The 72,089-nt window shown below is 43.5% G+C and overlaps 1 long non-coding RNA gene across 1 annotated transcript; it reads right to left on the reverse strand.

Moving 5' to 3' along the window:
• Nucleotides 1–8,572: 8,572 nt before the first annotated feature.
• Nucleotides 8,573–21,202, reverse strand: LOC127629679 (uncharacterized). The gene is made up of 4 exons (XR_007968795.1): nucleotides 21,106–21,202; nucleotides 10,126–10,238; nucleotides 8,960–9,188; nucleotides 8,573–8,842 (listed from the first exon to the last, which is right to left on the reverse strand). It is a non-coding gene; the product is annotated as an uncharacterized LOC127629679 (long non-coding RNA).
• Between the last annotated feature and the right edge of the window lie 50,887 nt (nucleotides 21,203–72,089).

Here is a 72,089-nt window from a genome sequence, read left to right on the forward strand (position 1 = left end):
ACACTTCACTGCTTCCAGCTGCTCTTTTAAACAAATAAGGGATATAAAATGTGCATTCCTACAATAAACAATTACAAGTAAACATTGTCATTTTTCATCAACACTATATAATCATCATCAACAGTTGATCTGTAGTGATCGCTTGTCATAAATTTCCTATATAGCTTAATGATTGCAAACTGCTCTGCAACAGATGGAAACACTCAAAATCCCAAGTGTGCTTGGAGAAAATACAACAGTGCAGTCTTTTCACTCTGATGGATGCAGCGCATGCATTTATTTAATTAAATCATATTCTTTTGAAGTTTGATAATCACATTAGGTCATATAACGATTCCTGTCTAACCACCCCAAATTTAAAGGGGGCATATTATGTCCTTTTTTACAAGATGTGATAAAAGTCTCAGGTGTCCTGAATGTGTCTGTCAAGTTTCAGCTCAAAATACCTCACAGATAATTTATTCGACCATGTCCTTATACCCTGTTTTGTAGCCCTGTCCCAAATGGGCTGTTTTAGGGCCTGTTACTTTAAATGCAAAGGAGCTGCTGCTCCCCACACCCCTTTCTGGAAATGGGCTGTGCCTTTCCTCCTGTTTCCATAGACACCTCGGTGACAACAAAATGATAAATAACATGGAGAACACACTAAGTCAATCATCTTACTGTATTGCCATAACAAAGGTTAAGTTATGAAATATAAAAAAAATGTGTGCAACATTCAAACAAGCAAATTCAGAAAGCCAAATTGCAAACATGAAAAAAGTGTGAAACTTATGACTTGGAAATCTGAAGTTGGGCCACAGAGAGTTGGTATCGATTTATTTTTTTTAATTTTTTTTTTATAATTTTATTTGGAACAGTTTTTTATACAACACAAAACATATCCAAGTCTCACAAAATGTTTACAGAAAAATTGTTATACTTAAAATAAAATAAAAAACACCCCCCGCCCACCCCGCACCAGACAGAGAGAAAGAGATTACACTTTAAATCACTCAATCAAGCTTAAACAAAAAAACAAAAAAAAAAAAAAAAAAAAAATTGACAATGGAGTGAAGAAATAAAAGAGATAAGTCATCCATATTATATGCCCAAACATATTTCAACTCTTAGAAAGATACTTAAGGAAGGGGCCCCAGACTTTAGAAAAACGAATCCTTTCTATCGATCCATTCTTGATCCTTAGCTTTGAAGCAAATCCAGCCTTTTTTGACCATCTTAGATGAAGCAGTTCGAGTTAGCACAACGGCTGTAGCGAGGAAATAAATATGCCGGACTGTGCGCAGCTCGCTCAGGTTTTAATGAGGGTGGATCAAAGCTACTCGGGCGGATTACTTTGCCAGCCGTGGGTGGTACCTTTCCCCCTTTTGACGTCATAGGGGCTGAAAACCTGAACGGAACGTGGGGATGGTCTTTTACCATATTTTGTGGTTGTCTACACACGCTGGGGATACATAATTATGTACCAAAAAAAAAAAAAGTATTTTTAAGGATCCGCGGGAACCCTGTTAAATCTTCCGTGTTTTTCTGTCTTATCAGCCCTTTTAGTACTGGGAGTGTGCTCATTGCTTTTATTTGGATTTTATTAGTGACCATGACATCTACCTTCTGTGTTAAAGTCAACATGTCCTATTTCTGATCACAAAACCAATATCTCTACAAAGGATGGATCAAGTCTGTATGGGGGAAATGTGTTCTTTTTTTCTGTTTCTCATAAAGCAATGAAAGTGCTCATCTGTTTTATTTCCTTTATTTGGATTTTCATTATTCTCTGTATTGTTTGAGAAACTGATCCGTTATGAAACCATTACCACATTGAATGTTGTGTTGCTTCTGATGAGAACAGATTTAGATATTGAACATCAGCCACAATTCTTCATTAATCAGATTAAGATGCTGTTCCACTGGCAACAAGATTGCTGAACATTTAGTTCTTCAAGACAAAGGCCTGATGAATGAAGCATGAATTGTTGCATTCTGACATTGTGTCATGAATGATGTGGACTTTTGTTCCATTCTAACAGTTTGCAAAACCCTCTTTTGTTTTTTCCCTCGCTAAAATACCCTTTATTGCATCCCTACACCATGCCAGGAACAAACCTTTAAAAGCATTTATCTATCAGATAATGTGGATTAGCTCATAAATACATGGCAGAAAATCGTCTGCAACCAGTTGATAGGGTGCCATAGTGGAGTCTGAGATCAATAAGCTTTATTTAACACTCTTTCCTTGTGTTATTATGGGCACCTGCAGGATTTCATCTGAGGATACGCACAGAAATCTGATTAAAAGTATACCGTTATTCTGAAGCTGGTCCAGAGACATGCTCAACCTGTACAATAAAAAATAAAAAAACACCAAAGAGTTCAATTCTGGTGACTTTGAGAGAAGCATTTTTTATTTTCTTGAGTGTGAGTAGTAAGTAACTGTTCAGAACAAATACATTATCGCACTCCTTTCACTCAAAACCAGTTTCATCCAGATAGGACATGCAAGAAAAGGCCTCAGTAGCATTTTCTAACATTTATTTACTTCAGCTTTGTTATGCTAAAGCTAAAGAGAGGGAAGCTTCAGTGTGGAATGTAAAAACCAATCATCTTTCTGTAAAACTCAAACCTGACCAACTATCCTGTTGGCAAACTACATTTTCTAATCGCTAATTATAGTTTCCCACATTTTACAATATTAAAGTCATCAAAACTATGACAAAACACAAATGGCAGTATACAAAATATAAAGCCAAAAATGTAATAAATAAATAAAACAAATCTAATATTTGAGCTTCTTCACTCTAGCCACCTGTCACTGTATACCTAAAGTTCCTCTAAAGTTAGCAGAACTCACAAAATTGAGGCAATCAGTTACATAATTTTTTTTAAATGAATAAACTCCCAAGATTAAGTTAATAGAAATGTCAGATTTTGGTTTCGTACTACACATGCATGTTAATTGCTCTTAACTTGAAAAACTGATTAAGGAAACTCATTTTAAAACATACATTTTATTGGCACATACATGAAACATACATTTTATTGGCACATACATTTAATTATTTGGCTGAACTTAAAATTGTCATGTAAGGTCAACTTAAGTACTTAAGTTGAGGAAACTTAACTGAGTAGAACTAGCTAGTACAGTCAATGATAGCAATTGCTCAACAGGTAAAGCAATATACTGTAGAGCAACCTTAAACTGCACCTGTCCTCAACTTAAACTCCAAGCTCCATTATTCACCATAATGTCATGGTTACTGTTGTAACCTCCATTCCCCGATGGAAGGAATGAGACGTTGTGTTGATTGTAGTGACACAAGGGGTCTCTTCTGAGTGCCTCACGTATTTGCATGCCCCGCCCCAAACATACAGGTATAAAGGGAGTGGGCGAGCGAATGCCAGACAGGTTTTCACTGAGGAGCCGAGAATACTATTATGGCACATTACAGTGGTAGGGATAGTGACGTGACAAGGGGAACACAATGTCTCGTTCCTTCCATCGGGGAACGGAGGTTACAACAGTAACCATGATGTTCCCCTTCTGTCACTCACTCGACATTGTGTCAATTGTAGTGACACAAGGTTTCCCACTTAAAAACGCCATGCACTACCCTGTGTTACGTGGCTGCTGAGCCAGGTGCAAGCAGGCTGTTGCGTACTAGAAGCAGCTGGGTCGGCTGCACGTAACCCACCCCAACGTCCCCAATAAAAGGTGTCATATACCGCTCTTAGGTTCCCCGTACCCATATGGAAACAGGCAACATGACTTGCATGGGAGCCAGCTTGCTGGGACTATCTTAACCCTATAGATGCGTCGGGGAAGGCGTCCTTTCCTGTTCCTATTCTTTCAGGAGGAAAAGGCCCTGCAAAGACCACGACCTGTCCAAACTGGGGGGAGGTAACATGTGGTTAATACACACAGGGGTTGTCAAGCTACCCGTGGACATGGTGCAGCGGTAGATCCTGTCTGACAAGGGAGGAGTTGCTACAGACATGGCAACCGGGGGGCAAGCCCAACACGGAGCACTCGACTCATGGTGGGTCTGGTGCCGAATTCCTCTACTGAATCTGCGGCCAGAGGGCTAGGGAGGAAGAGCATCCAGGAAGCGAGAGCTTGCTGGCTCACCTGGGAAAGAAGGTGCACTGCATCAGCTCGGTGAAGGGCGCAAGGTGAAAGCAGAAAGCACCTTGGTGAAGACGCGAGACGACAGGCCGAAGGGAGGACCTTGTACTGATACGCTTGGCGTGGAACGCGAACCGTAAGAAGGGTCGGTGTCGAGGCAGAATGGAGACGTGGAAGTACGCATCCTTCAGGTCTACCGGCACGAACCAATCTTGATGCCGAACGCAGGTTAGAATTCGCCTCTGCGTGAGCATTCTGAACGGGAGTCTGTGTAAAGTCCGGTTGAGAACTCACCAGTCCAAGATTGGCCGCAACCCACCGCCTTTTTTGGGTACGATGAAGTAAGGGTGGCAAAGAAACCCTTAAACCCTGTAAAAACCCTTCTTCATCTCGGCTGGAGGGACAGGCTCTATCGCGTCCCTGAGTAGCAGAGTGGAAATCTCTGCTCGTAAGGTACTGATGTTTTGCCGTGCATTGCCGTGGAGGGAATACTGCTGCAACGAGGCGGGAACCTGGCGAATTGAATCACGTAGCTAAGTGGGATCCTCCTGGCCGGCCATCACGACGTGTTGGAAAGCACAAGCCATGCGTCTATGCTCCGTTCGAGGGGCACTAATGGGACAATCGTTTGGACGTACCAGGTGGGGCCTCGCGGTGGGGGGGAGCAGGTAATAGTGTGTCGGGAGGCAAAGGCGCGTCCCGAGGCTTGAGTGCTGAGAAAAAAACTCAAAAGCACTTACCTTGCACTGCGCGCCCGGTAGGGGACGGGTTATAGACAGAGGAGGAGGTCCTGCAGGGATGACCTCGAGACTTGTCAGTGCTGGCCTTCCGGGGCTTGGCAGTTATGGGTCCGGAGGCGAGATGGCCGCGTCCGGGGAGCCGGGACAGCAAGGTTTTGGTGCCAGGACGTGAGGGAATTGCTCTTTGACAATTTGGGGGGGCAAAGAAAAAGGGAGAACTGAGGATTCTCCTCCCGGCCCTCCACCGGGGGACGGAGTGGTCTTGCTACCAGCTCCGGAACGCTTAGGGGTTTTAGGGGCCCTAGTGGGGGTCCTGGAGATGGGGGGCATACGCCACCTGCGGGACGCTTGACACTGGGTCTGAGAGCTGGGCCCAGGTTGAGGAAGAGCTGCCGTTGGCAGACTGGGGACGGCCTGCGCTACAACGCCGCGGCGTGATGTGGGAGATGGCCTGCGTCTGTTTCTTCACCGCCGAGAACTGCTGGCCAAAGTCGTCGATAGTGTCGCCGAAGAGACCGAACTGGGTGATGGGGCGTTGAGGAAGCGGGCTTTGTCAACGTTATGCATCTTGACCAAGTTCAGCCATAGATGGCGTTCCTGGACTACGAGGGTGGCCATAGCCCGCCCGAGTGCTTGCGCTGTGACCTTCGTAGCTCTGAGAGCGAGGCCGGTGACTGCAGCTGCAGCGGTGACTGCAGCTGCAGCGGTACCTGCAGCACGTCAGGATCGGGACTACTCAGGTGCAGATCTTTGAGTGCCTTGGCTTGGTGTACTTGCAGGAGAGCCATGACATGCAAGGTGGAGGCGGCCTGTCCAGTGGCGATGTAGGCTTTCGCAGTCAGTGACGACGTTGTCCTTTAGCCTTGGAGGGGGGGTACCGGACGGTCCCGCCATGTGGCGGCGTTCTCGGGACACAGGTGGATTGCAACCGCTCTGGGGACCTCAGTGTACTCATGGGCCACCCCACCGTCCAGGGTAGTGAGAGCGGATGAGTGAGAAGGTCGGTATGCGAGGCTCTCAGAAGAGACCCCGAGTGAGTGACAGAAGGGGAATTGTAAACCCCCCCCCAAAAACTTAAACATAACAGAACTCTTCTAAATAACACAATGAAACATTAAACACAGTGCAAGATTAATTGTTAAAGACAAATATACATTCATCTTGCACAAAGTCACATTATATAACATCATTTTAACATTCACTCTCCCTGACAAATGTCATGCAAAGCATGCTGGTAAATAGAAATCAGCCCAGATTTAGTTACATTTAAGTTCCTGTAAATTTAAAGAGACAAGCTTGAACTCAAAACAATAAAGCAATTCAGGTTACTTAAAGGTGTCAGTTTTGTGAACTCAAAAGAAAGAGAAAGTTCTAAATACTCATCAAGGATAATTTATTTGAACTAATTTGTGATTTCATTTTTCCCTACTCAAAATAATTAATTATTTTGAGCATTAAGGTTTACAGTGTTTGTCTACATTGCAGCTCTGCACACTCCAACTAACCTATTAATAAAACAAATAATACAAAATTCTAAAGATTCTTTTTGGATAATTTCATCTGTTGGCACAATTTATATTTGTCTGCAAGTCATCTCAAAATAACTTGCAAGATGTTATCATTTTAATATTCTCCAATATTGCAACTAATGTACATACATTAATCAATCTTTTTTTTTTTTTTTTGCTTCAAACGTCTCTCAAAGGTCATAATCCAACTGACATTCAAAAAGAATTATTCAGAAATCTAACATGAAGAATTAAAGAAACAGTTTACCCTACTTTCATCGCTTACACTTGCCTTAATGTTGTTCTAAACCCGTATGTGGAGCACAAAAGGAGAAATGTTGAAGAATGCAGGGGCGTCAGACCGAGGGTAACAGTGGACAGGGGCCATCACTGGAGAGGATCCAGTATGTTACTTAAGTCCCTGTTTCCACTTGGTACTAGCGAGGCTGCAAACAGGATTTTTACAGCCGATAGGATTATCGATTTTCTTGTCATCTGATTGACCGAAATGATCCCGATCATTTAACCTTTTATCAATAGCTCTGTCATAATTGGTGACATTAAAGCTTTCTGCTCACTGTCACTGTTAACTGAATTTCCCTGTTGGTAATGCTATAGCTTTTGCCAAGTTCGCTTAAAGTCGGTCCCTAGAATAAGTTGCTGATGCTATGGGAAGCTCCTCCCAGGAGTGGCAATCTCTGAAGCTCTTCACAATCACGGCAATTTATGGGCAGAAAGTGATCGATGCTCCACCCCCGATGTGTCATCATCACGAGCATATAAGGTGGAACACAATGCCGTTTCATCAGAATTTTCTCCGTCAGGGTTGTCATCTCTCATGCTCTGAACGCCTGAATCTTCATTTCGTCATTGATAATGCACACCTTCACAGCGAGGACAGCTGATGCTGAATTTCTCCCACTGCACCGTCCAAACAGGGTCCCTGGTCTGCGACCCTGTCTGGGGTATCAGCGTGAGCACGTGAGTGTCTCCAGAGCACAAGGATTTTGAATTCTTTTAAATATTGTCTTCATAGAACAGTTATGAACCAGAATGTATAAAATTTCACCGGTTTATGGCACAAAAATAATTAAAACTAGCATATAGTGTGCAGAGTTCACCGTTCAAACATCCGGCTCTCACATGGCGCCACACGACTTCCCATTTTACTCATTTGTGACTATTTGTCAGCAACTTTGAATTCAAAACAGGTTTAATTTGTCTAGTGCAGATTGCAACATTTGAAGTTTCACATCAGGGAAGTTAGTGTACATTTTCATTTAAAAGTACGTATATTTGTTGTAGTTTTTTTTTTTAAGTTCTCAAATTCATATCTACAAGCTCTGAAGTTTTGCTACAGATTTATCTTCATAGATGGCTCTGCACTGAAAGAGTGAAGTGGCTCAAAAGTACTTCAATAAAGATGACACAAATGCTACTGTAACCTCCAATATATGCAAAGTGGTCTTTAAATATAACAGAAATACTAGTGCAATGCAAAATCGTGATCAGCACAACTTCAAGAACACTATTCAGTCACAATTTGAAAAGTGCTTTAAGTTCCTGTGTCAGCCTATAATCATCTGTACAAGTGGCTGCAAGATGAGGGGGAAACATCTGCAGTTATAGGTATTCCAGGCTACACTAAATTAAGTTCAGACAATTATGTTAACATTGAGCTGTGTTACAGCTGTGTTGTGGCACATTTTTTATAAAAAGGTGCTTACGAGATTACATAATGGTGATATAACAACTAGTCAACTCGACTATTAAAAATCAGTAGTCGTGCAGATTTGGAATCTGTAGCATTGTAATTTAAAATATATCATCACGTCAGTGTGACATGGCCAATCATCATTGCCGATTGTGTGTCACGTGAATAATCATTAGACAGCAAGCTTGAAAACTGCAAAAAAAAAATATATATATAATTGTCTTACATGTATTTATTTATTCTTGTTTTCCAGTAACAACATCTTAACATTCTTGAAACAAGATAAATTTACTTGGGGAGAAAAATGACATAAGCCCATTGACAAATAATAGTTTTTTCTTTTAACCCCACATTTTGTTAGATTTGTCTGAAAAGATTTGTTTTGATATTTTTACCAGAGAATAGTAAAAAAAAAAAACATATATATATATATATATATATATATATATATATATATATATATAATGTTTTTTTTTGCAGTGTACTGGTTTGGAAAGGCATGATGGTGAGTAATAGGTCAAATAGTTTTTTTTTTTTTTTTTTGGTGAACTACCATTTTTATGTTTATCCTGACCCTCTATATACCTATTTCATGCAATCACCACCATGAATTATATTGATCAGTGAGTTATAGATTTAATAAAAAAGGGATTTTGTGTCATAGAAGCAGCCAACAATGCTTTCTTATCAGAAATCAGCAGAATATGTATGCAAGTTTTGCTTGTTGACAGCTTGTGTCTGGCCAGTAAGTCTCTCCACATTCCTGTGACATAAACATAATGTTGTCAACGCTCTGCAAAGCATGACTGAGTTGGAGCGAATTAGAAAGAGAGTGCTGACACTGTGGCCTCAGCTTTGATGTAAAACGTGTGTTCAGTACCTGGGCTCAAGGTCCAGACACTTGTACGGCCACGTGGACAGACTTTTGCTGCAGATAAGCCTGGCGTTTGTGCTGTTGACATAATTCTCTTGGCCGGACACCACACGGTCGATGCCTTCTAGATTACTCATGTTGTTATCATGCAGGAGCGACGACTGGTTTCTGTCTGACCGAATCAGACTTTCATCTATTTCTGTTTTGCCAAAAGGCCTGGGGTGAGAGCACCAGTCTGGAAGCGAGAAGAGAGAGAGTGACAAAGAGAAATAATTTTGGCAAAGCATAGAGCTGCTTAATAATAGTCCATTGTAAAAGAGTACTGACCAATAACCCATTCTGATTTCACAAAGATTATCCAGACATAAGTTTGAAATACAATGTATTTGGACACTTAAGGCTGCAGCACATTCAAGGAGAAGATCTTTGTTCAGAGGCAAAAACAAGTTTGAAATAGCTGAGCAATGACATACTATTTGAGAGCATTAAGACACTTGCCACACCGCTGGGGGAGGCATTTTAGAGGTACATTTAAATTTGAGGAAGCTCTAGACTAAATGTTAAACATGAACTAATGTGACATTAAAATGTGTTATCAATTACTTCATGCCTCATTATATTAGTCAAATTCACCTGAGATAAGTAAAAGAAGCTATGATTATTTAAAGTAATATGCAGTAGAAAATGTGGAATTTGTCATGTTTATGTGGCGAATAAAAAAAGGACAAAAAAAAACAAAACATTAATGCTAAAATAAATAAAAGGGAAAAAATAATGAAGAGATGGAATGTGAATGGGAAAACAGTATTACAAGTGCGACAATGACACCACACCTCAATGGTCCGATTACGCCACTCGGGGGCTATTACTTGGGGAATGGCCCTTACTAGAGACACCAAGGCTCACAGGTTCGTCTGGATTAGGAAAGGCATGACGTGAGCCAAGAAATACAAAAACAATTATTCATTTAATAGACAGCAGAGCATTAAAATCTCAACCAGCCATCATGTCTGGACTCTAAAGAATGTTAACAAACACAAAAAAGAAAAGAAACACACACACACAACTCAAGAAAATCTGGCAGAATTTGGGGCCGGCAGCTGAAAATCACCCACCAAAGGTGTCACTTTAATCTCCCTACAAAGAAGCACAGCATCTACTCGTGTACTCACACCACACAAGGCACCCTGGACCTCGATATAGAGCACAGCAATCAGTGAGAAGAACCGCCACCAGGAGGGTGTGGGGAAGAGGGTCCTGCCTCTCTACTCTTACTGCCCCAATTCTGCAATGGAAGAGACAAAAACAAAATCAATGATATGGATGCAAACAGCTCACATCTACCTGCACATACACAATACACTCCACATACTCAAATGACTTCACATGATGAAGAAGAAGCCATGTATGTGGGAATCACACAGAAGTATGACAATCATAACAAATAAATAAAACAAAAGGAAAACCCTAGCAGTTCGAGCTGGAAATGAATCATCCAACCCGAGTTCTTCTGCTCCCTCTCGGCCCGTAGGTCGTCAGCTGAGGCCTCAGGCTCAGTGCACTACTCAACGCTGACACACGCGTGCACACACACACACACACATACTCCGAGACAGAAAGAACGCCGGGAGTTTATGACATTTCTAGACATACAGAAGCACCCTGATCTCAACTAAAAGAAAACCTAGAAGAGAAAATACATAACCGTAACTCAGCGAACAGCCAATTCAGAGTGAGAGAGATAGAGAGAGAGAGAGAGCATACCTGAAACGAATGGATGCCTCGTACACAAATGCGGACGATAAATCTTCCAAGTGGATATGGACAGTCCAAATGCCTCACAGGATATTTCCACAGCCCACTAAACAGATAATCCATATCACCCCATTTGATGCTCACCAAAGCTAGCCTTAAATATAGCCTAACAGCTCTTCCCTCTCAAGCACCCATGGCTACGTCAGAAACGCAGTAACATGATGATGGTGACGCACTCCCAGGTGGCAAACATATGGCTTATTTATACCCCCATGGAGCAGAACTAAATAACTATCCACTCCTGTGGTAGATATCAAGCGGGGCATCCGCCTACTGCTACATTTACATAATACATTAGTGGTACTAATGCGCTAACACACTATATGCAGCCATAATATGATCCGATTATACTCTGATATTATAAGATACGATGACACTGATACTACTGCAAAGATGGGTGTATAAAATGGGCTATACAGACAAAAGAATGTTGACAGTAATACCTTTGGGCAGATGAATGAATGGCTTTCAGTATGGAGTATTTGAGTAGATTTGATTGCTTTTGTAGACTGATGCCCCCCCAAGTCCTATTCGTCCGCCTCACCGTGGTGGGGGGGTGAAACAGGAGTCTGTCGTCGATGTACAGCGGGAAGCAATTCCTGGCAGGTTCAACCATGCTGAGAAGATGACAGACACCTGGCTAAGGACGAGGGCACAGACCTAGTGGCCTTGCAAGCCGAGGTCTGAACCCAACTGCAATGACAACGACAAACAAGGGCCTCAGTACCCTGCACGCCCCTGCGCCCGTTCTACGGCGGCGGAGCGATCCGGCCAGGGACGAGAGGCTGCTAAGAATCTCAGGTACCAGGCCGCCATACTGACCACAGGACCAGACTACCAACACCATGGCGCTCAACATTGCTACCTTCAACGCCAGGACTGTGTCGAATGAGGCCAACCTGGCTGCCATCCTGGAAGGCTTGAACAGCATCCGCTGCAACGTGCTCGGGCTGTGCGAGACCAAGTGCCGGGAGCAGCTGCACGTGCGCCGCGACGACGGCAAGACGGTCATCTTGGGTGCCAGGGAAGAGACGCGGCCTGTCAGTGGCTCTCCAACAACAAGGCATCGGGGACGAGCATGTGGCCCTGCTGCAGGAGCTGAACAGCAACTGCGCCACTACCATCACCCTGTTCGACCGGCCGCTTAACATCGAGGTCGGCCGCGGGGTCAAGCAGGGCGACACCATCTCGCCCAAGCTTTTCACCGCCTGCCTCGAGCAAATTTTCCGGCAGCTCAACTGGGACGAGGTCGGCATCAAGATCAACGGCCGCTGGCTCAATCACCTGCGCTTTGCCGACGACATCGTGCTGATAGGCTGCTCGGCAGTCGATGTACAGCAGCGGCTCGACCAGCTCAACCAGGCTGGCGCTCGGTGCGGCCTCAAAATCAATCTGGCCAAAACCAAGTGGATGCGCAACGACCAGGTGGCCGACACTACACTTCATGTCGGCCAGCACCAGCTCCAGCAAGTCGATAGATACATCTACTTGGGCCAGGAGCTGACTACCGACCACAAGATTGGTCGAGAACTGGCACGACGACGCCGAGCCGCCTGGGTCAGCTTTGGCTCAATTGCCGAGACGGCCACTAACAGAGCCATCGACCCGGACATCAGGGCCGCCCTATTCAACAGCACCGTCCTGCCGGCCATGCTCTACGGAGCCGAGACCTGGGCAACGACGCCGGCCGACCGACAAAAGCTGGCCGTGACTGAACACGCAATGGAGCGCCACATGGTCGGGGTTAAAAGGATCGACCACGTCCGCAACGAGCAGCTGCGGGCCATGACCAGGGTGGCCAACGCGGTGGACCTGGCCAACAAGGCCAAGAAGCGCTGGGCTGGGCACCTGATGCGGCGGACGGACGAAAGATGGACACGCGAAGTCACCGTCTGGTTGCCGATCGACATCAAGCGGCCACGCGGGCGCCCTGCAACACGATGGCGCGACTCGCTACGACAAGATCTGGGACACAATTGGATGGGACTCGCCAAGGACCGACAGACCTGGGCAGATCGTTGTGGTCTGCGCTGACCACCTTTGGCCAGCGAAGACAGACCGATTCTGGATTCTGTAGACTGATTAATCAAAACAAACAACAATAAAATAAATTGAAATAAATCGCATCACATGCTCTTGGAAAATGTCTGTAAGTTAACGTGATCGTACAGATGTAGCTAAGTTTGCAACAGCTCAATTATAACTGCACATCAGTGTGTCCATGTTGACTGATCTTAACTGACTGAATAGGAATAAAAAAAAAAAGACTTCTGGTATCGTCGTATCACTATTACAAGTAACTCGGCATAATATGATTTGATATTATTTTTACACATTTTGGATCATTTTAATTAAACATTTAGCTTAAATGGTACTCAAACTCACATTATTTGGTTGCTAGGGTGTTCTAGGTTGTGATTTACTAATCATAAGAGCCCACTCTAGATGTGGTTCGGGTCAGGTCCCTCCTTCAATGTAAGTTTGTTCACTGGTTTAATTGGCCACCAGGTGAAAATCGTTAGTCTGATCTCTTTGAAAAGTAATAGCACACCTCCCCTCAACAAGCCACATGATTTGAGCTATAGAGTTACATACTGAAGTTTAATTCTTAGTATGATAATAATGATGCTTGCCTTACCACTACAAATCAAGCACATCAGAATTTAAAGAAATACAAGGCTTTGGTCGGTGGTGACGTTTGAGTTTGTGAAGAAAAGATGTAATGTTTGAGGGTCCAAAATACATCACAAGGATAATCTGTATGAATGCCTCATACAGATAAATACATTGTATAGCCCCAGAGAGCTGCACAGGCCAACAGGAACCACAGGAGGGCTCTGCTTTACATTGTCTATCCTTTACCAGGGTCACACTTCAAAAACTCATAATTGCTCCTCAAGGAGCTCGTGCCTGAATATTATATGAAAAATATGGCTCATCACAGTCCATTCTTGACAACTTCATCTTGTTGTACATGGTTTGTGCAGCACACACATGAGACACTATAGGCTTCTTCTCCAACATTGTGTGCTTTTTTTTCAGGGTAACAGGCAAAGAACCTCTCGGATAGCTTATTCCACAGATCGAGCCAGGAAAACAACATAAAAGCCATTCTGTGAAACAGTTACATGGCACACGTAATGTTGCAGCTAAGACGGTGGAGATCAAACTCCTGGCACAGAGATGAAGCTTTGATAGGAGCTGTATGCCCTAAATTAATTTGGTTTTGAAACATATCTGACATTAAGCACTGCCTTGTGTGGGAGAGGGATGTTTTTATAAAATGTGTCTGTATTCACATGCAGTTTGCTTAAGTTACATTGGAATTGCTTCAAAATTACAACAGCTTCAAGGTATTGCATTTCAAGATGGACTTAAATTACTAAAGTTCTACCCTTACAAAAAAATCGAAACTAGCCACAAACTTGCAGCAACTTTGCAGCTCGTTATTTTCACAAGCAAAGGAGCTTTTGATTCACTGCAAATGTTTGCCAGAAGTTTGCAGCTCTTAGCTGCCAGTGGTGAACCTCCAGCAAACCTTTGGCAACAATGGACAATTTTCTGTAAGTTTGCCGCAAAGCTCATTTACATATAAAAATTATCAATGGCAAATTTACCACAAGTTTTCCATGAACTCTCAATTTTCATAAGAGCAGACATATTTTAAAGGAATATTCCAGGTTCAATACAAGTAAAGCTCAATCATTTGTGGCATAATGTCAATTATCACAAATATTAATCTTGACTCGTCCCTTTTTTTCTTAAGAAAAAGAAAAAAAGGCAAACATCTGGGTAACAGTGAGGCACTTACAATGGAAATGAATGGGGCCAATCTGTACATGTTAAAAATACTCGCTTTTTCAAAAGAATAGATTAAATAAGCTTATGCTTCTTCCTACTCCTTTTCGGACATGTATATGTTAATATTGTTTTGTTAATATTGTTTTGTTTCTTGTTTATTGTATTATTATAATTTTTGTATTATTATTTGTATTATTGTATTATTTTTACATGTTCGAAATAAAGTTTTTCATTCATTCATTCATTCAAATAAAAAAAATGACATGCAAAATAGCCACAAGACGTAAACATTATGCATTTTAACATGAATTTAGTGTGATTAAATCGCTTATCCTTTTCTGTGTAAAGTTATATCCAGTTTTACAACTTCGTTGCCATGACGATGGAATGCTGTAAACCCAAAAACGAACTTAAAAATTATTTAAAGGGGTCATGACGTACTCTTTTTTTTATAAAATGTTTTACCTGAGGTCCACTTATTATGTTAGTGAAGCTTTTTTGCTCCAAAACAGATGTCATTTAATAATATATGATCATTTTCTACCCTGTCTCTGGCCCTCTGTCTGAAAAGCTTAGTTTTGGCCTCAGCATCTCTTTTAAACAGCCACTGTTATGAATGGCTAACATCGTGCAACCCTTTGATTACACAGCTAAAGACCATTTCAAGAATGTAAGAATAACAAAGGAATTAGAATGTTACTGCGCATGTCTGGCCCTGAAGTATTTTTGGTAGCGGCAGCCCGGCACTGTCAAAATAAAATGACTAGCACGTACTTTTAGAGCCTAGCTAAATAGACTCTAAATATACTCAAAATCATAATACAATGCACTGTGAAACATAACATGCACACATTATAACCTGTGGTGATCCAATCAGGTAGTTTGTTAAGCTTCAGTCTCTCTTTCCAGATGCTGAGATTCTTCAACAGAGGCCAAAGCACTGGTACGACATCTCACATCTTCCACTCTCTGGATGACACGCAGTGCTCTCAGCCAGTGGCAGCATGGAATCGAGCAGTTTTAAAAATGTTGAGCTTGTACAGCTCTTACAATGCAACAAACAGAACAGTCAGTCATCTGCCCAGTACATGTTTACATAGACCAACAATTAAATACAGCACAGATGGGTGCAAAAATGCATCCAAGCCCATCTGTTTTGTTCTCTCCTCTTCACATTTCTGACTGAGCACCAGTAAGTAGGCCAAGGGTGCGATGATGTAAAAGTAAGCGTTGATATCTTGATGTAGAGACAGTCATGTGCTGATGTATTCATCTGTGTGACGTCACTGTAGAGCGGAGGAGGGCGGGGCCAGGCTGGAACGACACACACCTGGTCCCCAATCAGCATGATGGGGCGTGGAAGGGATAAAGGCAGCTGGTGACGACAGTTGGAGAGAGAGAGAGAATTACAGGCAGCTGCCCAGTGTGTGGTTATGTTTGTGTGTTTTTGGTTAAGTTGATCATTAAAATATTATTTATATTGTTAAGCTGGTTCTCACATCCTCCTTTCCCATTATCCTCCTTACATTGGTGCTGAAACCCGGGAAGGAGAAGGGATTCCCGTTGCAGAGTCCTCGGCACTGCCATCCACCCAGGGGAGCGCCGCTACCATCTGCGTGGGACGGAGTAGCCCTAACGCCTGGATGCGGGGAATGGTTACCGCCTGGTGCAATGAAGCCGCTGCCAGGGGCGGAGGAGTGCCCTGCCGTCCCCCAGAAATGTGGAGGTGTCAAGAGCAGACCGCTGTCTGCGAGGGGAGGAGGGAAGCAACTCCCCGACCACCTGGAGCGGTAGGGCCGCTGATGGAGGGAACGAGACATTGTGTTGAGTGAAGAGACACTAGGGGACTTTCTTGAAGGCCTCGGTTACCTCTGAACTTGAGAAAAGGCCAATGAGAATTTGGCAGACAGAATTTGCATGTCCCTCCCCTGGACATATGTTTATAAAGGGAGGGAATCATGCATCTGTTAATTCAGGTTTTGCACTGAGGAGCCGAGAATAAGGTTTGTCCATTGCAGTGGCTCGGTTCAGCGTTGTGGCCGGGGGACACAATTTCTTGTTCCCTCCATCAGGGAACGGAGGTTACAAGAGTAACCTAGACGTTCCCAGTCTGTCACTCACTTCAACGTTGTGTCGAGTGAAGCGACACTAGGGGTCCCTATTCAATCATGGCATGCGCTGAACCGTGTATGTGAGCTGATGACGCAGGTGCGGGCAGGCAGTTGTGTGCCTGTAACACAGTTAATGATGGGCAAGGAGGAGGCGAGAACCGGCTTGACGATATAAATAATAGTTTTAATGATAAACTTAAAAGACAACATAAACACACACATGACGGACATGTCCGTTAACGATCTCTCTCTCCCGCACGATCCTCTGCAGTCGACCTTTATACCTCAGAGGCTTGATTAGCCTAATACGGACTGTATGTGTAGGATCACGACCCGGCCCCGCCCTCCGCCCTGCCGCATTCCTCCCTCGTTCTCTCAGGCTGGGGAGCCCCCAGCATGACGTACACCCCCCCATTCCCTGGGGGAGGGCGTGCCCCAAGCCCCGTCTGCCGGCAGGTCATCCCCGTCTACCTGGACGAGGGAGGGGACAAGGGGAGGGAAATAGAAATAATTAAACTGGGGGGGTACTTCCTGTAACAGTGTAGTACCCCCAAAAAAACACTGTAAAATTTAAAAGAGGGAAAAGGCCAACGCAGAGCAGCAGTGAGAGAGGGAGAGGAGAGAGAGATGAGAAAAAAAAAACTCTTACATGCCGGTTCTCCGATACACCGTCGCGTGGTCCTCGAGCACTCCTCCACCCTCTCAGGCGGACGACAGCCACTTCTCCCCGGGCGGACCGGAGTCAGACTCATGACCTCCGGTGGTCAGAACGCCCTTCCGCATTCTCGGCGACTCGTGGGGACACTCCTCCGCCCCTGGCAGCGGCCCTACCACTCCAGGCGGTCGGGGAACACTTCCCTCCACCCCTCGCGGATGGCGGTCTTGCTCTGACCCCACTGTGTTTCTGGGGATGGCAGGGCTCTCCTCCACCCCTGGCAGTGGCTCCATCACTCCAGGCGGTTGGGGAGTCCAGTCCCCACTCGCCTCGTGGACGGCGGCCGTTCACCGCGTCCGGACGGTCGGTCTACTTCCTGCCCCGATGGATGGCAGCGGCGCTCCCCTGGGTGGACGGCAATGTCGAGTACTCCACGACGGGCATCCCTCCTCCTTCCCGGGCTTCGGCACCAGTGTAACACTGTTAAAGGATGGGCAAGGAGGAGGAGAGAACCGGCTTTTCAATATAAATAATAGTTTAATGATAAACTTAAAAGAACACACAAACACACACATGACGGACATGTCCGTTAACGATCTCTCTCTCCCGCACGATCCTCTGCAGTCGACCTTTATGCCTCAGAGGCTTGATTGGCCTAATACGGACCGGGTGTGTAGGATCACAACCCGGACCCGCCCTCCGCCCTGCCACAGTGCCAAAGCAACAGGCTGCGTCAGACTGCACGTACCCTTACCCAATGCCCCATAAAAATCATCATAAACTTTTTAGGTTTCCGGCATCCCAGAGGGGGGAACAATGTGACATGCCAAGCATGGGAGCAGGCTGCACCAGCCACGCCTTTTCTAAAGGAATAAAAATGGCTGGGGCCATCTTAACGCTATTACAGGCATAGGGGAAGGTGTTCTTTTCCAACTCCTATTCTTTCAGGGGAAATGACCCCATGGAGTCCACCACCTTCCCAGGCTGGGCGGAGGTAAAGAATGGCGAAATACATCACATCTGCAAGGGAGGAGTTGCTACAGACACAGCGACCGAGGGGCAGTGGGGACTGCCCAAGGGAGATGCGGGTCCGCCAGTAGGGGGACCGCACCACGGAAAATACACACAGGGGGATTCATCTACAAGGGCCTATTCTGTGGAGCACCTATTCCAGTACAGATTTATTTTAGTACTCGTAGTGCCCACTGAATTCGCAGACCAGATGGCTAGGGAGGAAGAACATCCAGGGAGTGCGAATTTAGTGGACACTCCTGGGGGAAAAGAGTGCAAGCGATCACCTCAGTGGAGGGAAAAGGCGCTATGTGCAAGCGGAACACCCGGTCAGACATTCTGCATTCCCGAGTTCTACGTGCTTGGACCTGAGAGAACACGAAATGTGACAAGTCAACTCTGAGATTGTAAAATCTTTTAAAGATATTGTGTGTTGCCCAGCCGGCTGCTCTGCAAATGTCTGCTAGGGAGGTGCCATTGGCTAGTGCCCACGAGGATGCCACACTTCTCATCGAGTGTGCCCGAACCTGCAAGGTGGCGGGCACGGCCTGGGTGTGATAGGCCAAGGCGATGGCACCAACGAACTACGATGTATCTGATACGATGTACTATCAACGATGTACTGACACTGAATCACGTAGCCGAGTTAGATGGTCTTAGCCAGCCAGTGCGACGGGTTGGGAAGTGAAATCCATGCATCCAAGCTCCGTGTGAAGAGCACTAAAGGGACGATCATTTTTGACGTACCTGGCGAGGCTTCGCAGCGGGATGGAGCAGGGGGGGGCGTGGCTGTGAGTGCCACCTGGACCCGAGGAACCAATCATCTAGCTGTGAAAGCTGCGGGGAGGATGGAGGGTTCCAGTCCAACCCCATGCTGACCGCGGCCCGGGCAAGCATTTCGGCCATATTGCCGTCAGCCTCAGACTGGGCGTGCCGACCCGAAGGCGGCAGTCCAGTTGAGTCGTCCGCGTCAGATTCCGGAATGCTCTCCAATGCAGCAGTGAATTCATCATCCAGCCCGGGGGGCTCGACGGAGTAAACAGACTGGCCGTGAGGGAGCCGCTCTCATCTCGAGCTCGGACGGAAGTCAGTGAGCGTGCCGGAGGGTGGGTGGTTCGTGGGGATCTACCTATCTTCACCCAGCAGTTCTTGGCGGTGAAGAAACAGACAAAGGCCATTTCCCACATCATGCCCCAACACCATTCCAGCAATGTTAAATATAACTGGTCACATCATGAGAAGAATTATATTAAATACTTTTACATTTAATATAGTATTAACTACTTATGTAGACTAGACTAAAAAAAAGTACTTTGTAGCATCAGTTTGCAGTAGAGTTTCAAAAGGGTCTGTTCCAAAACCTTTTGAGCTGTCTCGTTGCCTACATAGGCCTTCTATGACAGAATCCTAACTGAAATTGTGTGTTTGTATGTGTAAAATAATTGAAGAATATTAATAAAATAAATTATAATCATAATTATAGTATATTATATTATAATAAAAGTATATGTTGAGCTGATCCATTTGATCTTAATTTGCAGCCATCAGGAACAGCATTTTTTTCACTGTGTCTTTAGGTAATGTTCTGCTTCTATTTTTCTCACTCTAAATAGTGATTCTTATTAGAGGAAACTTCTGATTCATCCAAACTAGAACTGCTATGCAGAGTTGTGATGTAATGGGACATATTATAATGAAATCCAGATGAACATGTTCCGTCCAAATATTAAATACTCTATGTGTGTAACACACTTTAGATGCATTCACAGATTCATGAGTGAAATATAACATACACAATATCATTAACCGCGCTGCTCAACAGAGCCCCGTAATGGACTATTATTTCATTCATGGGAATCAGCAGATTTCAGAGAAAAAACACTTGAGAACAAAAAGCATGAGAGAAAGTGAAAAGCTGTAAAAGAGCAAATGATATATTCCCAGGAGTTGAACAGGCTGCCTCTGGCACTCTGATACAAAGCTCTTGTGGAACAGTTCTTGTGGTAACTGGCATTTGTCAGTGTTGTAGTGTTGTGATCTGGTGTGCCTGGTTAATGTTGTGAGCGGTTCAGAATGGGATCGGAGGGGGTGTGGAATTGATCCAGGAAAACGGCATCAAGCCCACATTCAGCTCAGACTAAACTTATACCTCTAATACCAAACAATCACTGCCGATTGGTTTAATATTTGTACCAATGAGGTGGCTTAGTTGTAATGGGTTTTAATATTAGACATAAAATTGAGCATATTGCAAAATTTTAAACATTAACCCATGTTGAATGAATCTCTAATTATTAGTCATCTAACAGTGGTGTTTGTTGAAAATCAGCATTTTTGTGTGACGCAGTTGGAGATTTTTGCAGAACCATCCAAGCACCACACAGGAAAGATGATGTTAAGTTATACCAAAAAATGTCTTCCAAGTCTTTGTTCATGAGCCACGGTCATGGCTGGTGAGAATTCTTCCTGGAGGTCTTTGTTAAATCACCATCAGCCAAGAGGGCTCACCCAGACCAAGTCAAGCATGCGTCATAGCATCATGACAAATATAAAGCTGTGACATACATTCCAACCACAGATACCCAAAGGACAAACGTTTTTGTAGGAAAGAAAAATCATAAATGAGAACTTAGGAATGTCTCAAGACACTGGACTTCTCAAATGTCTACTCGAGTAGTACTAGGTTATATCTCAATATTTTAGACGGATCACGACCAGTTATTACAGAAATGTTCAATTCATAACAGCATTACCCCTACCAGACAACATATTGAATCCAATTCCAAGCATCATAGCAGGTAAACAACTCTGCCAAAATGATAACAGATAAATATCCATCCAGACTGCAGTGATCCAGTACTGAACTGTGTGAGTACTACTGAACTGAAATAAACAATGTCCTCAGCCGGAACACGTGACAGCTGGTACTTCTTTCCTGTGTTTACGGACATGACGCAAAGAGGAATGACATAAGCCAGAGATTTCGTGCCAAATCCGACCTGACAGCTCAAAATACAAATCATTTTTTATAGGCTTACCAAAATGAATCAGAGGGAGGCAAGAACATTGTTTTGAACACTGATTGTTGTACTTAATCAATAATGGCAATATGTTAATTTTTAATCAGTGGCGGCTTGTCAATAGAGGGCGCTGGGGCGCCGCCCCCATCAAAATTCCAGAAATATACATGAATACAAAAATGATATAAAAATGAAATAAAAATAAAAAAATAAAATTGTTTACTCATACGATGTGCAGGCTGGTAGTAAGAGCCTCAGCATTTAATAAAAACTGGCTTTAATCAGTTAACTATTTTCTATGTTTTTCAATATGTTTCATGCAGTTTCATGGACGAGGGACGCCGGACAAATGATGTCTATCTGAGTCCTTAAATTTTCAGGCAGCATGTGACCTGAAGCTGGTCTCTAATTGGTTTCTTAAAGATTCTCCTCCGGGCGCAGGTCGCTGCGTCTCTGGCGAATCAGAATTGGATACATGTTATTTTATCCAATCTGATTGGTTCTCGTCACCTGTCATTCAACTTTATGCTCTTGGCCACTACTGCGAGTGTGCAGGCGACTCCGCTAAAACCTTGCTAGGCTGATCACTTTCGCAGAGATAATGGCAGCAGTTAAACCAAACTCTGTCATTGATTTACAAAAAAAACCTTTCACAAGGCGTTCACTGGAAGAAAAAATAGGAAACTCTCTCTCCATTCCATTGGTGAGGAAAGCAGTGGTTCTTGGCCATTAAAGAGGCGCCGGGCGCTCAGACCAGAAGAGCATGAAAGGATTGCAGCAGAGTTGAGTTTGTTATAGAAATGAGTCTAAATACCATTTTACATTATTGTTGTGCTGCAGAGATGTCCTTCCCACATATCATATTCTACAGACTCAAGAAAACATTTTTTGTTTGGTATAAATCCTTACAAAAATCATAATTTTAATATTATACAACAGCATCCCAAAATTTATAAATTGGCAACATAAAAATAAATGATCAAATGAAATATGAAGCCACCAAAAACTACTGTCTTGTATGGGACAAAAACTCAAATGGCTCTATTTTTATTTTGAAAGTCATTGCAACTGTGACAACTAGTGGCCTACTCCAGGTTACTACCTTACATTTACATATATATATATATATATATATAATTATCTCTATAGGTCTGTGATCCTGGGACACACTAGGGAGTGTTTCCCCTTCACAGACCACCTTGTCTGTGCCACCTTGTTGCAGGGGGACAGGTTTGGATACCTTTCCTGAAGATGCATTGAGCAGCACAATGAAAGCGTACCCGATGCTCAGTGGAAGCAAGCTGAAGACAGAGCACAGTCTCATCTACAGCAAGGAAGAATTCAAAGCCTGCCGTGGTGCTGTGGACCTATTCCAGCTGTTTATGGAGAAGTCTTTTCCTAAACTGTAACTCTCCTAAAAGTTCTCATTACCACACCCATGACCACGGCTGAAGCTGAGAGGTGCTTCTCAACCTTGAAAAGAATAAAAACTTTTCTCAGAAACACCATGACCCAGGAGAGGCTGAATGCACTGGCAATGCTCTCCATGGAAAAGAGACTTGTTACTGAGATGACTGACTTTAATCAGAGAGTCATTGAGAAATTTGCTGGCCAGAAAGAAAGGAGAGCAAAATTTATGTTCAAGTAGTCAACATGCTTTTTGGTACTGCTATGTATTTATTTTCACCCACAAAAAAAGCGCCCCCCCCTCCCAAAATAATTATCACCAGCCGCCACTGTTTTAACCAAATAATCTTAAAATAGATCCAGATTTATATACACTCACTGACCACTTTATTAGATACACCTGCACACCTACTTATTTGTGATTATCATATCAGCCAATCGTGTGGCAGCAGTACAATGCATAAAATGATGCAGATATGGGTCAGGAACTTGAGTTAATGTTTGCATAAATCATCATAATGGGGAAAAAATATGATCTCAATGATTTCGACCATGGCATGATATTTGGTGCCAGGTATGAATATTTCTGTAACTGCTGATGTGGGATTTTCACACACAATGGTCTCTAGAGTTTACTAGAGGTCAACGGACAATGGACAGACTGGTTTATGCTGACCAAATGGCTACAGCAACTCTGTACAAATGTAGTGAGCAGAATAACATCTCAGAATGCACAATATGTTGAACCTTGAGGTGGATGGGCTACAACAGCAGAAGACCCCGTCAGGTTCTCCTTCTGGCAGCCAAGTACAGATAGCTGAAGCTTCAGTGGGCCTACCATCTGTGTGCCACAGCAGAAATTGAGATTCATCAGACCAGGCAATGTTTTTCCAGTCTTTAGCTGTCCAGTTTTGGTGAGCTTGTGGCCACCTCAGCTTTTTGTTCTTGGCTGACAGAAGTGGAACCCAACGTGGTCTTCTGTTGTCAGAGCCCATCCACCTCAGGGTTTGACATGTTGTGCATTCTGAGATGCTATTCTGCTCACCACAATTCTACAGAGTGGTTATTTGAGTTACAGTAGCTTTTCTGTCTGCTCGAACCAGTCTGGCCATTCTGTTGACCTCTCTCATCAACAAGGCATTTCCATCCACAGAACTGCCGATCACTGGATGTTTTTTGTTTTTGGCACCATTCTGAGTAAACTATAGAGACTGTTGTGCGTGAAAATACATGCAGACCAGCAGTTACAGAAACACTCAAACCAGTCTGTCTGGCACCAATAATCATGCCACAGTCCAAATCACTGAGATCACATTTTAACCCATTCTGATGGTTCATGAAATGAAGCTCCTGACCTGTATCTGCTTGATTTTATGCATTGTAGTGCTGCTACACGATTGGCTGATTAGATACTCGCATGAATAAGTAGATGTATAGGTCTACCTACAACCCGAATTCCCAAAAACTATGAAAAATGCCAAAAAAAAGCAAAAGGGAGTGTTTTTAAGTTATATTCCCCCTTTGCTATATTGAAAGCACTAAAACTAAACATTATATGATGTTTTATCTTGTGAAATTCATTGTTTCACAAGAAAATGTACATTCATTTCAAATCAGATGATTGCAACCCACTCCAAAAAAGTTGGGACAGTCGAGTGTTTACCACTGTGAAACATCACCATTTTTTCTAATAACACTTATTAAGCATTTAGGCACTGAATACATAAGTTTGTTAAGTTTAAAAAGTGGAATTTCCCCCCATTCATCCATTTTGCAGGTCTTCAGCTGCACAATTGTACGGGGTCTTCTTTGCCGTATTTAGCGTTTCATAATGCACCACACATCCTCAATTGGAGATGGTCAGGACAGCATGCATGCCAATCTAGCACCGACACTCTCTCCTTATTTGACCAGTATGTTTTTTGAAGTTGTCCTGCTGAAAATTCTGGGACGTCCCTGAAATGTGTACATATCTGTCTGCATTAATGGTGCCCTCACAAATGTGCGAGTTACCCATGCCATAGGCACTGACACTGGCCCATACTGGCACTGGCTTTTGGACTTGACGCTGATAACAGCTTGGATGTTCCTTTTCCTCTTTGGCCCGGAGAACACGGTGGCTGTGTTTTTCAAAAACTTTTTGAAATGTGGACTCATCGGACCAAAAAAATTGGTTCGTCTGTTCTACTTCCTATAAGCTAAGACCGAGCCCAGAGAAGTCATCAGCACTTCTGGACAGTGTTGATGTAGGGCTTCTGCTTTACATAGTAAAGTCTTAACTTGCATCTGTGGATGCAGCGGCGAGTGGTGCTGACTAACAAAGGTTTACTAAAGTAATCCCAAGCCCATGTTCATGATATCAATTACAGATGAATGAAGTTTTTTAAGACAATGATGTCTGAGGGATCAAAGATCACATGCATTCAGAAGTGGTTTTCATCTTGACCTTAACGCACCGAGATTTGACCAGACTCCTTGAATCTTTTAACAATATTGTGCACTGCAGATGGTGAAATGCCAAAATTCTTACAGTTTACCTTTGAGGAATATTGTTCTCAAAGTGCTGGATTATTTGTTGAAGCATCGGTTGGCAAAATGACAAATCTCGAATGATCCTTGCTCTTGAAGGACTAGGCTGTTTTTGGAGGCTCCTTAAATATGAAACATTTGCCTCACCAGTTTAACATCTCCTGTTTCACGTTACCTTGCTCTTTTAACTTGTCAAAATTTGATTAGTCTTAAATTGCCACTGTCTCAACTTTTTTGGAGCATACTGCAATCATATGATTTGAAATTACTGTACATTAAAAGAAAAATCACAAAGTAAAACATATAATGTGTAGCAGTAGTGTTTTCAATTTAGCAAAAGGTGAATATAAATTACAAATCATTACTTTTTGTTTTATTAGCATTTTTCATACTGTCCCAACTTTTGTGGAATTGGGGTTGTAATAAAGTGGTTGTGATACAAAAACAGACAATTTTCTAGTGTTTTCAGGAACTCTTGACTGGTTATAAAATGAACATGGAATCCATGTAAATATTTTTAATTTATGTCCAGGCATGCCAATTTGCCCCACATAGACTTATGTTTTCGGTAGGCAGCACATGCTTCAGGAGCCAAATGCTCTAAAGCAAATATAAACGGTGATCCAAAACTGAGAGAAATCAATAAAAGTCATGAATTCACAGTCCATACAGAGTCTGGAAAGAACAAACAGGAAACCATCAATCAAATGTTTGGGAACAACTGCATGCATTGTCATGCACTGTCCCATAAACCATTCATAATGCGCATGGTGAAATAAATGAGGTCATAAACAGCGTGTCTTAATATAAGCACACTGTGCAGACAAGCTGCCCAAAGTGTGTGTAATATTTCAGACACGCAGCACTAAAAGTTCGCTGATGTTTATTGTAACTAGGAAAACAAAAAAGTAACGCAAGTGCATTTGCATGTTTCACTTTAAACTGTGTAACTGTTTCAGTGTGCAAACTGAAATATGAAAGAGGTGAATAAAGTTGACGCTCATTAAAATGAGGCAAAGTAATGCAAGATTGTATGTACAATCACAAAGTCATGACTCATTCTTGCTCATGACTCATTGCTGGTATTTGCAACGTTAATAGCCAATGAGAAGAAGCTAAAACAAGCAACACCCTCCCGCGTTTATTATTGACGTGCTCAGATGAACGTGTGGGGTTGACTGAGGTCTTCCATACACCAGAGCGTTCATGTAGTGCTTACAAAAGAGTATAAACATTGCTGCCTTTGCTTGATATCGTAACTGCTTGGCAAAACTAAATGGCTTATTTAGAACCCTTGGAAACAAACGGATTGCTCTGAGGCCAGAAACAACCCCTACTCAAGTATGCGAGACACGGATGCTTGCCCAATGCGTTGCAATTGCGAAGTCCCATTGTAGCACATAAACTGCATTCTTGCTTTACTGTAGTGATAACAAACCACAGTACTCAATCGGGCAATAGAGTTACCTTCAAATGCCCAAATGGGGTGCAAAATTAGAATTTTGTGGACTACATGAATAATGTGACACGAAATGCAGTATTTCATGACAAAATGCAATTACACTTAAAGGAATGTTCCAGGTTCAGTACAAGCTGAGCTCAATCGAAAGCATTGTGGCATAAGGTTGATTACCACAAAAAGTTATTTAGACTCATTCCTCCTTTTCTTTAAAAAAAGGCAAACATATAGTTCCCAGTGAGGTACTTACAATGGAAATGTATGGGGGCTGATTTTTTAACATTAAAATACTTTTTCAAATGTATAGCCAGAAGGCATAAAGGATATATGTGTAAACATTATTTTAGTGTGATAAAATCACTTGCAAACATTTTCTGTGTAAAGTTATAGCCAGTTTTACAACTGGATACAACTATAATCACTGGCTTCCGATAACGGCTGTCTGAGCGAGTCGAGTTACGGCATACGCTCCGGCGAGAAGTCACAAACGTGGAAGCACAGGGGATAGAGGAAGCCATTGATTATAGTTTTTAAAGTTATAAATATGAATATTTTCGTACAAAAACGCATCGCTTTGCTTCAGAGGGCCTTTATTAACCCCCTGGAGCCGCATGAATGACTTCTTTGATGGATGGATGTGCTTTTTTGTGCTTCAAAATCTAAGGTACCATTCACTCCCATAATAAAGCTTGGAAGAGACAGGATATTTTTAATATAACTCAGATTGTTTTTGGCTAAAGAAGAAAGTCATATAAACCTAGGATGGCTTGAGGGTTAGAAAATGATGGGATCATTTAAATTTTGGGGTGAACAAACCCTTTAATGGCAAATTTGCTGCAAAGTTGCTGCAAATTCGCAACAGATAATTTTCACGTGCAAATGAGCCTTGCGGCTTATTTGCGGCAAATTGTCTATTGTTGCCAAAGGTTTGCCAGAGGCTGACCTCTACTGGCGAAGAGCTGCAATCTTCTGGCATATATTCAAATCAAAAGCAAAAATGTCTGGCAAGTTTGGGCCTAGTTTACATTTTAAACACTGTAACCAAGATTTTTTTCTCCTTTTTATTTTTTTTTTAAAGAAAAGGAGGGACTAGTCGAAACAACTTTTCATGGCAATCAAAATTATGACACAAATGCTGCAGATATAGCTTAACTTGTATTGAACCCGGAACATTCCTTTAAATGTATATTGTGAACAGATTGACAAAAGCCAGTTGCATTTAGTCTATAGAATGTAATGTTGGCACTTCATTTTGTGCACAACATTCTAAACCAAAAACTGATTTTTGCACAAAACTGAGAAAAGTTCCTTCCATTTTGTGAACATAAGGGTGAATGTTCTTTTTGTTTCATGAATAACAGAAAACACCTTTCATGAAAGGGGGCTGTCTTGGTCACGAAATGCATGTGGTCCACAAAATGATTTTTGTAAACTTGATACATGTCACAAAATTTATTTTGTCTATGAAAGTGGTCGTCCACCTAATAATTTTTGTACATTCCAGTTCATGAGCCAGACAACTCTTTTCGTGGACTAAATGCATTTTGTGACATGCTGAATCATGAAATTAAGATACAAAATCATTTTGTGGACTTAATGTATTTTGTGACAAGGAATCATGAAATGGAATTTATAAAAAAAAAATTGCTGGACAAAATGCATTTTGTAACATGCTGGGTGCATTTTGTCCATAAAAAGGTGTTTTATGTTATCCACAACATGAAAAGTACATTCACTGTCCACAAAATGGAAAGAGCTTTGTCTATTCTCGTAGACAATTGCAACCAGCTTTTTTCTGTATGTGCACAAAATGCATTAAAGTGTAATTGCATTTCATCATCTATTATTGCATTTGTGTCACGTTTTACATTAAATCCACAAAAATAGACATTTTACCTTTGGCGACCCATAAGCCCCTGCCATTAAACCAGATTATTATTATTTAGGTAGCTAGCTATGAACATGTTTATAAGATCTAACCCTTGATCCTAACCTTTTTTGTTTTAGGTACCCTCATTCTGTAAGGTTAAGGACCAATTCATCATCACCAAACCTCAACACTAAATTCATATTATACTAGATTTCCTTAAAAAGAACTGAATGTGTCCAGTTTAGACATAGTGAGATTTGGAAAGTGATGTTTGGTGAAATGAATTACCAGAACCTGCCAAAGTTTGCCTCACTCAAATACCACCAGACAGTGGTGGAAACTGTTGTTTACCCTGAGTGCATAGTCATCATAATTCAAGTACAATTTGTTTTCAGTTTCATACATTCTTAGCTCTGCCAAGACTTCAGCAGAAACACAATTTTGGTGTAATCACATCACAACTGGACATTTAGCCTTAACGGTTTCTTGTATCCAAAATATGCATTCCATGTATAATCAGTTTACCCTTGAACACCTTGTCACCCACAATTAATTCCACATTCACCACTGTGAACAACAAACGGTGTTTCACACATTTATAGTAGAATAATGGAAAGGTCAAATCAGAGTAGAATGACTAAAATGGAGAGATATTATGCTATAATACAAAGGGTATTTGGGGATTAAAAAGAAGTTTTTAACCACAGACTAATCTTAAGCACTGTTCTAGAGGCTTTGACAATTGAAAGCCTACAATTCCATTGGTGTGAAATTCCTTCTTGAAGAGCACTATTACATGAACTCAAGCACACCATTAAACTAATATTTCTCATCATTCAAGGGTCTGTTACATGATTTTTTCCATTTCTGGATTTAATTCATACCATTCAAATCTCCCTGCTTTTTAGAAATTCAGAGCAAACATTTCCATGACTGCAAGCCAGCTATGGAACTGGATCTGCAAAGTAGCTCTTATATTTTTTTATGCTAGAAACAAAATATGGTACTTAAAAGTGTAGAATTAATTCAGGATATATACTGTAGTTGACAGAAAAGACTAAAAGAGTTAGGGAAAGTCACTGCCTTTAATTCCACGTTTGCTGTACAGCTAATTTAGCCATTAGCGGTAATGGCTAATTTAGGTTTCATTGCTAAAACAAACTGCCACATTTAGAGAAATTATCATTAATGTTCGGAGTAGAGCCGCTGCTTCTTTGCGTCGAAAGGAGTCAGTTGAGGTGGTTTGGGCATCTAGTAAGGATGCCCCCTGGCCGCCTCCCTAGGGAGGTGTTTCAGGCACGTCCAGCTGGGAGGAGGCCTCGGGGAAGACCCAGGATTAGTTGGAGAGATTACATCTCCAAACTGGCCTGGGAACGCCTCGGGGTCCCCCAGTCAGAGCTGGTTAATGTGGCTCGGGATAGGGAAGTTTGGGGCCCCCTGCTGGAGCAGCTGCCCCCGCGACCCGACTTCGGATAAGCGGTTGAAGATGGATGGATTATTAATGTGCACTGTCTGTGTAAATCGAAACAGAATAAAGTTTTTTTTTAACAAATTGTGGTTTCCCATGAGGAGACATTTGTTCTAATGAGTTCTAATATAGCTAGAGAAAGTTTATTAGCATTCCGATTCATCTCAATTGAGGTTACTCTGCTTGTGCATTCAGCCTCGTAAGTACAACCTAAATGCTGCCATCTTAGTTCCCCTTCTGTCATTCACTCGACATGGTGTTGATGTAGTTACACTAGGGGTTGCTTTTGGGAGCCCGATTCACCTTCAGATATTTGAGTAATTCCAATGAGAAATTGGCCAGTTGAATTTGCCTGCCACTCCCCTTGACATACGGGTATAAAAGGGAGACGGATTCATTCATACTTTTTCTTCGGAGTCGAACGGTTGTATTGACAGAAAGCTGAATACCACTGCAGTTCCATTCACCTCTCTGCGAAGCATTGCTGTTGGATATACGGCACATTCCAGTGGTTCTCTCTCCACTCTGCACTCCGCAGCAGACTGCCTCACGTGCCTGGGCCATAAGCACGTTGAGGAAGCGTTCGTTCACTGCGAGAACATGACCATGGCAATGTTGTGGTCGCGGCTTTCTTTATTCCGAGGGAAAGCCACTTCGGCTGTCCCCCTCGCGGCTCCTCCTACCTACGGGTACGAGACCGCTTTAGCTGAGGCTGAAGGTGATTCGGGGCTTCAGTGGGTATGGTTCCACCGGATAAATCCCTACGGACTGCCCACTCCCCGGTATGCTCATTCGCTTCCGTCCAGCACTGGGATGACGCAGGCTTACCTCACTGCCAGCCTTGCTCTACCGGAGCTCGTGAGCCGGTTGAGATGTTGATGGCTGCATCGGTGAGCGCCTTGGTGATGTCAGACACCGAGGACTCGACCAGGCTGCCACATTTGGGTGTGGCAGCCCAGTCCGAGACCGAAGCAGAGCTGACTGCCATGCTCGCCATGCTTGCCCAACATTCACGGCTTGACAACTGGACCCCCCCCCCCAAGTCCCACTCTTCCCGGAACTGCACGATGAGCTGACGTGGTTGTGAACGTAATCCTTCAGCTCGTCCTTCGGGCAGAGATTGCGGTCCTCCTTCAGAAGGACACGATAGAGCTTGTCCCTCCAGCCGAGATGAGACAGGAGTTTTATAGCCCTTATTTCATTGTTCCCAAGAAGGTCGGTGGGCTGCGGCCAATCTTGGACCTGCGAGTTCTGAACCGGGCCTCGTACAGACTCCCGTTCAAGATGTTGACGCAGAAGCACATTTTGACATGCATCCAGCATTAAGATTGGTTTGCGGCAGTAGACCTGAAGGACGCACACTTCCACGTCTCGATTTTGCCTCGACACGTAACCTTCCTACGGTTCGCGTTCGACGGTCGGTACAGAGTCCTCCCCTTCGGCTTGTCTCTGTCTCCTTGCATCTTCGTGAAGATCACAGAGACAGCCCTTACCTCGTTAAGGGAAGTGGGCGTCCGCATACTGAACTACTTCAATGACTGGCTGATTCTAGCACGCTCCCGAGAGTTACTGTGTGCACACAGGGACCAGGTCCTCATGCACCTCAGCCATTTAGGGCTTCGGGTCAACTGGGAAAAGAGCAAACTCTCCCCGGTTCAGAGCATCTCATTTCTCAGCATGGAGTTAGACTCGGTGTCAATGATAGCGCACCTCATGAACGAGCACACACAGTCAGTGCTGAAATTCCTGAACTTATCCAGGCAGCAAATGTCAGTCCCACTGAAATATTTTCTCCTGGGGCATATGGCATCCACAGCAGTGGTCATACTGATCGGTTGCTGGGTTCGGTGCGTGCTTAGCGCATCTACTTGGACCACACGCAGAGCTTTAGACACTCTGAGCAGCTCTTTGTCTGCTTTGGCGGACAGCGGAAAGGGAACGCTGTCTCAAAATAGAGGCTTGCCCACTGGATTGTGGATGCCATAGCGCTAGCATACAAGGTCTAGTCGGTGCCCGCCCCCTTGCGGGTAGATTCTATAATCTCCGTGTTGAGCGATCTCGTCCCGTGTTCTTTCAAGTATGAGCAGAAAGAACCCTGGCCGGGTGTATCGCTTGTGCATAGCGCCTTTCCCCTCCAAGGTAGGTGAATCTCCCATGTGTGTTCCCGACATGTGAACCCTGGATGCTCTTCCTCCTAGCCCTCTGACTCACGAATTCAGCAGAGGGATCCGTAGGCAGACCCAGTACGTTTGCTAACAGGCCCTGTACTGGGGTAAGTGCTCCACAGGTCTCGGCTACCCTAATGGCCTCCTGTGTGTATTTTCTGCGATATGGTCTACCTTCTCTGTTTCGGTAGACCTGCGTCTCCTTTGGCAGAGTCTCCTCTGCCTGGCTGCTGTGCTTGTAGAAAACTCCTACACCACAAAGGGTCAGACCTACCACCGCACCTCTCCCATGTGTGGCCTGGTGGGCCCATAAGATGTACCTGCCACTTTCATACCCTCCCAAACAAGAAGGGCAGGGTGTGGCCTCCGTGGGGTCTTTTCCCCCTGAAAGAATAGGAATAGAAAAGAACACCTTCCCTGGTGCGTTTTATGAGCATTTAGGGCCTCAGCCGATTCTAATTTCTAAGTAGAGAGATGGGGAAGCACCGAATGTTTTGGGGTGCCTGGGGAGGCTCTGTGCAGCCTGAATACATCTGTTCTTGTGCTCGTAGTAGCTTACCTACACCTGCATTGGTAGTTCACGTGACCAGTTCAGCCTTTGTGTCATTTCATATTGGAACCCCTAGTGTCACTACAACACAACGTCGAGTAAGTGACAGAAGGGGAATGTCTCGGTTACTGTCATAACCTCTGTTCCCTGATGGAGGGAACGAGACATTGTGTCCCTCTTGCCACAGGATGAACTGCACCGCTGTAATGTCCAGGACCTTGTCTCCTCAGTGCAAAACCTGAATGAATCCGTATACCGGTATCCCATTTATACCCGTATGTCGGGGGAGTGGCATGCAAATTCAACTTGCCAATTTCTCATTGGCCTTTTCTCAAAGATCAGACGGTGAATCGGGCTCCCTAGAGCGATCCCTAGTGTCACTACATTGACACAAATTCTCGTTCCCTCCACCAGGGAATGGAGGTTATAACAGTAACCGAGACATTTCATGGGGGCTCATGCTGCATTCCATTCAACTTGGAAAGTTGGATTTTCCAACTTCCTACTAGGAAATCTATGCAGCATCATGCTGTCTTCCAATCAAAGTTGGATGTAGGATATTTTTATTTTATATTTTGTACCATAAACCATAAATTAATACTTGATGCTTGGAAGATGATGTATACCCTTACAAAAATGTAAAGTTCAGTCAGACTTGCCACTAGTTATTGTCGCATGCAAATAAGCTTGTGATTTGCTGCAAATGTTTGCAGGATGTTTGCAGTTACCATTAGCGGTGAGCCTGCAGCATACCTTTGGCAGCAATGGACAATCTGTCGCTACTGGCAAACACTTCTATGGCAAATCTGTGGCCACAATAAAGAGGTTGCCACAAAGGTATTTTGTAAGGGATAAGGAAACTACAATGCTCCCATTAGCTTAGCAGGTGTTTGATTTTCAAAAGAGCTGTCTCATAGCAACCAAATTAAAAAAACTTCTGCGTTAACTATGCTGCAATGCTAGAATTTTGGTGCATTCAATGGACATTCAGACCCACCCTTTTATTGCCTCTAAATTTGTCCATGCTTTGCCCAAAATATTGTGTGAAATAATGCATTATTGACTAGATTGAGGTGGGATAATGATTTGCAAAGAAAGCCACATCCCTACTTTTTAAACCATTGTTCGGTGTGATGCATCCACACCTGTAAAAACATATTTTCACTGGCAACTGGCTCCTACTAGTTCTGGCCTTGCCACATGCAGTGTTCACCCCAGTGTCAGTCTCCTATTCAACCCAATCCAAGCCCAGCTCAGCCCAGTCCATTGAGCCCAGAAGCAGCATCATTCCTGGCTCAAACATAGTCCATTGAGCCCAACAGCAGCATTATTCCTAGCCCAACATCAGTGTCAGCCTAACCCCCAGTCGTAGACCTGTCAGGGATAGATGAGCTTTCAGTACAGCCTATAATCCACTCATTCCTGACCACAATAGTACTGTCAGGTAAAGTGCAGGGTTTTTCTCCACAATAGTACAGCATTTTTTTTTAGCTTTTTATATCTGGGTCATAATGACATAGTACTTTAAAGAGTTGTTCTAATGCATTACCTAAAAATGGTAAGGGCATGAGCCCTGATATTCAGAATGAGCTGCTGGAAGTTGCTGCATCACTTCTCTTATAATAAAAGCAGAACTCCTTGATATGTGCTGTGGATTTAGTTTTAACAGTGTATCAATTATGTGCAGCAATCCTCTAAGAAACTTTTCAGAAAGCAGTATTTGTCTATGGTAATTCCTATCGACACCATTTTGTGCTTTGCCCAGCATATAGGGCATCACATACTGCTTCAAGGTTTTTTGATGATTTGAACATGAAATTCAACTGAGAGCAGATAAACCATTGCTGGAACTCCAAAAGGGCTGTGAAACACGATGGAGCTCCAGATCAGATACAGTGAGTACAGTTTTGATACTCTTTGAGACTATACTAGAAACGTTAGCTGAGTTTGCTGACAGCACGGTTCAGATTAAACTTGAAACCAAGTCTGTCCTTCAACAAATTGAGACAAAGAAATTTGTGCTTCGTCTCATCACTTTCAAAAAGTTCTTTGTAAACTACTGATTGTATCACAATCCCATACTATCCATCATGGACTTTATTCATTTGATAGAGGGCCTCAAGGAGAGTTGTAGTGCATATAGAGATGATTAAAACAATGACTTTCAAACAGGTAATTGAACAAACTGAAGGGCTTACGGTGAAACATGAGATTCACAACCGGGATGTCACAGTTGTCGACCAGGTTGAATGACACATATACAGAAAGATCAGTGGTGATTTGTCACCAGGGAAGGACAATTTGGACTTGAAGAGACTGTGGAATGACATATTGGACAGTCAGATGATGAAACTGAAATGTCATTTTCAAATGTACACTTACAGACTGATGAGAACTGCAGCTGCCTACATGCCCACATCCTATACATTTGGAAACACCCAATGCATAGTTTTTGTTCACATTGCAGGAAAAATATGTTTTTCTCAAATCCCATTCATTAGACTGACTGTTCAAACTGCAGTTTATGTGTGGACAGATCAGATGTTTGACTGCAGTCATTTTTGCTAGTACATCTACAATGGTTGTCATAGTAATAACGCAAACTTGCGAATGTTTACCATGCGTGAGTGTTTATCAATGGACTTTCATGAAGACATCCAAATATTAACACATTCTGCACAGAACATGGCTTAAAAATTGGAGAGGTGGTGTAACGAGCGATAGCGAGACAGAGAGACCCAATAGCAGAGGAACAGTTCAAAGGATTTATTGACAAAATAATACATTCAGATTTGCGGAATCGTCCGTAGAAGCTTATTGAAGTGCAGTACAATGCCTGGCAGGGTAGGGCAATGTTACTCCTGACATGCGGGCAGATACGAGGTATCATCCATGGTAGACCAGATGACATGCAGAAAAACTGGAAGGCAACCACAGGCCCGACACACATGCAACCAACAGATACACGTGACAGGACCAAGAGAGAGTGAGAATAGTACTCAACATCAAACAACAATTCACTCATTACACTCAATCAACACTGAGTAACATAAAATATTCAACATTTAACAATCCAGCAGAGGACATGACACACGAGAGGATTAAAATAGGCATAAACAAACAAGGAACAGGTGCCGCTTGACAGCTGAAAGTTAGCATGATCAGTGTTCCCATGGAAACAATCAGGGTTCCCATGTCCACATGCCACCTGAAACACATGAGGAAGAAAACGTCAACATGCTTGGAACAAAACAAACCAGGAACGATGATGCCACAGTCCTTGTCATACAAAAACCCAACCTAAAAAAGTGACAGGACCAGGGAGTGCACAGCTGTAACTTGTGCACGGTGGAAACCAACAACCGGACTCAAGCGCTCACACATAGGACGTACATGAAACATGAGACAGATAGGGGACAATGAAACCTCGACCCTCTTCAGACAAAACCCAAGATGACAGGAACGTGACATCACCGGAGAGTGCACGGTGGTAAATTGCACACGGCTGTAACTAACAACTGGACCTGTGTGCTCACGCAAAGAATGTACACAAAACATGAGATAGACAGGGGTTGATAATGCCACGTTCCCATGACAGGTGGCATATGCAATGTTTATTGCTGCTACGGTTTTTGCCAGACGTCCCGTATTTTATTCCAAACGGGAAGCGCCTATTGAAGCCTATTGTCAATATTGAAGCATAAAAGGGTCGGACAGTGAGACTTTTAAAGAGGATCCCCATCCTGTATTAAAAACCTAAAAATGCTCAAGTATCATGTATCAGTGCGAAACATTCAACCTCATCGTGCTATGGTTGCTTGCAGCCGTTGTGTTAGCGCATCTCTTGGTTGAGTAATGCCAATGTCTGTATTATTTTAAAAGAGGTTTGCACTGCTTTCCTGCCCTTTAACATACAGTATATATGGGTGCATTCCATTCAGAAAATGTTTTGTGTTTTTGTCTTGTCCAGATTACAAATCCTAAACAGATTTGAGTCAGATTGGTCAAAAACGAAATATTGTTTTTGCCTGTGTGAACAGACATAGAATCAAAGAGTGCCCACTTTGTATTAATTGTACAGTGCATTTATTCAACTACTTCAAAGGAAACTGTCAGATGGTAAATCTTTTCCTTCACTAATCGAGGTACATGAGTCCTGATCCTCAGACATCTTCCCGACCGCCAACAACCTCCTTTAGGCCTCGGTCATGTTGCCAATGATGAGTTGTACAGTAGAGAGACTTTTGCAGCAGTCAACCAGATCAAGACTACTGCCAGAACATTCATACTCACAGGCAACCTGAACAATTTTTCTCTGTTATATTTTGTAAGCCTTTTGTGAGTTACTACAAAGGTAACCATAAATTGATAGACAAAAGCAATTAATTCACTGATCAGACAAAATAATCTCTTGATCCACTCACCCAAAAAAAGTCTGACTTTAGGCAGCGTTACATTGCACTTTACCTAGTAGGATGTTAGAAATTTGGACTTTCCGATTTGAATGGAATGCAGTATTAGTTCTGGATTTTTTATTTTGAGCCACTCGCCTTAAAATGCCATGTGACTGATCAGTCTGTATTATGCTACCATTCACAGTTGATAGTGAAATATTCCTACTTGATATCTCCAATCTCCGACCATAAAGGCCTTCCATTGCCAGATGCTCAGAAACTACAATACTCCCATTAGCATGCCCAATTGTCAGTAGATACATCTCCTTGTAATGTAGTTTTATTATCAAGGTTCGGGAGGAGCAAGTTAATTTAATCCGACCAATCACACTGCCAGAGAAAGAGTATATAGATAGCTGTTTTAAATAAATTAATATAATTAAAGACTATTTATATTACCTCTACATAGCTCTGAGAGTTTCCGGCATTTGGCCCCGTAATGCCACAGACTGGCTGCTTCGGCTCTGTATAAATGTCAAACAGCTCTCTACAACTGCTCATATGTTCTCTTATCTAAACTTTCCACCCGGAGCTGTTCATTGCGTAAGCCTGCCTCCGTGAATGGGCGCTGCTCTGGCTCATGCCTCTCAAATTCTAATTCAGCTTAATTTGAATGCGAGGGAAACAAAAGATTAACTATTTAATTCAGTCACCATTTCACTGCTCTCCAGCATTTCAATCTGGTTCTCCCACACAGGTGATTCCTGCCAGCCTCATTACATTGCTGGGCAACTCATTTTGGGCATGATCCCTTCAGCGATTCTGTTTGTCAACTTTTAACATGAATATCACATTCTCCCTTCAATGTGCCCTTTGGAGTGTGCTTTATTCCATTAGGAACACAGGGGCAATATGCAATAGCGAACTCCTTCCAATCGACCAATACTCTAATAAAAAAAAATTATTTAAATCCAAAGCAAATATTTTAACGTGAGCTCGCTGCCGCACAGCACTCACTCGGACCATTCCACAGCACACTGCAGTTATACACTGCCTCTATCCGAACAGACACAAGCCGAATTCGGCTCTGCAAAAGGCAGACCATACGTCACGTCCAAACTCATTCATAATTCGGCAAACTCACCTTGAGCTCCGATAACATGAAGCAAGCGTTGCTACAACTTCAATCTCTACACTATAACATAATTTTCCCTTCACACAGGTTAAATCAAGCTATCATTTTATTTAATATATATATATATATATATATATATATATATATATAGAGAGAGAGAGAGAGAGAGAGAGATAGATATAGATATATATCGCAGCACGTATTTCAGACCATGCGTCTCAGCCTCCAGGGCTTCGTTTTTCTCGGAAACAGGAGTGTAGGTTTCAGCTTTGAAGTCTACGCAGAGCTGAGATATGCAGATCCTGTGTACAATTTATCCCATTCAAAGTTTTAGGTGGTTCGTGGACAATCAAACTTTAAGGTTTCGAAAAGTGTATGTTGTTTATAGGGAGTCATAGAGTCACCTAAATGTGATTTTGATTCATACATTTGGTCCTGGGGATTATATATACGATGTCCACCAAACACCTATTTGAGCCCTTTAGATAGATTGTAACTGGGATGGTCCATGAGCAATTTATTGTTATTGCCTGAAATAGTCACTTGATGGACATCTGTTTTTTAATATGTGGGATACAGTAATTCACGGAATATCAAATGTAGCTGACCGTACGACACCCTTGAACAACATACGCCCTTCAAAGCCTCAAAATTTTACTGTCCACAAACCACCAAAAATTTTGAATAGGATTAATTGTACGTGTATTTGTGTCCATTAAAATAAGATGTATGACTAACAAAAACACAAAAAGTGCCCATGTGCAATTTATTTGGAGTGCAACAAATTTGTGGTCTGTGGACAATAATTTTTATGGCTTTTCTTGCTATTTCCATGTAATATCATCAATCAAACAGCCTTTATAGAACTCATCATGTTCAGTGGTACCCACTTTTGAAACTTACAACTCATAATAATGTATAAATTGCATTTAAATGATTGTCCATGATCCACGTATTTGGCACCCATTAAATAAACTGGAGATGGGACTTTCCTTTTGGACTAGGAGTTTTTTGAGGAAAAATTACGACACGTTTTATTTATATTACTTTATAAGCATTGAATTGAAATACTACTTCCTCAGAAGGAACGCCACTTCAGCCGCCCCCTGCATCGCTCCTTCTTCCCACGGGATTGAGAACGACCCAGCTGGCGATGGAGGCGATTTGGGGATGGCGGTTTCGCCAGGTATGTCCCCACAAACCACCCGCCCCCGAAGCACTCGTTGACTTCTGTCTGGGCTCGAAGTAACAGCGGCTCGCCTCACGGCCAGCCTGCCTATCCTCTTGAGCCACCCGCTGTATCGGAGAGTGGTCCTGCATCTGACGCGGATGACGAGTGGTCCTGCGTCTGACGCGGATGACGAGTGGTCCTACGTCTGACGCGGATGACTCGACTGGGCTGCCGCCTTCGGGCCGGCATGCACAGTCTGAGGCTGACGCCCAGATGTCCGACATGCTTGCCTGGGCCACCCTTAGCATGGGGCTGGACTGGAACCCTCCGTCCTCCCCACAGTCTTCGCAGCTGGATGATTGGTTCCTCGGGTCTGCGCCCCACTCACATTGCAATTTCATTATACGAAACAAGAATGTATATTTTGAGCCAATTTCCTGAGCTGTAAAATGCTGGGTGACTGATCACTCTGTATTACAACTCCTTGCAGCAGTCAGGAAAAAGTTAAAGCTTTAACGGTGAAGTTAAAGCATCTACTAGCAGGGGATAACTGCTGAAGCTAACAATCCAACCCTTGACCGCCTGTGTGTTCCCTCTAAAGTCATTGAAGTCAGGCTGATTCTTTTCCATTGTGATGATAGATGAAGCTTCAATCCCCCTCTTCCCTTGCATAGGAACATTGGTAATCAATGGGTTTTCCTTTAAGTTAAGGAAATTAATGTTAATGTTGAAGTTAATGTTGTCTCTTTCATCTCCTCTTCAGCCTATCATCTTTATCTGTTTCTTGGCCTAAAACAACATTGTTCACTCAATGGACTCCATGTTAGGGGGCTGCCATGGGAGAGGTCTAGCTGCCACAGGTCAGGGCCTTCTCCTCTCGCGGTCGGCGGCCCCTGCTCCGTTGGGGTGGACGGTAGTGGCGAGAACTCTACTACGGCATATCCCTCCTCCTTCCCGGGCTTCGGCACCAGTGTAAAGGTATTCAATGGAAAGGAGGACGCGAGAACCGGCTTTTCAATATAAATAATAGTTTTAATGATCAACTTAAAAGACAACACAAACACACACATGACGGACATGTCCGCTAACGAACTCTCTCTCCCGCACAGCCCTCTGCAGTCAGCCTTTAAACATCACGGAGGCATAATTAGCCTAATACGGGACCAGGTGTGTAGTATCACGACCCGGCCCCGCCCTCCGCCCTGCCACACTTGGCTATGCCATCAAAAGCAAAAAAAAACAAATCTATTTCCTATTCAGAGTTTTTTAGCATTGAATTTACACCTTTGGGGACAGTGCTTTTGCTGTGCAATATTCCCACCACACCACTGGTGAGCAAACACACACCGTTGCTTGAGACAATGATGAGATAAGAACAAGAGAGATTAAAAAATGTCTCAATCGCTTTGGCAAATTTTTTTGAAACAGTCTTAACATTCTCTCAACTTTAAGTGCAATTTTTACAACTGTTTCATGGGATATCACAACTCTATTGCATGTCTTCAAAAGGTAGAAACTCACCATAAACATTTAATTCATGCTTCAAAACCTAGTTGTTGTATCAGTAAATTGGTGAATGCTACCAAAAAGAAAATATGTTTTTGTCATCACGTGAGCCGTACTGGTGAAAATGTTTAGATGTTTTTTCACCATGGCAGTCAACCCTGGAAATGTTTGTTATATACAAATTAAAATTTTGTTCTACTTTTTTGTGGACACTGACTGCTGCTTCTATTGTGTATCACACTGAGCTTTTTAGATTGGAGTGGTGGTGGCGTAGTGGCTGAAGCACAGGGCTGTTAATCAGAATGGTTCTAACCCCACGGCCACCACTATTGTGTCCTTGAGCAAGGCACTTAACTCCAGGTTGTTCCGGGGGGATTGTCCCTGTAATAATTGCACTGTAAGTTGCTTTGGATAAAAGCGTCTGCCAAATGCATAAAAATGTAAATAAAAATGTAGATACCTCTTTCAACAGTAGGTAAAATTTTACTGGGAAAGTCCAATGCTGTACAACACTGTAGTACACAAAAAGGTATATTCACATTTGTGTGTATACATTACATACATTTTTGTAGCCATATATTACATGTAAACAGAAAATTCACATTTGCATGTCCACTTTTACACATTTCTTATATGTAAAGTCATATATAGTAAACAGAAAATCACCACAAAATGACATCCATCCAAAAAAAACAAAAACACTTGCGGTAAATTGTACCTCCACACAGTACGTAACATTACAAGTTCCCATCCTGACATCATGTCGCTCTTGTTGCTCTGGCCAGAGATTTTGCAGACATCACAAACTTACAAAAAAAGCTATCTGTAAAACAGCACCATCACCTAAGCAAGACCTGAGGTACTATAGAAGATATCTTTAGGAACTAATCCTGTTTGTATACTAGAAATTGCTTTGTTTAAAAGTGTGTGCTAAATGACAACTATTATAAGCCTCAGACTACGTTTATATGCCCACTGCTTAAGCATCAAGCTCCAATCTGATTGATGCTTGGGTAACAACATGTACAATTTTAATTAATTGTGACTGGTCATTCTCTTGGCCATTTTGGTCATATTTTCAAGTGTGTATTAGTTCAGTCATAAACTTTGAGAGGCCTTTTAGGGAAAAGCAAGTGGTGAATATACATTTATTTACAGATGTCAGCCGATCTCATTCCCAAAAGTTGATCTTCCCTTTTTCTCTAAATTCATAGGATTTTTGTCATTGAAACAAAACACCTGTTAAATGTCATTCCTCTAGCTTTGAGAAAGGATTTCATTAATCTGATTAATAATATGAGAACATGTGCGGGGTGTCCCTCAGCTGTGGAAATAATGAATTCATTGTGATACTTGTTAAGAGAACTTATATTCAGCCATGGTATGAAAGTCCTAATTTTAAACAATGCTTTTCAACACTGTAATTAAAAACCTCTTTTCCTGATTCTCTAATTATGTGCAAGCATTTGGCCAGCTCACTGCCGAGCCAGAGAGAGGTGTGCATTATGAGTGCCAAGAAAGTATATCCGCTTTCAATACTGGCCCATTTCAAAGTTGCAATACCAAACATCTTACAAATCACAACAGTCATTGTAAAAATGATGCAATGTTGGGCTATTTGTACATCCTCAAGCAGTACCCAACACAAAATGGGTAGAAACAATGAATTTCTGTGTGCTCAAACCAAACTGTGACTATTAGATTCAAATAAACAAAGCCAAATGTGATGTCATTAAAAATGCATAATGGGCAGCAGGTCTGCTAAGCTTCTATCCTCTAAAAGTGGCACAGAAAGACAAAGCCTTTACATGTCAGCCTGTGGCTGGTGAGTTTATTTGGAAAACTGAATTATGTTTTTAATAATTTCTCCAAGGCACAGCGCTATGGAAACCAAACCAGCTTATTGACTGATTTTGGACCAGGGTAAATGTTTTGTCAGGCACCACGTCCAATCCTGATCTAACTACACTTGGAGACAGTTTTACAATACATCACTTCTTACACTTGGTAACAATGCTTATGGTAGGATTAGGGTGTGTCCAATAATTGGTGCAGGTTTAAAAAGGGCTCAAGTCGGCACAGCATTAATGGAACCCTACTCAAAGGGTAGTTCCAAACCAGGGGCGTAGCAGTCATTTTAAAAGTGGGGGGACACAGCTGTCAGTAGGTGGCTTGCACAGACCCAACACTTACAGTGCAGTATTAATATATTACAGTAGATATTAATATATAATATAATATTATATACGTATTACTTACTTTTAATATTTTAGTATTTTAAAGATGAAAGAATTTTAAAATTAGCTGCAAAAATAAAGGCATCGTGTGGAGCACTTGCTGCTTTTTCACACATGAGAATAAAAGACTGAGCAGAAACTGGTCCTTGAATAAATTATTTAATCAATTAAAATCTTGACAATCCTGCATGTGAAATTATTGTCCACACCACTGCATCAACACCACAAGACTGAACGTTTGACAAAAAGCAGGATGAAGCCATGGATTTGTGCCATGTGAAAGCCACTGCAGAAATCGAGAGAACCCAACACCTAATGACTCTATACGAGACACGGGCTACATACGGCCCGCGGGCCAGATCAGGGCCTTCCACATGGTTTAATGTGGCCCGCGGCTCATTTATCGTGAAAGCTTTTTTTTTTCATTGGATATTTCAGTTAACTTGCATTGGGGCCTAACGCGTCTCCACAAGCGTTTAACATGATCAGGGTTTCCAGATAAGAGACGCAACACTCCTAGTTTGAGATTTATACTTGCGCAAATTGGAAATATTCTGCCTAATGTAATAGTTATTATGTGCAATCTGGCAACCATGTATGAATGTGCGCTATTTCTATATCTCACTTTCCCCTTTGAACAAACTTAGCGATATGTAGTGCAATTTTCTGCTCAAGGTAAAGTGTTATACGGCTACTCTGTGTCCATTCTTGAGGCTGCTTGTGATGTTTGGTGCTACATTGCAGGTAAACCTTCTCAGTGATTCAATTAAATACAAAAGTAGATCTCTGCATCATTGACATGCGAGTAAAAGGAAGCCAGAGACGAATATGTGTATGTATTTATTATTTGTGGAATTTATAAATGTTGAAGTCCCTTAGCACCTGTATATTAATCTAACTCTTGCAGTAATAATTTATTATATTCATGCAGCCGGTGTTATTCTGTTGTGTGCTGAAAGTCAAACCATCGAGGAGACCCGCATCATGACACTTTTAGCATGTAAACGAGTAAAGTTTTAGAAAAAAACATGTAAACTCGCCACGCTTTGCGACAAACATTAAAAGTTCTATAAATGTTTTATTTTATATTTATTCAAACAGACCCGTGATGTAGAGATAGTTAAATTGACTAATAAATTAACAGGAAGTAGAGATGGTAAAATAAATGTATAAGCTCAGCCTTTATTCAGTTTTTTAATACCTGATAGAAAAGTATCTAACTTTTGTAGCGCAATACTTTAGGCAATTGCAGAATAGTCCCATTAGTCACAGATACACTTCAGAAAATTGAGTACACAACTATTTCTGGGCTTAAAAGTTACAAAAACCAAATCAATGCAGAACATTGTATCTCAAAAGGAATACAATGTGGCCCCCCCATGCACTACTTAAAGCTGGATGTGGCCCCTTTACCAAAATAGTTGCCCACCCCTGCTCTATAGCACTCTGATTAATTCAGAGCATGAAACAATGACTAGAACAGTCTCTGGGAATGATCCGTATAGTTAGTTCAGCCAGTTATATAATTTTGAAAAGAGCTACATCTATTTCTACACAATTCCTTCCATTGATAAATAATGGCTTTAAAAGCGACAATTGTTTCCACCATCTGTCAGTAGTCCTCAGTGGGTTATGTCAATAAAAAATTCAGTTCTGTGATTGCTCTTTCATATAAATGTCATTCCTTTTGGCCTTTCATGTGTGAAAAATGTGTCTGCAACCAGTGCAACACTGAGACACTTCTACACCATCTCCAGAAATCCAGGTGTGCATAGACCAGCAAATATTCTGAAGAATGAAAGAATGTCACAAAATTGTATTGTGTCCATTAGTGAACAGAGACCACTGGTCTTCTCATAAAGGTCAGAGGTGGTAAGAGACAGGCAACTTGCCAAGGGAGATACAGTTCCCTCCCAAATGGTATTCTGAATTCAAGTGAATATATGAGTCAATAAGTGATATTCTTTACAATGTGTTAAACACTGAGGTTGACATTTTGGTCTCAGTGGGCTATGTTATGGAATGACCACCTCCTTAAACATCAGCTTTGCCCCATCCCTCCATTTGCTGTCTTGCAGCCAGGCTCCCAACTTGAGCGTGGAGCAAGGAGAGGCAATATATCAAATGAGTAGGTTGTCCGACTCCTCAGTATTTATAAAATAGTAGGTGAGAAACCACAGATGACACGCTGCATCTGGCAAGATTCTGAAGTGCTAATTCTCTGGACACTTTTCCATCCCATAATGCCACACAAGCTGAAGAGATGTCAGATTCAAAACACTAAATAAAAAAGTAAATAATAAAAATAAAAAATGGCAAAGAACCACAAGTATGGCAGCTCTTTTCAGCTGTAAGTGCTATACATACCAAGAAAGTGTTTCCTTGTGGTTAAATTGTACTCATTTAACAAAACCAGAGTAGATTATTTTTATGGTTGTTGCTACTACATCATTCTTTCAGGTCAGGGGACAATGCCCATGTTCCCGGATGAAGAATGTCTGGGAAAGTTTTCATACTACTCACATGCATACATCTATATGTACCCTTACATGGACAATAAGTACTTAATCAAATGCAGTGCATACTGACAGTATGCATATTCAGATGCAGAGCTTTTAATGATTCTGTAGGCAGCAATGAAGTCCAACTGATGTTCATAACACCTTATAGCTGCTTCCATAAAATGCAGAGCACCTCTTCTCAAGATCGGTTTTCGCTCAACCTGCAGGTGTTTTTTGCAGGACAGCTTATACATTGGTGCATGTGAGACAGCAACTGTAGAATAGATTTTTTTTACCTCCAATAAGGAATGTATTTTTTGTTAATATAAACAACTGGTAAATGTTAAATGCTAGATTCCCATTTGACAAATTCAGACTTTTCTCTCCTTTTCCTTATGTGGGGTAAACAAACACTCAACCTACGTTCACCCAACCTACTTTTCGATCTTTTCTTGCAATTTTTAGTTGTCCGTAATAGTAGAGCAGCTTACCTTTGACCACAACCAGGTAGGTAACTCGACAATTGCTGATTTGAGTCCTGCAAGGAGCAATCATGGTGAACTATCACCACTGAACATTTAAGCAAGACCCTTAACCACAGGGTAGTGCATGGGGACTATCCCTGTACTGTCTTGTGGCAGGGCGGAGGGCAGGGCCGGGTCGTGATCCTACACACCCGCTCCCGTATTAGGCTAATTATGCCTCCGTGAGGGATAAAGGTTGACTGCAGGGGATTGTGCGGGAGAGAGAGAGATCGTTTATGGACATGTCCGTCATGTGTGTGTTTATGTTGTCTTTTAAGTTTATCATTAAACTATTATTTATATTGAAAAGCCGGTTCTCACCTCCTCCTTTCCATTGATCCCTTTACACTGGTGCCGGAAACCCGGGAAGGAGGAGGGATACGCCGTAGTAGAGTTCTCGCCACTACCGTCCACCCCAACGGAGCAGCCGTGGCCATCTACCGGGGGGCCAGGAGCCCAGCCGGCTGAAAGAGGACGATGGCCGCCGACCGCGAGGAGAGAAGGGGCTCCTAACCGACCGCCTGGAGTGGTCAGGGCCGCTGCCAGGGGCGCAGGAGTCGCCTACCGGCCGCTGAAATGCAGCAAAGTTTAAGACCGCGAGCGGGGAGGGGCTCACTGGCGACTGCCTGGAGTGGGAGAACCGCTGCCAGGGGCGAGGTAGACTCCTTCTGTTCTCCGAGAACGCGGCGGGGCGTTCCGTCCGCCAGGGGCTGGAGGACTGCCTCTGATCCGCCCGGAGAGGCGCGGCTATCATCCGATAGAGGGTGGAGGAGTGGCCGAGGAACAAGCTGCGGCGTATCGGAGAACTGGCAAGTGTTTTTTTTCATCTCTCTCTCCTCTCTCTCTCTCACTGCGTTGGCCTTTTCCCTCTTTTAAATTTTACAGTGTTTTTTGGGGGGGTATTACACTGTTACAGGAAGTACCCCCCCATTTTAATTATTTCTGTTTCCCTCCCCTTGTCCCCTCCCTCGTCCAGGTAGATGGGGATGACCTGCCGGCAGACGGGGCTTGGGGCACACCCTCCCCCAGGGAAAGGGGGGGGGTGTACGTCAGGCCGGGGGCTCCCCAGCCTGAGAGAACGAGAGAGGAATGTGGCAGGGCGGAGGGCGGGGCCGGGTCATGATCCTACACACCCGGTCCCGTATTAGACTAATTATGCCTCCGTGAGGGATAATGGTCGACTGCAGGGGATCGTGCGGGAGAGAGAGAGATCGTTTACGGACATGTCTGTCATGTGTGTGTTTATGTTGTCTTTTAAATTTATCATTAAACTATTATTTATATTGAAAAGCCGGTTCTCGCCTCCTCCTTTCCATTGATCCCTTTTCATGTCTGTAATGCAAATTGCTTTGGATTAGAAGCATGAGCTAAGTGACGTCTAACTTGCTTGCTTATCCTGATGATGTAGCAAGCTGGTGTACAGTAGTCCATCAGTACTGTGCCATGTTGGAGCAGAAAATAACATATTCCTAATATCTTTGGCAATAGGTGAAGATAGACTGAGTGGGGTTAGCAATTATATGTCTAACAGACAGTTCTTGGTGCAGAGAATGAGTGAAATTCCTGTGCAGATGGAGGGATTTTAAACATTTAAAGTCGTCCTACTGCAACTTGCTCTGCTGCAACAACATCATGATACCATTCCAGAGCTGTCATAAAAAAGAAAATCCCACACCAACTGCTACTTCCAAGCCAAGCATGATTAGATTCACAGACAAAAGACATAGTTTGCCCAAGCTAAAGCACATGATGGAGTAGTATGTGATTTTAACTTTTATATTAGATATAATGCTGCACTCCTTATGATGCTATCACTGTAGCAAATCCAGTAAGTAATGGAATTATTTATTTATATACTGTAGCACTAACAACTTGGCAGAACAACAGTGATTGGCCTATGAGACCACCAAGAACAGATGAGCATCATATTACACACATCATTTCTCAATTTTTTACATCAATTCAAGATTTGCTACTGATACTCGTGACCTGAAAAACAACAAATTACTGCTAATATTTTTATAGATTTCTTGAAGACTTCACAAACAAATGTTCTCTTTGTCAGCAAGCCAACTCCACCTATACATGAAGGATAATATAATATTATTAATTACATGTCTCATCAGTTTGGATCACGAAGTTAGGATTTTGTTTTATTTTTTATGATCACACAATAAACAATTCAGTTGAGTTGGAATCACTTTTATTGGTATTTTGGATATTTTCTATCAAATACACACTTTAAAACACATCTGTCCATGTTTGCAGTTCAGTACCAAAACAGAGTATTTGACATTTTGTAATAACATTAATATACACTTTATAAATGGTTAAACTACATTTCAACCATTTTCCAATTTTTTAGTCTGTAAACTTTGGTATATCACTGCAAACTGTTATTCTGTGATCATCAGAACTCATGAAGATGATTACAAATGGAAGAACTTGCAGTTTGAAGCCAACAGAGCTCTTTATTGTACAAGGGCAGTGCTTTTATTACCAACTTTCTTCCCATAATTCCATTTACATGAGCTTTTTACCATAAGATAAAATTGGATGGAAACCTAATGGTTAAAGAACCAGAATGCTTATTCAAGAAACTGACATCTACTCAGATCTTCCTCTATTATAATTGCACCACTGACTAAGTCACTGGTTGCTCCAGGTGCAATGTATCAGCTAGCAGTGGACTTGACACTTGGCTGAAAACATTATGCACAAGAGTTTTCATCATTAAGTGCTGGGGAGAAATGCTTTTGGTGAAAAGCATCTCCTAACCCTGCTGTTTGTTTGGTGCTGGTCTAGATGAAGAACCAAAGCAGCCATATGTAACGGTAGCCATCTGGAAGGTAGATGTGCAGGGTGTAATCCTCACTCCCCTGGCCTCAAGAGGTGCACTAGCGACTGATGCTAGAGGCTGAAGCCTCCCATGCCAGAGAAGCTGGTTCGAATCCCACCCAGAGTAGGGCCAGTTACACATGAAAAAAAAAGCAGTTCAACCAACATGATCTTTCTGGTGTTGAACATATGCCGGTTACCGACAATACTGGTCAACTAACCAAGCAGTCTGTGTAGTTATGTAGTGATATACACTCACTGAGAACTTTAGTAGGAACGCTATGGTCCTAATAAGGTGCTCTATATGGTCTGCTGTTGTAGCCCATCTGCCTCAAGGTTTGACGTGTTGTGCATTCTAAGATGCTATTCTGCTAACCACAATTGTACAGAGTAGCCTTCCTGTCAGCTCAAACCAGAGAATTAAGAACAATTAAGCAATTAAAGCTTGAAGTACCACCGTGTTTTTGCTAGTCCCAGTAATCAGGGTTAGTCAGCGCATCTTCGGCTGTAACCTGAAAACAGGCAGCACAAAATGAGTACAACAGCCAGTCAGTATGACACATTCTTGCATTCAAAGACTCTGAATGCGGGGGTCTTGAGACATGTTTTTCAAAGTTTCATACTGGATATTGATGCATTAAATAGCGTTTATCTGCAAGATGCTGAAAACCAGTGAAATGTGTCACAACCATAGTGAGACGCTTCAAAAGCATCTGTCTGATGCATGTGTACATAGACCAACAAAAATAATGTAGACAGCCCATAAGTCTACCTTGGACAGATTGATGAACTTAACTGCATAGTTGATTTTTGTGGGCTGAAGGCAAATGGAAAAGCTATATTAAAATTAAGCCAACAATATATTTATATTGAAAGCTTCTTTTTGTATTGTCTATTCACTCAATTTTGAAATTGACTTGAAATTGCAAAAACACTATATTAAGCTTTATTTTTTTAAACAGAAACAGTTTAGCAAAGATTCATCATGTCCCAGTGCTTATGATCGATGATCACACAGTGCACTGAAGGTACAGTATATGTTCACAAATATGGCAGAGAGAGCATTTATACAGTAATGAAACAGGTGAATAGATGTAAGGTCAGGCAGTGCAGAAAAGCAATTGCTTTAGTAACATCCATGAAATTGGCACCTCATATAATTAAATCATTACCAAATCTACACCAATTGTTTGAGATATTACACGTTATTTTTTTGACTGTGTGACATCACTTTCCATCTCTTGTGGTTCAAATCGCACCAAATTGCTGCCATCAGGTGCTTATTTATGCCATTAAAATTAATCTTGTACCTATTTCCCTTCCTTAGAAATAACAACTTGTTTTCGGGAGCAGTGACATCACTCTCCAATCCATGTTATCCAAATCGCTCCGAACCAGTGTTGTTCCTTTATGCTCGATTTGTGCCGTTAAAGGAAACATCATAAAGGTTCTCTTACGAGAGGTTCTCTCGTATTGCGTAAGCTAGCTTACGCTACGGGAAAGATTCATCTTTTCTGAGATATTGAAGCCAAAAAATTATCCTTAATTTTTGTATCCATTGTCAACGCAGTGCGGCAGCTGCAGACCTTGAGCGGGCTAGCTAGCGAGCTCATAGGTTGCTCTGCGGCAACTGCTGCAGCCTATAGACGAGCTTGGGCTGAACTCGCGATCCAATGAGAGGCGTCCGCGCTCACTGCATCAAAGCCCGCCAAAAGGGCGTGACTAGAGTGCATATAAGCGTAGTTCGTGAGGCTGGAACCCTGATTTTCATCTCTTCAGCGAGCTCTCCGCATCGCTGACCTGGAAGCCGCGTCGCCGCTTGAGGGGCATCTAGCAAGCGTGGACAGCGCTAGAAGAAGCCGGCCGCCTCAGCCACCTTCAGCCATCCTGCGAAGCTACGCCATCCGACGACGTATCCTTTTATTAAGCAAGCTAGTTCTCAAGAACTATTCACAAAAGAGTACGAGCGTCTTTTTCAAGATGCCTCGCTCCACTTGCGCCTCATGTCGCGCCTTCTCAGCACAGGAGACCGCCACATCATCTGGCGCTCTCTGCCTGGGACTGGGGCACGCAGAGCTCGCCCTCACTGAGGGCGGATGCGATTTCTGCGAGGAGCTACCGATGTCGACCCTGCGGGCTCGACTCGGCGATCAAAGCAGAAACCGCCGCCGCCTTACCCTCAGCCGCGCAGGAAGAAGCGCCGCTCACAAAGGCTGCCGGAAACTGTGGTTGAAGCGACTGCCTCGCCGGAGCCTCTCCCTCGAAAGCATCGCTTTCACCCTCCCGCCCCCGGACGCGCAGTTGCCGCCGAGCGGCCGCACTGCTGCCATCTCGGATGACGAAGCGGAGGATAAGGGCTGCTGTTCCATCATGGCTTCGGACAGCGAGGAGTGGACAGGCTCCCAAACCTCCTCCTCAGCCCAGGAATCCAGCAGGACCCGCGCCGAGTCGGAGGGGAGTTAACACGCCTCCTCACACAGGCCGTCGACCGCCTCGGGCTCGAGTGGTCACCGCCCCTGAGCAGGCACCCAACAGACTCGACGGCTGCTTTCTTCAAAGCCATCGCCGCTCTACACCCGCGCCCGGGCCGCTCCCTTCCTGCCGGAATTACATACGGAGCTTGCAAAGTCGTGGAACGCTCCATTTTCAGCCAGGACCCGTTCACACGTCTCCACCTCTCTGCGTCGGTGGACGGCGCCACTGAGAGAGGCTACTCTTCCATCCCCCGGTCGAGGACTCGGTAGCAGCACACCTTTGTCCGCCCTCCGCGAGATGGCGTTCCAAGCCTGTGCTCCCGTCTAAGGCCTGCAGAGCGACTTCGCCTATGTTGGCCGCGCCTATTCCGCCGCCGGCCAAGCCGCATCTGCTCTGCACTCAATGGCCGCTTTACAGATCCTACAAGCAGACCTTCTTCGGAGTGGGATGAGAAAGGCAGGCACCCAGAGGCTGTTACTGATCTACTGAGCTGACAGACCTCGCCCTTCAGGCTACCAAAGCTGCAGCCCAAGCTCTAGGGAAGTGCATGGCCTCGCTGACTGTGACCGAGAGACACTTATGGCTAACACTAGCCGACATGGGAGAAGCAGAGCGCTCCACGTTCCTCAACGCACCGCCTCTCCAACCGGTCTCTTCGGCTCCGCGGTGAGTGGCATTGTTGACCGCTTCTCAGAAGTCCAGAAAGCCACCCAAGCCATGAACCTCTTCCTGCCGCGCCGCTAGCTCCTCTGCAGGCCGCTCACGTGATCAGCCTCCTGCACGAGCCTCTTCACAGCGCCCAGTTCAACAATCTCAGACTTCTCAGCGTCGACAGGGCGGCCGCCCTCGATCGCGCTCAGACAGCCGCCGCAGACCGCCTCCCGCGGGCCTCGATCTAAGGTAACGCTGAAACCCGAGCAGCCGAAGTCTTCCTAACTGTGTTGAACAAACGACGGCTCAGTCCCGCCGCGGCGGACCACTGTCAAAGCTTTACCCCTGTCAGTCCCTTCTCTCAGGCTACTACAGTGGTGAATTTAGCAGCCAACAAGCCGGTGACACTGCCCGCTTGCTCAGCACTCAAACGCCGCTTTCACGGCGACCCAAATAAATCTTGTAAAGAGCAAACATGTCTTATGTGTAGAAAAAGTGCCCACAACCCAGTGTTCGCCCCTACACACAAGCATAACACATCCCGTGCCCCTATCAGAGCACGCTCTCATAAAGCGGTTACGAACCGCTTGAGCGTCAGAGTCAATGAAGGCGCCCACAAATGCGTCGCGGCGCCCATTCTCTGCCCGCTCTGTCACACGACCAGCCCTATGTGTAGAAAATGTGCCCACAATCCAGTGTTCACTTCTGCACACAAGCACTGCATGTCTCGTGTCCCCACCAGAGCACGCTCACATAAAGCGGTTACGAACCGCTCGAGCGCTAGAGTCAATAAATGCGCCCGCAAATGCGTCGTAGCGCCCATTCTCTGCCCGCTCCGTTACACGGCCAGCAACCATTCCTCTGTGTGTAAGTCCCGTGCTCATGACTATGCTTGCGCATCACGTAACAGATGTGACTCTTTCCCCATTCATTCCAATCGGAAGTCACTCACAAAACAGCCTGTTCATGCTGTCTGCGAGCAATCATGCATGAACACACTAAACGCGCTCACACATTTTGTTCAGCGCTCTGTGTGCGGCAATCAGAGCGAATTGGCCATTCACCCTCTAGCGTTACGCTTCAAAGCGTGGGAAGCTATTCCAGGGATATCCAAGTGGGTGTTAAGCACAATACAACAGGGCTATTTGCTACAGTTCGATCGCCGCCCCTCGCTTCAGAGCTGGCTCGAAACCACTGTGAACACGGAAGCAGCGTGCATGCTTCGTTCAGAAATAGCAAGCCTTCTGTGCAAAAGGGCCATAGAAAAGTGCCACCCTCTCTGAGCTGAGTCGGGCTTTACAGCCGTTATTTTCTTGTTCCCAAGAAAGACGGCGGCCTCAGACCCATATTAGATCTCAGGGTTTTGAACAAGGTGCTTGCAAAAGACCGTTCAAAATGCTTACAATCAGGAAACTCCTCGCGCATGTGCGCCAGGGGACTGGTTTATTTCTCTCGATCTGAAAGATGCATACTTTCAGATTCAGATAAATCCCGTCACAGGCCATTCTTGAGATTCGCCTCGACGGCCAGGTTTATCAATACACCGTCCTTCCGCTCGGCCTGTCCTTAGCACCCGTACTTTCACGAAGTGCATGGATGCGGCGCCGCACCCCTGCGGAGTCAGGGTTTGCGAATTCTGAACTATTTGGACGACTGGCTGATTATGGCTCAGTCACATATGGAGCTTCTGTCTCACAGAGCAGTTCTCCTCAGCCATCTGAACAGTTTGGGTCTTGCAGTCAATTGGACCAAGAGCTCACTACAGCCCAGTCAGACCATTTCCTTCCTGGGAATAGAACTAGACTCCGTGGCAATGACGGCTCGCTTATCTACACAGCGCAGACGCCGTGTTCAGCGACTAGCCGCATCTTTTCAGATGAACAGCCTCACGCCTCTGAAGAAATTCCAGAGAGTGCTAGGTTACATGGCCTCAGCCGCAGCAGTACTTCAGCTGGGTTTACTGCACATGCGCCCGCTTCAGCATTGGCTAAACACCGCGCGTCTCGCCGGGCTTGGGCCACAGGCCGCCAGCCCATCAAGGTGACTCAGACCTACATATCAGCTCTGCAGCCCTGGACAGTGGCCGAATGGTATCAGCGGGGAGTGACAATGGGAGCTGTATCTCGCCGAAAAGTCATCTCGACAGACGCGTCCAACACGGGTTGGGGCGCGGTCTCGCGAGGGCTCTCCGGTTTTCGGCCTATGGTCAGTTCAGGAAAAGCTCCTTCACATAAATTGTCTGGAAATGATAGCGGTCGAGTACGCCGCTGCGCTTTCTCCCGGTCATTCAGGGTCACCACGTCCTGGTCCGCTCGGACAACAGATCTGTGGTATCCTACCTAAACCGTCAGGGCGGTGTCAGATCCAGGAACCTCTTCCATCTGACTAAACGCATACTGAGTTGGTCCCAGTGCCACCTGTGCTCGCTGAGGGCGACGCACGTGCCAGGCCACCTGAACGACGGCCCGGACAGACTGTCCAGAGACAATATTCCCCAGGGAATGGTCCCTGCACGCTCAAACAGTCCAGACGTTATGGCACCTATTCGGCAGAGCAGAGATAGACCTCTTTGCGTCCAAAGAGAACTCTCACTGCCCAGTATTTTTCTCGAAGCGAGGACGCGCTGGCCCAGGACTGGCCCAGACGCCCGCTTACGCCTTCCCTCCCGCCTCGCTATTGCCACAGGTAATGCAGAGGATCAGGGAAACGCGTCACTCGGTGCTCCTCATAGCCCCGCGTTGGGAGAATCAGACATGGTTCCCGGAGCTTACGCAGCTGTCACTGACAGCGCCGTGGCCCATCCCAGTGAGAGCAGATCTCCTCTCTCAAGCTCGCGGCACAATCTGGCATCCCCACCCAGAGCGCTGGGCGCTGCATGCGTGGGTGATCAACGACTACCCGTCGCTCTGCCAGAAGGAGTAATAAACACCATCATACACGCTAGAGCCCCTTCCACGAGAAGACTCTATGCGTCAAAATGGTCTGTGTTCTCAAAATGGTGCACCGACAGAGACCTGGACCCACGGACATGTGGGGTGTCGTCGCTGCTCAGTATTTCTACAAGAGCTGCTGGATGAGGGCAGATCCCCATCCACGCTCAAAGTGTATGTGGCGGCCGCTGCGGCGTTCGCTGAACCCCTGCACGGCCAGTCATGGGGTAAAAACGAGCTGGTCATCCGCTTCCTCAGGGGAGCTAGAAGGATGAACCCCCACGCCCCCATCGGTTCCTATCTGGGATCTTTCTATAGTTCTCGAAACTATGAAAGCCCCCTTTCGAACCACTTCAATCCGTGGATTTGAAATACCTTTCACTCAAAACCGCTTTTCTGACTGCCCTGTCATCAGTCAAACGTGTGGGAGACCTTCACGCGCTGTCTGTCAGCGCTGCGTGTCTTGAGTTTGGACCAAGTGACTCCAAGGTCATTTTAAAGCCTAGACACGGCTATGTTCCCAAGGTGATCGGTACTCCTTTCAGAGCACAGGTCATTTCCTATTGGCGCTGCCAGCACCGGATAGCGAACGCGACGCCAATCTCCTTTGCCCGATCAGAGCACTGAGATTGTATACTGCACGCTCCGCTACTTTCAGACGCCCGAGCAGCTTTCGTTTCGTTCGAGGGCGCACCAAAGGTCTCGCCGCTCGAAACAGACACTATCTAGATGGATAGTGGACGCTATTGCTGCTGCATACGCGTCAAAAGACCTGCCATGCCCGTTGGGCATTAGGGCTCACTCCACTAGAGGCATGGCATCCTCGTGGGCATGGTCCAGCGGAATTTCCATTCACGACATATGTGTGGCAGCGGGATGGACTTCCCCTCCACCTTTGTCAGATTTTACAATATGGAAGTGCCCGCTCTGCAGGCAAAACTACTAGCGGTTTAATACGCTACAGCTCCCCTGGTGAGCTGCACTGATGGGACACATTCCACACAGACCGGCACCGCCGCTCTGTCGCTCCCGTCCTACTATGTGCTTATGTATTACACAATCAATGACCCGCATTCTTGCCGGCCAAATATTATTTCCCCACTCATAAGGGCTCCCCGGGTCCCCCTTAATTCCCTGGGGCTTATACAGTGGATGCTTGGCGCGACGGCGTTGACAATGGGTTCCCGTAGCGTAAGCTAGCTTACGCAATACTGAGAGAACCTCTCGTAAGAGAACGTATCGGTTACCTAACGTAACCTCGGTTCTCTCTAGATGAGGGAACGAGTATTGCGTAGCCGGCCGTGCTTCGCGCCACGGCGACTTTTCGCTTCAGTCAATGAAAACCAGGGTTCCAGCCTACTGAACTACGCTTATATGCACTCTAGTCACGCCCTTTTGGCGGGCTTTGATGCAGTGAGCGCGGACGCCTCTCATTGGATGCGAGTTCGCCCAAGCTCGTCTATAGGCTGCAGCAGTTGCCGCAGAGCAACCTATGAGCTCGCTAGCTAGCCCGCTCAAGGTCTGCAGCTGCCGCACTGCGTTGACAATGGATACAAAAATTAAGGATAATTTTTTGGCTTCAATATCTCAGAAAAGATGAATCTTTCCCGTAGCGTAAGCTAGCTTACGCAATACTCGTTCCCTCATCTAGAGAGAACCGAGGTTACGTTAGGTAACCGATACGTTTCCTTTCTTTGTATTAACAAGATAGATTTTAGGAGCCGTGAAATCGTGCTGGCCAAACCCCATGTCAATCACTCTCACCTGTCTCCATCGTTTGTGCTCACTTCTGGTTTGAGCCGTGTTTAGGATTCGTTGAAGCATTGATATTTTGGCAAGGATTACACTTTTCACCTCATCAAACTCAAAATGCAACAACAAAAATTGTCTGTGTTTGTGCTGCAAATTAAGATTTGTTTATAGGCTATTGTTACGATCCCCTGTTGTCTGCCCCATGTTTCTCTTGTCACCTGTCATGAACTACATTTCCCACAATTCCCGGCCCTCATCACGGTGTGGCAGCGGGGGCGTGGTCAAGCACCCGTCCGGGAGAGAAAAGCGGTAAGGGCGCTTACATCAAGTGCTGAAAACTGTCACACTGGTGCCAGTGTGACAGTTTTCCCAAGAAGGACACGTGAAGCAGGGCACTTGACGTTCCAGGTAAGGCTTTTAATGGCCACAGCAATGTTTACAATCAATTTTTATAAAGTTTCTAAATTCTTGGTCTTCTATGCGCCAACACTAGACTGACATGTGTCTGTCACTCACTCACTCACTCACTCACTGCTGCCTTTTTATGCCGCTCTCCCCACGCTTACTGAAATTAGACACAGGTGTTAGACATTAGCTCAGGTGTAAGCGCCCTTACCGCTTTTCTCTCCCGGACGGGCGCTTGACCACGCCCCCACTGCCACACACGGCTTGTAACAAAAAATACAAAATTTGCAGTAAACAGTAGCCTAGCAAGAAAGTCATTGGTCACTATCTTCCTCCTCTTGTGCACATGAAACCACTGAAGTCATCTCCTTCGGTGTCGGAGTTGAATAGCCTCAGCTTTAGTTGTCTTTTTGCACTGAGTCAATTCATCACACTGCTGTATCCAACGTCTCCCGTGCAGCAGCTCTATTTCCTTTTCAAACTGCCAGATCAATCGCCTTCAACTTGAAAGCAGCATCATATGCATTTCTCCGTGTCTTGAGGGTGACAAAATGACTACCGTAATCAAAATGATGGGAAGTTTGAGCGCGCTCGATTTAATCTAAACAGTAAACAAAAGTTGTTTGACCTTAACCCGTTTGGCAATTTCATTGGTCTAATGAAAGCTTCATGCCGCCAAAAAACTGAGCACGTCACAGAATGTTTTTTTTTTTTTTTTAAATAAAATTTGAAAGCGGGAAAAATCCATATATTAGCCGCATCGTTGTTTAAGCCGCAAGGTTCAAAGCGTGGGAAAAAAGTTGTGGCTTATAGTCCGGAAATTACGGTATGTGCATGACATATACGAAAAACATCACAACCTGCTTTTTTACGTCCATAGAAATAAATAAATAAAGATTATACAAATATAAAGAACACTTTTTACTCTACCCAACCCAAAACGTCCCACAGAAAAAAAAAATAATAATAATAATAATAATAACAAATAAATCAAATCAAATCTCCAATGAAGGTATAGTCTCAACAAAGGAAAGGATAGGATTCCACATTTTATAAAATGAATTAACAGAGTCTCTGATGGAGTGTTTAATTTTTTACAGGTGTAGAAAGGACATTAAGTCCTTCAGCCAAGAAAAATTAGAAGGGGAGCATGAGGATTTCCAATGCAACAGTATTCGTCTTCTGGCTATCAATGAAGCAAAAGCAATAATATCAGCATGACGCTTGTTGTACAAGCCATCAACAGGTGTTATTCCAAAAATTGCAATTATTGGGCAGGGTTTCACAGAGACACTGAGAGCCTTTGACAGCGTATCAAAAAAAGAAGACCAGAATGAGTACAATTTAGGACAGGTATAAAATGTGTGAGTATGATCTGCTGGGGAAAGCGAACATCTATTGGACCTATCATCTTCTGTTAAAGAAAGTGTCTTCAATTTTGCTTTGGTGAAATGAATTCTGTGAACAACTTTAAACTGAATTAGATTCAAGCGAGCACAGATGCAAACAGAGTTAATTTTAGCAAGAGCATTATTCCACAGCTCCTCATCAAGCTCCAGTCCTAGCTCTCTCTCTCCCAGGTTCCCTTGAGTGCAAAAAGAGGAGGGAACTGCGAAGATCGTAACAGGCCATAAATTGAGGAGATATGGCTGTGATTTCGGGAGTAACATTATATCTTCAATTAAAGTTTTCATTGGCTGATGAGGGAAGGTATCAAAGTTTGCTTTAGCAAAGTCACGCAATTGAAAATAGCGGAATAAGTTGGATTGAGGAATTTTGAATCAACTCAGCAAATCATTGAATGACGCAAATACATGATCACCAAGAAACAAATCATGAAACAGTACTAGGCCCTTCTCCCTGAACTGTGCAAAAGTTGAATCCAACGTAGAAGGCACAAAAAAGATGGTTACCGCAAATATGCATTAAGGTGGACAGTGTGTTTAATTTAAAATGATGACAAAACTGTTTCCAGATTTTGACCGATGAAAGCACAATCGGGTTAGTGGTGTATTTAGAGGGGCGTTTTAAATTGGGATCAAAAACGAATGCTGATAACGAGGATGATAAGCAGGAGTTAGCTTCTATCATGCAAAATCAATATTCGGAGAATTACACCATGCATATATTTTCTGAATATTAGCTGCCCAATAATAGAAAAGGAAATTTGGAAGAGCGAGACCCCCATCTTGTTTGGTTCTTTGAAGAGTTGATTTCTGTACACGCGGAGGCTTACCAGCCCAGATATATGAGGATATAATGGTGTCGAATGATTTAAAAAAAGATTTAGGAAGAAAAATAGGAATAGTCCGGAATAAAAAAAGTATTCGCGGTAGAATATTCATTTTAATTGATTCAATCCTACCTACTAAAGAAAGTGGAAGATTGCTCCAACGCTGAAGATCTACTTTAATGCGGTCCATTAATTTTGTAAAATTTTCTTTGTGCAATGACTTGAATGAGTTTGAAATATGAACCCCTAGGTAGCGGAAACCTGTAGAGGACATGTGGAAAGGGAGCATAGCTGGAGGAATTTGTTTTGCCAATTCATTTATGGGAAAACACTCACTTTTAGTAAAGTTCAACTTGTATCCTGAAATAAATCTGAACTCATTCAACAGGTGCATTATGTTATCTATGCAGTTAAGAGGGTCTGAGACATATAACAGGAGGTCGTCTGCATACAATGAGACACAATGTTCCCTTCCTCCTCTATCAATACCTGAAAACACTGAAGACGATTTTAATGCTATAGAGAGAGGCTATATAGCTAAGGCGAAGAGGAGAGGCGAAAGTGGGCAACCCTGACGGGTGCCACGAGAAAGAGAGAAATAAGGGGACGTTTCGGAGTTCGTTTTCACACAAGCTGATGGAGTGGAATATAGTAGACGAATCCATGATATTATTTTAGGTCCAAACCCAAATTTTTGGAAGACTGTGAATAAATAATCCCACTCCACCCGGTCGAAAGCCTTCTCCGTGTCTAGCGAGATAACCATTTCTGGCCTTAATGACTTAGGAGTAAAGACTACATTCAGGAGTCTTCGTATATTGGATGACAACTGACGACCAAGTATAAAGCCAGTTTGATCAACTGATATAATGGACTGGAGATGAGCCTCTAAGCGTTTGGCCAATACTTTAGCTAGTAGTTTAATGTCATTATTAATTAGGCTAATAGGTCTGTAGCTTCCACAAAATTTAGCTTCTTTGTCTTTCTTTAATATTAAGGAAATCAAAGCTTGGTTTAAGGATGACGATAGGAAGCCTTGATCAAGGGAGTGATTGTACAGTTCTAATAATAAGGGGGATAACTGAGTGGAAAACTTTTTAAAAAATTCGGCAGGAAAGCCGTCAGGCCCAGGAGCTTTGTTATTTTTCATGGTTAGTGTCAAGTTGTGACTTATTTCTTGTGCAATTCCCCACTTGAAAAGGACAGTCCCTCCACATGAAGATCCTAACTGGATTCCACTCAATAAACAGCCATGGGATCAGTTTGCTTGTCTTTTATTAACCATCCTTTGGTGCGCAGTAAACAGGTGAAAAACCTCAAAAGAGAGATGACAAATACAAGTTATTATCTAAGTTGACAGCCAAATTAAATAAACAAATCTATTCACATTAAACCACATTACAGCCTTTATAAGTTACAAGGTTTCCACTTTTTAAACAAATGTTATCCAAATATATACCCATCATTTTGAATCAAATGATCAGAATCAGAAAATTTAGCCAAATTCACATTTTAGCCAAATGCAATACAAAATATTTTTAGTAGTAAAAAATTCAATTTACTTTCTAATCATTAGTTTTAAGCCGTATTTTCCTAGTAAAGAATTATTATAAGATATCATTGTAGCCACACAACTAGATATGCTATTCCAAACAAATCAGTTTTTTCAAAATAAGAGATATATATATCTATCTTATCTTTTAACCAAGTATCTGGGGCCAAATACCTTTTTTCCCACTTGGTTTATTAAGATTTCTACAATGTTTAAAATTACTTTTAACCATTTCAAACACATTCTTTGTCAAACAATGAATTTGGCTTTCTTACTTTTCCTTTATACCCCACTTGTTTGATAAAACCAAGCAACATTTGAAGTAACAAATACCACTGCAAAAAGACCTATCAAAGTCAACAAAAGTTAAGAGTCTGTGTTCCCAGAGCATCATTAGCACTGCACTGCTTAAGTCCAACTAGCAAAAACATGGCCAATATGGCGCTTACCGGCTGTCCTTCACAGTTTTGTGGAGGGCTTGGTTTTGCACAATCACTTTGATAACAAAGATAAAGTTTCCTTGATTTTGTGGTGCTATCAATGCTCTTTCCACTGCAGTTTAAAGACAACAACAGAGCCAGGTACTAGCATGCCCAGATTGCCTGGAAGATTTGCTCCACCTGGTTCACCACTGATTGAAGGGGAGGAGGAGCTCCCAGGCAGTTCGTCAGCACAGTTAGGATACAGGAGGCTATCTCTTCCAAACTAATAGGCTCATCAAGGCTGCTGACTATATCAGGACTTATCTTAGGTATTTCCAAATGAGAAAGGAAAGACTGAATAGCAGCAATGTCAACGCTAGCTTCTGATTTGTAAAGATTAGAATAGAAAGTAGAGAACTCTGAGTTTATTTTAACCGGATCAGTAATAAGGTTATTGGAGGAGTCATACACCTGTGAGATTAACTGAGAAGCAGTTTGATGTCTGAGCTGAGATGCTAACAGACGGCCCGCTCTATCTCCATGCTCATAGTAGGTTGCTCTTGTACGTTTCAGCAGAAACTCCGCCTTGTTAGTTGACAATAAGTCAAATTCAGTTTGTAGTTTTAGCTGTTGTGTCTCCAAAACAGGGTTTGGTGACCTGGCATTTAGCCTATCTACCTCTAAAATTTTGTCAATAAGTTTTTGCTGTTTTAGTTTCCTGGCTTTAGTCCAATATGCATTAAAGGAAATAATCCTTCCACGTATAAAAGCTTTAAATGTTTCCCATAGAAGTGATGGCGAAACCAAATCTGATTTGTTTGTTTCCAAAAAAAAATCAATGTTCTTAGAATTATAATCGCAAAATTCTTTATCAGCCAACAACCCAGTATTGAGCTTCCAGCCTCCAGCATGTCTACATAAGTTTTGTGGGAAAGAGAGGTTTAAAATGTGTGGGGCGTGGTCTGAGATAATTATCGCTGAATATTCTGTGGATTTAACTAGAGATAAAAGAGCCTTGTCAATAAAAAAATAATCAATACGTGAATAAACACGATGGACATTTGAAAAAAAAGAATACTCTTTTACAGTTGGATTAAGAAAGCGGCAAGGGTCTACACACCCCGTCTGATCTACTAGAGATTAGAAGGATCTAGACATTGACGACTTGGGCTGTGAGCGGTCCAAACTTGGGTTGATTGTGCAATTAAGATCCCCACCTAGAATAAGGTGATGGGTATCCAAATTCGGAAGATGGGAAAAGAGAGAGGTCATAAAAGCAGGGTTGTCAGAGTTAGGGGCATAAACGCTAACTAATATAACAGGTGTTTGGTACAGAATTCCAGATACTATTACGTAATGCCCATCAGGATCAGATATTACGTTGTGTGGGACAAACTTTATACATTTGTGTATTACAATTGCGGTGCATCTGGATTTACTGTTAAAGTTTGAGTCTTACATGATCACTAACCCTGAGGTGAGTCTCCTGTAAAAAAACAATATCCGTAGACAGGCTCCTCAAGTGCGAGAGCACTCTTGATCTTTTAATTTGACCACCTAGACCCCTTACATTCCAAGTAACAAATTTGACAGTATGACCAGCCAACCCCTCTGTGTTCACTTTAGGACTAATCATTTGTTATCGTGCGGAAAAAAGAAAAGAAAAAAGTCTGAGACGAATAAATTGAAAGGTGTGGAAAGGAGAAAGAAAGAAAAGGGGGGGGGGGGGGATACAAACCTATACTTACAACTCTGATGCTCGTCTTTTTGAACATGACGAGTAGCCAGAACAACGATTCACACAACCGATTAACCACGTAAAACTGTCAACTCCTAAAAGTTAAATATACACCAAAGCATCTATCAAGGCTTAGATATGTGCTGAGAAATGGGGGAATAAAACAAAACACAAAAACAACTAGTAGATAAGAGAACATTAAGCAAAACATAGTTAAAGTTGGCAAGTTATATAAGCTATCCGCCACAAGACGGCACTGCCAACATGGATCAGGTCAGGTGGTATGACATTTAAAATTATCAACCGAGTAACTTATTTGCAAACCATAAACTATTTTATTTGGGGATGCGTGAATAACATCCAAATAAAGCAGACAGATGCACTCGTAGTGTGAACTTTCCCTCAAGGCCAATCATAAGTAACGTGAGAGTTTAATACTGTCCTTAAATTATATACAGCAACTTGTACCTGTTGAATTTGCCATCCCAATTCGGACACGAGTGTTAGTTCACGACTTATTAGGAAAGTTTTGATGGTAAAACGTCTCCGCTGCCTCAGGGGAATCGAAGATCCGTTCCACGCCGTTACGACTCACTCGGAGGCGAGCAGGATACAGCATTCCAAAACGCACTCCTTGCTGGTAAAGTGGACTCTTGATCTTGTTGAAAGCCGCTCGATTCCTCGCCACCTCGGTGCTGAAGTCCTCGTATATCTTGATTTTGTGGCCCTTGTAAGACATGTCTTTGTGGGATTTAGCCCAACTCATGACAATTTCCATAACGATGTATCGATGAAATCTGATAATCAGCGGACGTGGAGATTCCTCTGCACGAGGTCTGGGCCTCAGGCTACGGTGGGCGCGATCCAGCTCAGGTGGTTCTGTAAGGGAGTCACCAAGGAGTTCAGAAAGCAGGTTAGTCATGAACTCCCTTGCGTTTTTTCCCTCAAGGCCCTCAGGAAGGCCTACCACTCGTATGTTTTGGCGCTTCGAGCGAGAGATCAGATCTTCTACGTTAGCTTTGAGCGCCGTGATTTCCTTTTCCATGGTCGTCAGTTTTGATTGAACAGCGTTTACATCATGCTCGAGCTGAGTTACTCGGTCGCTATGGTCTGAGAGACCCGATTCCATCTCCCTTATGGTCACTGCCTGTGTTGTCAGGGTCGCACCAATCGATTCAATTGAAGATCGGATTGGTTCCAGAGAATTATTTAAAAGTGCAACGAACTCCCCAGTCATGTCTTTTCTGAATTTTTCGAGTGCTTTGACTAGAGATTCGATTGTGAGCTGTGCAGATATGGGCTCGTTTTCCGCCATTTTGCTGCTTTCTTGACAGGCCTGTGCATGTTGAACTTGAGTCTGTTGTTTGCCTCCTGTCCTCGTAGACTTAGGCCCTGTCCCATTTCTCCCCCCTTAAAACTTCCACTTGGTTTTGAGTGCCCTCGAAGGTAAAGTCCCCTCAACGAGGGAAGTGGAGTTGAAGATCTTTCCCTATGAAATGGGACACCACTATATGCAAATTACCGCGGCAAACCTCACTACGTTAGAGAGAACTAAACGGATTTTTGGTCAATACAATCTGAGGAGTGTGAATACATGCACATAACTATCCCAGTTATGATCAGGATATAAGTATCCATAATAATATGCTAGAAATCTAATAAAGTAATCAAATGTAAAATAACACAGCATAGTTTATTATAGATAGATTAATGCTTATTAAAGCTAAAGTTATTCATTCTTAAACATCTTATTTTCTCTTTGCCTTTAGTTGTTTTATTCACATTAACGGTGTAATCATTAGCAGGTTTATTAGATGCTGCCACTTTAAGACCGAATGCAGATCTAATAATACACATATTTTCTCCCAAATGTTAACTCCCATTTAAGACATCAACTGTGTTTAAGTGAATCTCTAAACCGGTTATTTTGCCATATATTTGTGTGTATTTGATCGCTTAGAAGCGCACACAAAACCCAAAGTATAGTTTGCTTGTCTAGTTGCAATCCGCTTCCGGCGCAGCGCTCCGTGGGAACCGGGCAACGTCTCTTGCGCTGGATCATTGTGCTTTTAGTAGCTGTTTTACCACCAACAACGTCCCGCAATTTAGAAACAGCAGACACTGCACTTTACAACAATCACCGATTGTGCTCAGTGCTGATTCTGACGTCAAGTTTGGGTTTAGAGAGAAATGACAGCGCTGTGAAGGGACAGATGATGCGCGGCTAGTTTTTAATAATTTTACCTCACATATCTTCTTTTTATAATCCTTAGAAGCCAAAATCGAAAATAAAATTAGATTAACTACCCAGATCAGATGCATATTTGATTGGCAGACTCTTTTGAAGCACTCGGCAGATTTCATATGAACATCGTCAGATAGCTTCGTGAAATATTTTCTAACATTAGTGTTCAAAACTCAACAGTCCATTGGATGTTCATCAAACTAACATATTCCAACATATTTCGAATTTTTAACATGCTTATTTTGCTGAAAATATACTTACAATTCAGTTGCTCCTTTCCAGCGGTGTCCGCCATCTTAGTTGAAAAATTTGGCCGGCTCGCTGAGTTCGCAAGGTATCCTGGGTAATTTCATCTTCCACTTCGTTTTAAGCCTGCATCGGACCGCACTATGTTTTGAGGGTTGATTTTAAGGGGAGAATATCACTCCCCCTTGCTCTTTAGAGTATTGGTACACCCTACCCCTACACGAGAACGCGCAAAAACAAGGGTTAGGGCAGAAATCTAGGGTAAGGGGAGGTATTGGGACGGGGCCTTACTCATTTTAAGTGAAAGATTCCGAAGGCGGAATGTTTCAAACATATAAAAAGGATTAAATGAATACGATGTGCTGATAAAATAAGGTGTATTCTGAAGAGATTACGTGAAATAATGCGGAGCTTCGACACCGTGCGTCTCAACACCACATTACCAAACCGGAAGTCCTCCACTGATCATCCTTGAGATGTTTCTACAACCTGATTGGAGTCCACCTGTGGTAAATTCAGTTGATTTGACAAGATTTGGAAAGGCTCACACCTGTCTATATAAGGTCCCACAGTTAACAGTGCATGTCAGAGCACAAACCAAGCCATGAAGTCCAAGGAATTGTCTGTAGACCTCCAAGACAGGATTGTATCGAGGCACAGATCTGGGAAAGTGTACAGAAAAATGTCTGCAGCATTGAAGATCCCAATGAGCACAGTGGCCTCCATCATCCGTAAATGGAAGAATTTTGGAACCACCGGGACTCTTCGTACAGCTGGCTGCCCGGCCAAACTGAGCATTCGGGGGAGAAGGGCCTTAATCAAGGAGGTGACCAAGAACCCGATGGTCACTCTGACAGAGCTCCAGCATTTATCTGTGGAGAGAGGAGAACCTTCCAGAAGAACAACCATCTCTGCAGCACTCCACCAATCAGGCCTGTATGGTAGAGTGGACAGACGGAAGCCACTCCTCAGTAAAAGTCACATGACAGCCCACCTGGTGTCTCATTCAGCTTTGAATTTGCTTGTATTCATTTTAATTTTGCTAGAAACTGGTGCGACCTGCGTTGACAGTGTTTGTGTAATTGCATGGGCCTATATGGTAGCTAATATTCAAAATATTTGTTTGAAATTTTAGCATAAATTTATGAAAACACGTTAGAGGCCGTTCACATGCTGGAATGTGATTTTGTTGTACTAAAATTACACGCAGAGCCACAAAAGAGCAAAACGTAGGTGTCTCGACTCCGAGACGCATGTTTAACAGTTTAGGTTCTTTTTAACTCGACATGGTGTCTAAAAACACTAACAAGCCATCAAAGACATCTCTCTATCACATGTTTACATTGAAATCAAGTATAAAACTGCGTGGACGGACACAAAAATGCGCTCAATGTGAACGGCTCACTGTAAGGCTAGGACTCTGTTGAAAAGTTTGATCACACTTGCTTATTCTTTATTATTTGTTACTGCACATTTTAGATTTTAGAGTATAACATCATCAAAACAGTGACACAAAAGTCTTGAAATTATGCAGTGACCAAAACAAATTAAATCCGAAACATCTTCTGTTTGAACTTCTTCAGGGTAGCCTTTCATCTTTTCCAGCTCTGCACACAGTTCATTATCTCAATCAACTTCAGGTGCATCCTGGGATGTTTTTTAAACAGTATTGAATGATTTCATATGCTGGACACTTGTTGGTTATATATAAATAATAATAGGCTACAAATTAAAAAAATTAAAAATACTATTAAATAAATAAAACAAATAAATACAAGTTTTGTATAGACATCTGTTACGTTTTTAAAAGATGTTAGTGGGATGATTGCGTAACAATTAAGTGAGGTACTGCGGCAGGTGGGAAAAACAATCATAGAAACTAGGTCCTTAACGTTGAAAACGTTTATTCAGTCACCGAAGAGTGAGGACGTTACAAAACATATATTAAATGTAAAAGAAAAGAAAACATGAATAACCAAAAAAAAAGCAAGAGGGTCGTCAAATTAACGAAATAATCAAAACATAACCCCCATATCTATTTTCTCTAGAATTAACTACCAAAAAAGAAAATGCAGAAAACAACCCGCAATCTTCGGCGTAGTCGACGCCTTACCTAAACTATACTAACTAACTAAACAAACAAAACAACAATGAATGACGACCGCTCTCCGACTAAACTAACAATTAGAATGCTATCTACCTTGGTCTTTCTTAATTGCAGAGACAGAATGAGGATTAGACAACTCACAATACAAACTTCACTCTAATTGGTCTACAGTTGGGCTACTGCATACAACGATGTTTTAGAACAAGGTAAACTGCGCTCCATTTCAGTCATTAGTCACAATCACAAATGCATAACCAAGTTTAACCATCTCTGAACCAACAAGTAGGTATCAACATAATAATAATAATAATATCAAAAGGTTCTAAGCTTATGAGTAAAAAACAGTGTCAGTGTCATTTTGGACTGGTTGTGTAGGCTACATTTATTTTATATTTATATGTTCTTATTATTAATTTTATGTACTAACTTTAAAGGAAAACATATTGTTTCAATTGTATTGTACCTTGCTATGTTTTGCTATTATTTCAGATAAATCAAGAATAACTGAGTTTCTAGTTGTTGTTTAACTTTTTAAGCTTAAAGTATCCATTTAAAGTGATTTTAATAAGGACATTTTGGAAATTATACCAAATAATTTTGACAAATTAGCTTCAGAAAAAGGGACTTTAGCTGATAGGTGAGTAGTTTGCACCCCTGGTTTAAATATCAGACCAAACCTGATATTTCCTGAGAGAGAAAGAGAGATGTGTTTGAGTTTGATGGGGTGAAAAAAAAATGTTTTGCCAAAAAGATTTATGCTTCAACAATACCAAACATGCACAAACCAAAAGCGAGCACAAATGATGGAGACAGGTGAGAGTGCAATTTCACGGCACCCAAAAGCTATCTTGTTAAATACAAAGGAAAACTTTATGATGTTTCTTTTGACAGCACAAATCGTGTGCCAAGCATGGGAGCAGGTCACACCATCTGTGGCCTTTTCTCTCTTTATGTTCACCATAGGGCTGTTAGAGGTGGCTGGGGCCATCTAACGCTATAACACGGGTCTGGTCGGGAATTCCTCCACTGAATTCACGAGCCAGAGGGCTATGGAGGAAAAACATCCAGGGAATGCAAGCTTTTGTGGACTCACCTGGGGGTAAAAGCGCACGGGTTCACCTCAGAAGAGGGGAAAAGGCGGTATGTGCAAGCGGTACCCCCAGTCAGCTGTCTCGTGTTACCGAGTTCTGCGTGCTCGGACCTGAAGAAACACGGACCAGGGCCAATTCAGCCGTCGGAGGTTATTGATCTCACAAAGGTATTGGGTGTTGCCCAGCCCGCTGCTCTGCCCATGTCTGCTAGAGAGGCGCCAGTGGCCGGTGCCCACGAGAATGCCATGCTCCTCATAGAGCGTGCTCGAACCTGAAAGGGGGCGGGCATGGCCTGGGCCTAGATGGCCAATGCAAGGGCATTGATGACCTCTTGGACAAACCTTTGTTGGGGACAGCGTCCCTTTCCGCTGTCCGCCACAGCAGACAAAGAGCTGCTCGGAATCATGCAATTTGTTGGATGGATAAAATAAAAATGGTTAAGAATAAAAATACAATAAAAAAACACAAGTGACAACCTGGCTTTCATGAAAAATAAATTTTGTTTTGTACCTTTTGGTAAAAAATTATATAGTTCCCCTTCTGTCAGTCACTCAACATTGTGTCGATGTAGTGACATTAGGGGTCGCTCTTGGGAGCCCAAAAACACCTTCAAATCTTTGCGAAAAGGCCAATGAGAATTGGCAAGTAAAATTTACATGCCACTCCCCCGGACATACGGGTATAAAAGGGAGCTGCAATGCAGAGTTCATTCAGATTTTTCTTCGGAGCCAAGCGATTGTGCATCAGCGAGCTGAATCCACTGCTGTTCCAAATTACCTCTAAATAAGCGTTTGCTGTTGGATATATGGCACATTCCAGTGGCTTTCTCTCTATTTGCACGCTTCGTGCAGAGGAATGCCCCTGGGCACTTCGACAGTGCTCAAAGAGTGTATTTCCTCTGTTAGAGAAAACACATTGATGTTGAACGGTGGATGGCCGAAAGGTCAAGTCAAGTCAATTTGATTTGTATAGCACCTTTCACAACACACATAGTTTCAAAGCAGCTTTACAGATAATCAGGCATTAACAGAAGATATAACTGTAATGTCTATAATGTCAATGAGTCATCGTTGTGTAATGAGATAAAATACGATTATTAGTTGTGTTTAAAAATAAATAATTAAATAATAATTGTATTTATAACCCCATGAAGGTTAATCTTTTGTTACCCTTTTCTTTTATAGTTGCCCGGGCTGCTGTACCAACATTGTCAAAAAAAAGAGCAGTTTCCTCTCTCTTCGGGTCACATAGCCGGTGCCATGGTTGCCATCACCTCGGTGACCGAACACAGAGCATGCACAGCCAGGGCCTCACGAACGCGGCTCTCCGCCTTCGCGTGTCTCGCTGCACCACATTAACCACACCCAGTGGCCAGCCGGTGGTGACGAGACACGAGGATGGCCCAAGAGGCCCTTCTCCTCAGTCGTAGGCCCAGAGGGCTCCCTCAGCACAGCCACCTCGGGTTGGAGCATCGCTCCCCTAGACAGCATTCCCTGCTACGCCCCCCCCCGGTACATCAGATGGGATCCATCCGTTAGTGCCCCTTGCCTAAAGTTTGGACGCATGACTATCGCTTTCCAACCCGTTGCGCTGGTTGGCCAGAACGTGTCTCGTCACCACCGGCTGGCCATTGGGTGTGGCCAGAACCATCCGACGCGGCTATACAATTCAATTCGCCAGGCGACCGCCCCATTCCAGGTCATTCACTTAACGTCGGTGAAGGGAAAGAATGCCGCCATCCCACGTGAGAAGATCAATAGAGCCTGTCCCCCTAGCTGAGGTGAGGCAAGGTTTTACAGCCCTTACTTCATTGTTCCGATGAAGGGTGGTGAGTTGCAGCCAATCCTGGACCTACAAGTTCTGAACCGGGCCTCGCACAGACTCTCGATCAAGATCGCAGTGGTAGACTTGAAGGACACGTGCTTTCACATCTCGATTTTACCTTGACACAGACCCTTCCTGCGGTTCGCGTTTGCCGGTCGGCTGTATCAGTACAAGTTCCTCCCCTTCGGCCTGTCCCTTTCCCCTCACGTCTTCACGAAGGTCGCAGAGTCAGCCCTTGCCCTGTTAAGGGAAGTGGGCATTCGCATACTCAATTACCTCGACGATTGGCTGATTACAGCACACTCTCAAGAGTTACCGTGTGCACACAGAGACCTGGTGCTCACGCACTTCAGCTTTTTAGGGCTTCGGGTCAACTGGGAAAAGAACAAACTCTCCCCAGTTCAGAGCTTCTCTTTTCTCAGTATGGAGTTAGATTCTACAGTATGTTAGCACACCTCACAAGCGAGTGTGTGCAGTCGGTGTTGAACTGCCTGAACTTATCCAGGCAGAGAATGGTGGTCCCACTGTACTTTCAGAGGCTCCTGAGGCATATGGCATCCTAAGCAGCATTCACGCCGCTCGAGTTGATGCATATGAGACAGCTACAGCCCTGGCTTCAGACTTGAGTCCCGAGGTACGCATGGTGCCTCAGGACACATTGTGTGGTTATCACGCCCACCTGCCGCCACCTCTTCAGCCAGACCTTGCGTTCCTTTGGGCTAGAGTCCCAAATTGTCCCAAAAAGTATGTTGTGGTTACGATAGACACCTCCAACTCAGGCTGAAGCGCCAAGTGCATGGGCACGTAGCCGCCGGTTCCTGGACAGGACCACGCCTGTGTTGGCACCTCAACTGCCTCGAGCTGCTAGCAGTACAACTCGCCCTGCGGAGGCTATTTCCATTGATCCAGGGCAAGCATGTGTTGGTCCGGACAGAAAATGGCAAGCACAGGTAGTCCTGTTCACTTCCCGAGAATCCTCCCACTGCCCGCTCTGGTATGCCCTAACGGGAGCTCCCCTCAGAACAGGTGCGCTGGCATACAGCTGCGCAAATGCGCATTCCCCCCAGTGAGCCTACTTGCACAGACCTTGTGCAAGATCAGGGAGAATGAGAAACAAGTCACTCCTGGAATTTCGACATCTGGTCCCTGGATGAGAGGCAGAAGACTTAAGTGGTCTCCTGCCCACAGTGGCAAACACGATTGCTCGGATGATTGCATATCTGTATATATATGTAAGAGTTCATGTGTGTGTAGGCCTGGAGAGTCGCTATGCCAACATCTTAATCTAGGTGCCTCGG

The sequence above is a fragment of the Xyrauchen texanus genome, chromosome 36 (genome assembly GCF_025860055.1).
Source record: "Xyrauchen texanus isolate HMW12.3.18 chromosome 36, RBS_HiC_50CHRs, whole genome shotgun sequence".
NCBI classification, from domain to species: Eukaryota; Metazoa; Chordata; class Actinopteri; order Cypriniformes; family Catostomidae; genus Xyrauchen; species Xyrauchen texanus.